General features: G+C 41.1%; 3 protein-coding genes across 3 annotated transcripts; all 3 read right to left on the reverse strand.

The window, feature by feature from the left end:
* Positions 1-6,469: 6,469 nt before the first annotated feature.
* plekha2 (pleckstrin homology domain containing A2) lies at positions 6,470-12,558 on the reverse strand (the record flags this gene model as incomplete). The annotated part of the gene is made up of 11 exons (XM_079222477.1): positions 6,470-8,089; positions 8,208-8,285; positions 9,227-9,290; positions 9,549-9,619; positions 9,715-9,783; positions 9,872-9,961; positions 10,179-10,310; positions 11,427-11,524; positions 11,659-11,707; positions 12,232-12,288; positions 12,418-12,558. 11 exons carry the CDS (start codon positions 12,556-12,558, stop codon positions 7,652-7,654), a joined length of 1,287 nt encoding a protein of 428 aa, XP_079078603.1. The 3' UTR covers positions 6,470-7,651.
* A 6,522-nt stretch (positions 12,559-19,080) lies between these two features.
* Positions 19,081-34,006, reverse strand: LOC306740085 (transforming acidic coiled-coil-containing protein 1-like; the record flags this gene model as incomplete). The annotated part of the gene is made up of 13 exons (XM_079222198.1): positions 19,081-20,984; positions 21,128-21,248; positions 21,343-21,449; positions 21,858-22,018; positions 22,367-22,410; positions 22,561-22,637; positions 22,751-22,885; positions 24,220-24,266; positions 25,037-25,118; positions 25,224-25,278; positions 28,518-28,950; positions 32,005-32,096; positions 33,900-34,006. The coding sequence occupies 13 exons, from the start codon at positions 34,004-34,006 to the stop codon at positions 20,919-20,921; spliced, it is 1,527 nt and encodes a 508-aa protein (XP_079078324.1). The 3' UTR covers positions 19,081-20,918.
* Positions 34,007-42,575: 8,569 nt separating this feature from the next.
* ddhd2 (DDHD domain containing 2) lies at positions 42,576-54,177 on the reverse strand (the record flags this gene model as incomplete). The annotated part of the gene is made up of 19 exons (XM_079222639.1): positions 42,576-44,680; positions 44,845-45,013; positions 46,140-46,244; positions 46,424-46,585; positions 46,691-46,793; positions 47,054-47,209; positions 47,663-47,689; positions 47,803-47,976; positions 49,798-49,893; positions 50,164-50,283; positions 50,406-50,467; positions 50,552-50,760; positions 50,882-51,023; positions 51,137-51,226; positions 51,328-51,448; positions 51,587-51,676; positions 51,832-52,025; positions 52,400-52,592; positions 54,058-54,177. The coding sequence occupies 19 exons, from the start codon at positions 54,175-54,177 to the stop codon at positions 44,599-44,601; spliced, it is 2,415 nt and encodes an 804-aa protein (XP_079078765.1). The 3' UTR covers positions 42,576-44,598.
* Positions 54,178-54,385: the final 208 nt, after the last annotated feature.

Consider the following 54,385-nt stretch of genomic DNA (forward strand, 5'->3'; position numbering starts at 1 on the left):
TCATGCATACGTATGTGATATACAAATCCAGGTGTCTGCATCATAACTACAGAGGTAACATTGCTCGCATTATTACTCATATTTTGTATGTCAACCTTAAGGCATGACAGTATATCGGAGCTTGAATTGTTTTTACAGCCTACATGTGGTTTAAAAATTGAAGCAGCTCTTAAAGTGCATATCACTGACATTAAATAAGCAAACCACAGTCTGCCTGACCCGTGTGAGTGTTTGTGTGTTCGTGTGCGTGCGTGTGTGTGTATTTTGCATGGTCTCCCTGAGGGCCTTTACCTCAAACGCACTGCTCTGCTCTCCCTGCAGAAAACACGCTCATCCTGCTCCTGCGCGCTCAGCCGCCTGCTTTTTTTTCCTTTTTTCTGCTTGCTGTAATTCCCACTAAATTATCTTTTAAATCCAACAGTTCAAATGATTGAGCGTCGGTTCTCAAAAATCCACCATGTGCCCTGTGCAGCTCCGAAATTGCGTCGGGTTGTTTCTCACTCCGCTGTCCGTCACTCTGCGCTCAGTCCGCGGCTCGACCGCTCCACCAACTCCGCGTCACCGCCGGATGCAAAGGCTGAAATCCGTTCAAAGCGGATGTAAGTTCCTCCTCATTTATATCGCTCCTCTCTTTAATGTCCTCACCGACTCAGCGGCAGCCCTGATCTGAAACCCGCTCATCAGATTCTTCATTACAAATGGAGTCAGGTCCGCCTCGGAACCTCTGCCCTCCCCCTTCTGCCTTCCCTGAGCTCCCATAGGTCTGCGCGCTGCATCGGTATCTGCAGCCCAAATCCCTGTTGTGACACTGGCCAATCACACACGCACACACACACGCACACACACACGCACACACACACACACACACACACGCCCACGCACACACATACATGCACATAAACACAGTTGGTTGAGGACGATCTGTTTTTTTAAAAGCATTTGTATTCATTATAACTGCTATTTTTCACTGTGACAATAAATCTCTTTCAGCGTTGTTTTTTTGGCTTCACATCACACACACGCACACACACACACACACACACACACACACACACACACACACACACACACACACACACACACAACGATACTCCTACTCTTTTTTACTTGGAACAACTGGATTATCAATTTTCATTTAATTTTGCGACAATCAGAAAAACGTGAAATATTTTAGCCTTGCTTTAAACCTTCCATTGATGTGAGGTGAAAATTAGACCACAGGATGAACATAGAACGCAAAAGAGTTATTTTTACCTAATTTTGAGGTAATTCAACTCCAATCCTATTAAAAGAAAGACCATGCAGCTAACCAATGACGGGATTTATTTATGCTGCAAAAAAATCCACAAATGACTATTAGTAACTGTAACTATGCAACACACCAAGATGTGATGAGGATTTGTTTTGCATTCCCGAAATATTAAAAACTCCTAGGTCTAATCTCACATGAGAGACACTCACATATGATCTCACAGTAGATTATAGATACACGAGGCCTATATCATCAGCAGCAGCAGCAGCAACAGTGGGTTGACCCCAGCATGCAACATTTTGATTGGATTACTGTAGATCCTGATAACTGGAGGCATCCAGAGTTGAAAGTTGAAGGGGTCACTGTGAGGCCAACATGCTGTGGTTAATTTGTATTTAATTTAGTATGAGGATACGTTGAAGGAATGTGGTGTGTAACGCCATGTGTCGAGATGTATGGCAGGTAGCCTGAAATAATCTACTGTAGAAAAGACTAGTCTATCGATATGTTCAGTTCGAATATAGCTTTTTCAAAATAAGTACAACATAGGCAATAAAATAAGAAACATAAATACTGTAACAAAATCAGAACACATATGATATGTTAGGAATCCTCGTGCGTAAATGTGCCGCGTATTTGCGCATCTGCACGGGCCTATCTTTCGTTTAAAAAATGTTTCCACAACTGCAGCTCTTACCGTGTTTAAATGTCAAATTCCCCGGTGACAGACCTCCGGTTACCAGCAGCTCGGTGCACTGCCTCTCCGCACAAGCTTTTGCTGCAGTGAAAGCGCGCAGCCACTGGGAGAGTCTGGATCTGTGCCCGGTGTGTGTGCGCGTGTGTGTAAATACAGACCCATCAAGTTTCCAATCTGCTCTGATACCAATAAGCCTTTAACAATTTATACACAGACACAAACGAAGCCGTTTTTATTATTATTATTATGTCATTAAATAGTTCACAAATGTTTAAAGGGACATAATACGTTAATTATATTTTACTTATAATGATTGTCTTCTACTGATGAGTTTAAATAATATCGGTCGCCTATATACACGATTTTGAGCAATATGGCAACACACCTTAACTTTGCTGAAATAGCTTTTTATTCACTATTAACTACAAAAGGCCTATATACTATACTTTTTGTAATTTTTAAAAATCAGTTCAGTGAACATACGGTAGCTTATTTAACCAATGTCGATCAGACCAAAGTCTGGAAATATGTGAGTGTTGCTGTCGGTTAAGAAGGGTTTCCCTGAAATATGATTATCACACTCATTGTATTGGTTTACAGTTGGTTTGAGCCATCTTATAACCCACAGGTCAATTATTTGACTTTCCAACTAAACAGAAATAAACTCAAAATGAAGACCTATATTTTTGAAAGAAAGAAGAAAAATGCGTTTGCAAATTAGCAAATTAAACAGATCAATAGACCATCGGCATATATTGTTCACTTATTCGTTTGATGCCACAGGGTATACTGCATACTGTGTACTGTAAAATTGAAATAAATATTTCTGAGAATTTGCTGTTTGTTTGAAAACAAAAAGTTAGTGAGGAATATTGTCAGGAACTAATGCTGCTCTTTTAAATAAATCATAACTTTCCAGTCAAAAGGAGTGATTTGACAAAACGTTTATTTATGATTCAACAACAGTGTGATGGATACATCTCTGCAGTCCGTTCATTTACTTTGAAAATTTAATTTATTTCACGTGTTCCTGAAAGACATACAATTTCATCCAAAAGTTCTGTAAAACGTCCTCTGTTGAAGTTTACAATCACACTATCGAATAATAGTCATAAATAATAAAACATAATCCGTCTAATTTTCTTAAAGCTTAAAGTTGAACTGACTTATTCTGGCGTTGTTTATAAAAATGCACAGCTTTAATTCGGGAATCAAAATCATAAGATAGTGACAGTTTTGTTGTGGCCATCTTATAAAACTCATAAATTTTGTCCAAAATCTGTTCTGCTTAATAACAACATAGAAAACAACAATATATAAAACAATATAATATATAAACAATATTGAAAAATCAGCTTTACATGATAGTTAGATATTTCGTAATTTGTATCAGAAACCGAATTTAAATATTTAATTAAATTTGAAATCTTTTCCCTTTCCAAAATGAAATATTTAGCCAACTATTTGAAAACTCAATATTTAACATCCTAATATTGTGCATGACACGATAACACATACACTGCCACATGTTTTTTTTTGTTGGTGTTTTTTGAGTATTTAATGCAATTTTCAAACTGGGTACTGCTTTTTAGACTGTAGCTCTTCGGGGTATATCCTCAGTTTGGGTCTGTGCAGAAGAAAAGTAAGAGGCAAATGAGGTGGTGGTGGCGGCTGGACGGCTCATTATTGTCCCATCCTGGCTGCAGCTGACTAGATCCTCTGTTCTCTGTATGGAGGAAGTGGTGACGGGGTCCCAGACCTCCTGCACTCAGCAGGTCTGTCTCACACACCTCCAGCTCGGCCAGAGCGAGTGTGTGCGTGTGTGTGTGGCATAAGAGGGCAAGGTCAACCCATTTCTCTGCAAACAATCACATCACACAGGGTAAAATACATTCCAACCCCCCTCAGCCTCCAGTTTGTAAGGTGGTCTGATGTGGGAACAGAGGAGGGAGGGAGTTTGGCAGCGGTCCAGACGAGGCCCCGTGTCCAGATGAAGGTAAACCTGGTCTACATTATTATGACTTCATATTACACATGTTAGGGAGACTCTGATTTCTGCACTCGCTTAGTTAAATGTTACGCTCTCCAATAAAGTCCTTGTGTGTGTGTGTGTGTGTGTGTGTGTGTGTGTGTGTGTGTGTGTGTGTGTGTGTGTGTGTGTGTGTGTGTGTGTGTGTGTGTGTGTGTAATCTGTGTTGTTGTAAATATCCATCAGATCAGATCACTTCGTGGTTTAGAGGTGAAGACGTTTACATATCACCAGACCTATGACCAATAGACTTATCTTTAGTCATTACATCTTGTCAGTTTAATCATTTGTATTTATCATTCCACACTGGTTAAATCCATATAATTGTATCAACTTTTTTGGCATGGGTGTGTGTACTCTGCGTAGACCTTGAACGACTCTTGAAAAAGCCAATCACCATTATAGCTCCAATCATTTACAACACATTTGTAATGATTTTACAACACATGAACAACTGACACTACGTTCTCTCTACTCCTGAAATACTTTTGTCAGTATCACTTAATTATATGTCTTCTTTGTCGCCAATTAAGTGGTTTGTTTAATATCGTCAACCGTGTTTATTCTTTTCTCATCTCAGATCATTGACTGTAGATTCGAAGATCCGATCTAATTGTATTATTATTATTATTTTATTTTTTAGGGGAACATACTGGGAGGTGTAACAAGGACATAAGTAGGAAACTATTGTACTTTGTCATTGTTTAGCAGCTGGCACATCATCCTCGATTCATAATTACTGTTATGTTTTTATTTTGTGAATGATATTAATCGGCCTGATGGCCACTGTGAGTAGATTTATAGGGTTTCAAAGCGAGTGCTTGAATGCGAGCAGGACTGCTTTAGGAGCTCGGAGCATCTCGAGCCGTCCATTATATTGCGCTGATCAGTGTGTGTCGTCTTACAGCTCCCTCTAGTGGCCTACTTCTGCAAACAGGGAAATAACAGTGGGACAGTGGAAAGCAAATAAATCAATGCGTCAAAGTCCAAAAGAAACAAACATTGTACTTGTCTTCGTCATACATATATTAACCGCCTGTACTGCAACTGTAGTAATAAAGCATAAGCATCCAGCTACAGGAACATGACTGTATTTAGAGCAACATAAATCACCAGTGTGATGGCATCAGAAAGAGGCAGAGAAGGAGGGAGAGACAGAGCGGTGTGGTGCAGATTCATCCATGTGGGAACATTAACATTTAGGGGGCAGTCTGCCCTCAGAGCTGCCTGTCACTCACAGGCGTCAAACTGAAGTGCAGCGTGACCTTTAAATTATGTTTGTGCACACACACAGAAAAGAATTCAACCTCGAAGGCTTATTGTGTGTTGTCATTTTTCAGACCTTTACCTCTTCATTGTCTCTCAAACCGTTTGCACATAAATACAGAAGAACATTCCTGCCCACTGCAATAAGACTTTATAATAAATCACCCCTGGTCAGATCCTATGTACATCAACATCCCTAGCACTGTTTTCACGGTATATACTGTATTTATTTACACATTTCATATACTTTGCATTTTTGCACTTTTATTATTTAATTTTCTTGAATGTCTTATAACTGATTGCTGCTGCCATAACCAAATTTCCCCTTGAATAAAGTACATATTATATCCTATCCAATAAAGGTTGTGAAAGAGTATTGATGGAAATGAGATGCTAACCAGAGAAGTTGATTATATTGTTGGGAGGTTTATGATCAGTGTGTTAAAGGGCATAACAATTAAGAGGGTTTTTAATATTCAGTTTTTCACAAATAAACACCGTCCTTTCATTTTTTTTCTTTTCTTAAACTTGCATCCCTCTCTTTATCACGACTGGGCCGCCCTAACGCGTGTTTCTGCTTGGATTTCTCTCAGTACCTAGAGGAGCTCTGTCTTTAACAGACTGAAAACTCATTTCAACACAGCTGACATTTCACAGGCACGCAGGGCCTTTTCTATTTACCTAAAACACAATTTAAACTGTTCAGTGGAGACATTTTGCTGTCGTCTGTCCTGCAGCCACACAGCTGCACTGGGAGGCAGAGAGGGAAGTGGACCGAGGTCAGGACCGAGTTTTAGGCATTTTACCGAATGGACCTTTGCACTGGACGTGTGAAACACTTCAGTTAACACAGCCGCTGGCCACTAGATTGGCATGTGTATGGTGTGCATGCATGTGTTAAGGGTGGCTGTGTTAAAGGCCAAATACATTGGCCCTGATGTGCCTGGCAGTTGGGACATTTTTCCCCTTTAGGAGAGAAAAAAAAGTAAGAAAAGAAAACTTTAAAAGTCTTATTACCAACCCTTCTATCAAAAAATAATTTAGAAAATGTCCAGTTAATGTGCACTATCTGTGGTGCAAAATGTGGATTGACACTGGAATGCAGAGAATGAGAAAAGTCAAACTGAAACAAATGTTTAACTTTCGAGTTGATCAAAAACAACTCAAACAAGACAAATAAAAAGCATCATTTAATGTACAAGAAAGAAAATTAACTCTCTATGCAGGCAGACGAGTGCACACAGCTTCAGAAAACGGAAACAGCCGTGAACATGGTACCACATCAAGGAAGTCTTGAGGTGAACCTGAGGAGGGTTGAGACTACTGGTATAACAATACAAAGTATCTGAGGCATCATCTCAGAGGAAGCTGTACAATCTGCTGTGAAAGCAAAAAAAAAACAAAGCAAAAAACACAAGTTACAATGAGAAAAGCAAAGTGCAGAATTACAGTTAAATTACCAGAAGTAGTGGCACATTTTCCCACATAATGCTGGAATAAGAAAATCACATTTACAAAGCTGTCAACGAGCTGATCAACTGGACTTTGATGTTGGCAGTACATTCTACGACAAGTACCATCTAAAACACTGCTGTACATTACGGTACCGTGTTAAAAGCTAAGAGAGGAGTCACAGTTAACTGAAAGTTGATCTTCTTTGAAGTATTAAAAGCTCATGTATAAAACATGCGAACATATAAAAGTTGCTGATGACAACAGAAGAGCCCTCATTCAGTTGTACCTTTTGTATGAGCTCTATACTCATACTTTCCCCCAGACACCTGATTAGATGTTAGTAAACAAATGATTGTTAATTATTAATGAAGAAAAGTCATATAACATGCGTTTCAGGAAGATAGATGAAAAAACACTGCAGGTCTCAAAATAAACAAAAAAACACAATATTTTCAATGCATTTTGTGAAGATGAGCTTGAATATAAAAGAAACATGGACACTAATGTGTTTAAATGCCTTAAACAGTTTTTGGTGAATACTTCTATCAGGGGTGGAAACACGTTCTTTATGACAGAGTGACATCTCCGAGGGAAGCCAGGTGCAACAGACTGAAAGCATGTGCCATAATGTGTTAGTCTGTAAGAACAAATAACAACAAGATTATTCAAGTTTTCAGAGGAAGTTGCACTAAAAACACTCCATCGTACTTCTTCACAGTCCTGTGAACAACAAACACTGCGCCTCTTGGTCCCCTTCCAGCTGGGTGCGTACTTCGTCTGCAATACAGCTGCAAGACGAGCAGGAGGCCCCCATCGCACATCATGGCGATGAGGCAGATGTTTCACAGTGTCACTTCATGAGCAGGGAATACTATTATTACCAGTCACATTCATTTTAAAGCAGGTACCAACTGTCAAGTCCAAACAGGAGTCTGGACAGACTTCACTGAACTTAGACGTCTGTGGTGCGGATGCCGTCTTCGTCCAGGCTGAAGGGGAAGCTGCAGCCGGTGTGAGGCTGAGGTTGCGAGCGGTGCCTCCGACGCCCGCTGGCCACATCTCCAGACGCTGTGAGGATCCCCAGTGCTGGATTGGCGTAGGGGCAAGGGGTTGTGGCGGTGAGGGAGTTGGAGGAGGAGGAGGTTGAGGAAGAGGTGGAGGAGGAGGACAGCGAAGGCAAGGTGTGCACAGGGCTGAAAGCACTGTCTTCATCCTCTGCATCCAGGATGGAGGGCTCACACGGAGGGACAGGCGTCCAGGGCTGCCAGCCCGGTGCCACAGAGCAGGACTTGACCAGTGCAGGTCGGCGTTCTTCGCTCTGTTGACCTTGAGACACCGAGGAGGCGTTGTGACTTCGATAGAGAGAAGACCCACGTCTAAATGAAAAACCCTGCAATGAGAGAGACAGTAACATGATCAGTGTTTTTCATATCCTGGAGTTTTCAAGAATGTACCGTGAGAAAGGATTGAAGATTTGTTTGCGTCAAGAGGAGAGACAACAGAGTTACCTTAGGGGGACCTCTGAAGTCCTGGATCTTCAACTCAATGTCCCGGATCCAGCCATGCATCTCCTCTGGAGAGTCGGTCTGTAGAAACACATTACCAGAAGATAAAGCCTTGCAGCACTGCATATCTGCACTTATTTTTACGCGTGCTATTATATCTGAACAATTATATGTATCTTTTATGATATTCTATATTTTTTACTTTTTACTTTTCTTACTGTCATGAAAAAAAAAAAAGTATCCTAATAACCACAAGCAAAGAAATCTTTGACGTTACGAGAAAAAGTGTCACGTTTCAGAGTAAATACAGATAAATAAAAACATACTTCCCAGATTATTAAATAATGCAAATAATCATCCTTTGTTGTGTTTAACATGTGTTTTATCACTTTGAGATATCAATGACCTGCTCTAATTCTTAACCATAATTCACGTTTAATTTTAGTTTATAGTTGATTTTCCACTTTGCTGTCTGCACTTCCACTATGAACATGGTCTCGGTGTAATGTGATTTTAATTATGCATGTTTTTTTGGTTTACTAAATGTTTGTCATGCTTCCCTTTTTTTGCGCAGACAAAAATAATCTCTCTCTCTCTCTCTCTCTCTCTCTCTCTCTCTCTCTCTCTCTCTCTCTCTCTCTCTCTCTCTCTCTCTCTCTCTCTCTCTCTCTCTCTCTCTCTCTCTCTCTCTCTCTCTCTCTCTCTCTCTCTCTCTCTCTCTCTCCTGTTCTGTTCTCCCAGGAGGTGGCGACAAGTTGTTATTATGTTTATGCTAACAGATGGCTTTGCCCATTTCACAAAAACAAACTTTTCATGCTCCTAAAAAAAGAACCCGTGCCACACATCAGCAGCAGAGCATTTAGAGAAAACAACAACAGATACACCTGCGAATACAGATCCTCTCTGCTCTGACTAACAAATTCATTTATATCTAATCATGCACATCCAGAGAGCTCCCAACATAATTTAAAACTTGTGAGGAACTAAGCCTCTGATGTGTAGGTATAACAGTAAGACCGTACCTGAATGTAGAAGGTTCGGGAGCTGGTGATGATCTCAAACAGGTTGTCTCTCAGCAGGAGATCCCTGGCACACACAGTGGAAGATGATGGTGTTGAGTAAAACAGTGGCTCAAGTGAAGGCAAGATAGTATTTAGCAGTGTACAAGGGTTAGGGGTTGAGGATAAACGTCCCTGAATATCTGAATCTAAAACTACTGACATCTATGTTTGCCTATTGTTTGTTTATGCTGTTCCTATCTTTTCAAAGTGCAATATTTCCCTAACTGAATATTTATTGGAGAGATAACCAGAGAGAAAGTAGAGTGATTCACATTTGACTCACCCTGACTTGACAAGACATTCGTGGACCTTCTGAATGTCCCTCAGTGGGACAGCTCGGAGAGGCTCCTTATCCTGGGACACATGTAAGCACAATTCAGACATGGATAGACAAAGACCACAGTCATCAACATGTGAGAAAAGGAAACACAAAAAGTCTGGCTCCTCACCATCTCAGACTTGTAGTAACTGACTGCATTGTCATCCAGGGTGAAAAACCTCCTCTTCCAGCTCTTCCTCTGAAACACACAGACACACACACACTACAGTTTCCACATGCATATTTCTATATTCAAACACAGATTTTATAAGTGGCTGTGTACTCACCACATTCCCTTGTTTGACACAGTAACCACACCTCAGCACTCCCGGCCTGTTTCCCTTCCTCTCCCTCCCTTCCGACTCTTCGCTCTCCCTCTGAAACATTTCATCACCACCATCTTCAATATCCTACAACGATTGTGGCCAATGTAACCGCCATCTTCAAAATACATCAGATTACACACACATTGGTTTTGGAGGCTGAGAGCAAGCACAGACAAAAACAATGATCCACAATTCTGGCTTCTAGCATCATCAGTGGCCTTTGCTACTGTCATAGTAACCACAATGGTTGCAGCTTCCTCTTCATTACCTGGATGGGAGTGTGCACCACCACGCCACCGATGATCTCAGTCTTGTAGGCGTGCTGTCTCCTTCCTCCCTGAGTGTTGCTGATTACTGTGGTCACATCGGACCTCGGAGCTGCAGGGCCAGACTTAGGAACCTGTCAGCAGCCGGTAGGATATCATCAACTAGCATCGCATCAACAAGCACAGCTCAATGGATAACGCTGGCTACTAATTGCCTGGGGTTAGAGGTTTCTTTCCCACTTGGAGTCTCGGTGCTGCAACAGTGCAATCGTAATATGTTCTACATGAAAACATCCAACACAGTATGTGGTTGTTTGACTCTTATCATTCTTTACCGGGCACTTGACACAAAAACAGGGAACAGATATTGTATGACTGAAAGTCAAAGACAAGTTATGGTTCAATATATTAACTTTGTTTTATTACTTAGTTTTTTGATTACTTTAGTTTTATTTTGTACAATATATACATGTAGTCCAACATGAATTCAATACGTTCATTCAAGAGGAACAAGAGCTACAATAATCGTAATTTCAAGTACATTTGTTTTGCTATGTATAAACTGGAAGTACTATTTATACAAATTGGAGAAGCAAAAATAATAATATAAATTTCATGTGAAGGGCTTAATTTGAATCAATCCATCATTTGTGAATAAATATGTGAAATTCAGTCAATGCTTTACTTTCATTACTGCATTTACATCAGGTCCATTCTGCTTTAAAAAGTATTATTGTAGGTTTCATTGAGGCAGTGGAAGCTGAGAAAAGGCAACGAAGAGGCCCTCCCATCGAAGGGGAAGTGAAAGAGAGAGTGAGCGACAATGCTTCCTGTGTCAGTGTGCAGGTGAGCGAGAAAGAGAAACACTCTTCTGTCACCTGGGTGTCGGTAGTAAATGAGGCCTTGTCCATCTCGCAGAACATGCACAAATAATACGCAAATAATAGCATGTTCACAAACACAAAGGTGTTTTGACACCTCCAACACAGTGACGTGTGTGTGTGTGTGTGTGTGTGTTCTATCACTTATAATTGTGCACATTCACAATTTCCTGTGTGTGAGAGGGTATCAGTTGGCAGCACGACAGTGTTTTAGCCCACTCGGGCCAAACTGGTTTCAGTCACGTCAGCGCTTCCTGTGCTCAGGTGGAAATAAATATCTGCTAGTTTAGCCTTTTTCTAACCACACATTAGACAAACACGTCTGGTTCAAATATCATGTATGTGTGCAGGTGTGCTTGTTGCACTCACAGTGATCTTGCTGGCCTTATTGAGAGCAGCCACCCAGTCCCTCATGTCAGTCACATCGTTGGCTTGGAGGAAGTACCTCCGCGAAACTGCATTGATGACTACAGAGATAGACATCAATTTGATGAAGATCCACAACAACTGCATTATATAATTGTATCTCATGTGAAAAGAAAATTAATGTCATTGTGCACTAATGCATAAGCATTACTCAGAGTTTCTCTGAAAAACTCACCAAAGCAGAACTCTGTCTTTGGCTTTTGCTTCGCTGTAGCTTCACTCACCTGAGAGGAGAAGAGGAGACAAAGGGGAAAGGAGAGAAGACAAGAGGAAAGAAAGGAGTGGAGACAAAATGAGAAGAGAGGTGTAAACAGAAAAGGAAAGAAGACCAAAGGAGAGACGAGGAGACAAAAGGGCAAGGAGAGGGGAGACAGAAGGAAAGAATAGGACATAAGACAAAAGGAGAGAAGGGGAGAGGAAAGGAAAGGAAAAGAGAGGAGACAAAAAAGAGAAGTGAAGAGCAGAAACATTCAATATATTTGCTGTTTCTTTGACTCAGACTGTCCAGGAAGGAGCTGTCAGCACTACAGATGTCATTATCTCCACTTAGCTCAGCGAGCACTCTGACATCTGGAAAACTTCACCAAGTCTTCTTCTGCATGTGACCGTTAGTGATGGATGTCTTCGATCTGGTGCACCCCATTTACATGTTTCTATTTGGATGTAGGGCGTGTGTCCACACTGCTCAGAAGTCTCCTCTACTGCACATTACGTTCACTACAACCCACAGCAAAGTGAAATGGTTTACCTTAGAGATGTAGGTTACTCTCAGGCTGCCAACAAAGCTAGTTCCACTGGGCAAGTTCTGCATGCAAACACAAACACACAGACCCGTCATTGGCTCAGAGTCCAAGGTTACACTGATCCTATTGGTGAATTTTACTTCCTCTTGCCGTTTGTGCAAGTGTGTGTCATGCATGTATGTGTGGCGCACCTGAGGGTTGTCCATATACCACAGCAGAACATTTTCCTGCGTGTCCAGGATAAAGTATCGCCTCTGGAAGCGGCAGCTGTTCTCCTTCTCCTCGACGTCCAGAAAGCCGCATACTCGGTTCAACCGGTCCACGTACGGCATGCTGCTGCTATCACATGTCACTGGGACACACAGACGGACAGTGAGAGGCAAAAATGTAAAGGGAGCAAGAGGAGGAGATGGACGCACCGGTCAGAAAGAAAGAGACAAACAGATGTGAGGGATAAACCCAACTTTCATTTACTGTTCAAATGCACACGCACACGCACACACACACACACACGAAGAAAGAGACCCGCTCGCACTCAGCAGTTTTTCATGTGACGTGATTGAGGCTGAGCAGCAAACCCTGAAGCCCGAGGCCTCCACCACAGCCAAAAATTACAGACTGCACTCAAGAACTGCACACACGCACATTTCCACTGCCCAGGGAAGAGAGAGGGGAGGGAGGGAGGGAAAAAGAGGAGGGAGGATTGGTGGGATGCATTCATTAAACTGATGCCATGCATGTGAATCACTGAGTTGCTGACTTATTTCTCAACAAAATAAAGACTCATTCAGCGCCGTCATTCAGGTATGCTTATGGCATTTCCATATTGTTTGCCTTCCAGGACAACTTTGTCAATGGATATCTGTACATGAAAGTACTTTTTTACTTTTTTGGGAGGGACTTGCCAGAAAACCTTTGGGATGATGAGAGCTCTATTTTATAATTGCATCCTCCTCAAGTTCCTAAGGGGACTTTCTGGCCATCTGCTCTTTTGCATCTCTGCAGACAATCACACTACATATTCCACACAGTGCCATCATTTAATTTATTGAAAAGACTTAACTGAATATTTCCATGAATACATCCATACAAATGGCCCAACAAAGCACAGGCAAACATAGACAGTGAGAAATAACAGACTTGTAGGCTGCACCTTCACTGGCCTTGTGGAACACTATTGTCGAAGCAAGTCAGAAAAATGCTTCATTTTGAAAATGCTTTGAACAATTAGTGGGTTGTGTTTCTGATGAGTCAGTCGTGCAACCTTTATTTATTTTGCCTTTGAAATAGGTCAGAGATACAAACCATTCAGCAGCCTTTTGCAGAACCTCTTGGTGTAATGGAAAAAAGAAAATGATACCAATATCAATAAATATAATTTAGACAGTCTAGCACAGACATATATTAAATGTAAAGTACTTTGGCATTGGCATGTAACAGGATAGCACACATATACATCAAGGAATGTAAATATAGTTTGCATATAAGGGCAGAACACTTAATATCAGCGTCATTGTCTTCGACCACATCCAGGGCAGTGAAGTGAAACCCACCTCCACATAGTTTACACCTCTGCTTTATGTGTGGATAACTTTAACCTCTTGTCTTTAAACCTCGTGTCACTCATACTCTCGCTACTTTCTTATGTACTTCTTTGAAGTTCAAAAGAATGGGCCAAATCAATGCAGAAAAAACAAGAGGTCTTGACTTGGAGTCAAGCTTCACACAAACTCAGTCCTCCACTTCCCTGAATGCAACTCAGCTTTTGATAGTTGCAAAACGAGGTACCATGTTGCTAATTTGAATGAGTTTGAGACGCCATCCACACCACAATAGCAACAAGTAACTACTGGATGTAAAAAGTGAAACATTTCCCTCCAAATTTTGTGGTGGAGTAAATATATAAAGTAGCTTAACATATAAATAGAATGCATACAAATGTAACATAAACCATATATACTTTTTAGCAGAACAAAACAAGCTATGTGAAGTTGTGATAGGCATATGCTTCAATATGGATTAACAACTTGAAAAACCATCACGTAGCCTATAACGTGATTATGTGCACGCAATCAAACGTGTGGATGTGATCACGCAGAATTACTCAGCGGCACCTGACCGGCGTCACATTAGTTGAGCTCAGATGACCTGCACTGACTCACCGGATCCAACGGACTCCACGGCCTGCCACACCTACACTGCGGTACCCTCCGCACGCACACACACGCACAGACAGACAACGACACACACGCAGTCACAACGTGCTACTGTCGGCTACTTACCCGCTGTGGAGTCAGTTTGCGCCACAGCCAGCGCCCCGCGCGGCTCAGAAGCACAGAGAGACCCGCGTCTGGCCAATAACGAGCATGTTAGACAAAGTTTTAATAACTTTTACAAACAGCGTGCATGATCGAAGCTGGGCCGCTGTGCATCAGGCTCTCACACTCTCATCTGTTTGTTTGTGGAATCGGATTACAGAAGAGTTGTCTTTTTTTCCGGGTTGGACGTTTCGTTATTAGAATAAACCAGCCCCGGATGTGATCTATGCGTCCTGTGGTCCTCCTCCTCTACTGTGCTGCTGATCTGTCATACGACGAGGAGCTAACAGCCCGACACACCTCTGCTCCTTTTCACTTTAACATCTGCGATGCTGTAAAGGCCGATTCCTTATCTTTGTTTTGTCAGTTTATCTTCTTTTTAGAGGCTTTTATTTAGAAAATATATAAAACGTGCGCAGTTGCTTTCTTCCTGCAACTGCATGAGATAGGTTATCTCTTCTACTGTCAGGTGGCAACTGGAGAACTGGGTCAAACACAGACACGCACACCCACGTACACACGCACACACTCAGCTGAATAGTTGGTGCCTATAAATGAGCAGCTATAAAAGAAGGGAGTGTAAACCTGGATAAACAGGTACACGGTGAAGAATAGTGTCATTCATGCCATGGGAGGTGAGTGTGACAGGTGCAAGCTGATGTGCCAAAAGCAGTTGTGGGGAAAAAAGATTCACTACATGTACTTTTACAATTGCAAAAAGCAGCAATAGGACAAACAACATGTAATACTGCACAAAGAGCAGGGCCAGAGCATGATTTTAGAAATCTCACAAACATTCCCTGTTCACTGTTCTTGTACATCTTCTGTGGATTGTATAATGTTTTTCCAAAGCCACCTCATCGCCAGGTGTTTTTGGTGAGGAAAGACTAAATCCTTTTGATTTCTTTGTAGTTAAAAACAACAGTCAATTTAAAAGATATATGGTGTAAAACAAATAGAACCACCATGTAAGTAAACTGTAATCTGGAATTGTTGTAATAGGATTTAACCTCCAATTTGAAAGAGAGAACAAATAAAAATACTTGAGAGATAAATAATAATAAACAAACCTCTTGTTCAAGCAGTAGTATGACAGGGCTGGAAATTCAGATGTTACAGGTGCAGATTGGTTCTTTTCAGAGAGTTACATTTCTGGCAGAATAATAGTGTTTAGTTATTGGAGGTGATCAAGGTGGTGCTTGGCTTAACTATCCTCATTGTTTAAACTAACTTTAGCAATGCATTTTATTTTCTGATCTTATCTTATTTCTATGTAAATCTTAATCTGCAAAAGTAGCAACTTCAACATCTGACAAATGTGTAAAAAGTGCTTAAATACCGTACTTCAGTATTGCTTCACAGTTCTTTCCACCTTAACACAAAGGGTGACTACAGTTTAAGTCCTGTGATGAAACTCCTGAGAGACCTTAAATGAGCTCGGAGGATGAACTGACCTGACCTTCTGGTTTCAACAACACGCCGAGTCAATACTCTGTGTTGTTTAGAGTTTCCACACATTTACATGTTGAAGAAAGTGCGAAAATGAAAATGACTGTCTCTGCATTTACAGGAGTGATTCTATATTATTATTATTATAGCACTTGTATTGTATGTATTATTGATTTTCTCTCTTTTGGTTAATTTGTGTCCTCTTGTTAAGAGGAAGTGGTTGCACGTCATATGACCTGCCTGAGGAGAGAGACCTACCTCACTGACTTCATATCCTGTGGCGACTGCACAGGATTCAAGTTACACAGTTGAAAAAGGAAGTCCTGATGTTTCCACAGATACTCCTGTGTTTCTGCTGAATACCACAGACTATTTTATCTTTACCGTACGCATACTTTCACATCAAGGACACATAAACACAAATGTCCCACCAAGGTGATCTTAACCACATGCATACACACACTGTACACGCACCACAATAGGGGTGTGATTGTATCTTTATTCAAACAAGCTTGCATGCACAAAATGTGCTAAAAAAAGTGCAAAACACATCATTACAAAATTCTAAAGATTGTGGCGTTAAAATACTTTCCTTTCTGGTTCCCATAACAACGACCCACAAGTAAATCATGTGGTTCAATGGCGTCAATCGAGCTGCACACTAGCTGCCCACTGAGGCGCCCCAGTACCTACTGATACCACACCGGGCGGCTATCACAAAAAAAACACAGCTGTACTTTACTTTGAGTACACTTATTCACCACAAACACGCTTAGGTTTACAGGTTAGCGTTTACAGCTTTGGACCATCTGCAAGTAAACACTCTATATAAGATACCATCGATGATGAGGTCCCTATTCAAGTGTTTGATGAGAATAAAAACACAACACAATCAAAGGTGCTGACGCTTGTATTTCTGTGACAGACCACCTTCACTGCACCAACACAGTCATCAGAAGCACACCTTTCTTTGTCTAAAATCATGTGAAACTCTCTACCACTCAAATCCATTGGATTGAACTTGAAGATCTCTGAGAGGCACAGTGACAAAGAGGAGAATGTGGCTGGATGAACAACCTAGCAAACGAGTGGAAGGTTTGACGAATGAATCACAGCTGACTGGCGGCCACACGCAGCAGCAGGGCCGCGATGAGCAGGACGGGGCTGGATGCCAGAACCCCTGCGCGGTTGCGGTGGTGATCCCTGTGGCTTTGGCTCCGTTGGGGCCCGTTACAGTCGACGCCAAAACAGCATTCCATCTTGGCTCCGGAGGCGACGCCATGAGCCTTGTCGCAGAAAGCCTTGTAGGTGCACGACTTCATCACGGTGTCTGGAAAGAGAGCGAGACAGAGAGAGGGGGATGTGTGAGGCCGGCAGATATTCACAGTTTAGTTGCTCTGAAGTGATTGAAGACTGACCCCTTGTGTTAATTTGGTAGGATGCTGTGAACCCGGTGAATTTATCACACACACACACAATAGGCATCTGGAAGTTTGTGGCTATTCTAAGCTGCTGGGATGACATCCAGTAACCTCAAATGATGAGAGGCTGACTTTATGGGTTAGGGTTATGGGTGTGCACTATTATAAACTTTACTGACTTCTTCAAACTGCTACTACACACATGCCTGAGGCTTTGACAATACTTTATTCCACCAAATCATACTTACTTTGCATGTTTTCCTCAGTGTGTGTTTGTGTGTTTGTTTACTCACTGGGTCCTGTGATAGTGGAGCAGGCGTCAGCATACTGAGGGCAGAAGGTGGAGCCTTGCCGGTTGCAGTCGTCCTCATTGGACGCCACGCATGTGTGACATTTGAGGGCGTTGCCTTTGCAGACAGAACAGGAGAGAACACCTGACTTGAGACTAAGAATGTATGTTCACAGGCGGGTGAAAGCAAGCAGACACACAACCATATGTTCGTATTAATAGTTAATTTACCTCAGTATGCATTGCAAGCACACCCTACACACAACAGTAGAGGCTGTCAGACTCCTCCTCAAATTTATGACAGGGACACATAGGCACACAATGAAAGCTGCTGTATGTCACAACAACCTGTTGTATTACACTACTAGATAGATTTCTTCATCATGCCACAACATGAACATGGTCGAGCCATGCAGGTTTAAATCTGTGTGGAATGGTATAAAAAAAGGCCCAAATTGTGCAGACCTCAAGTTAAAACGGCTTTGCTGCTCAGCAATCTTTAACCAATATCTGCTTTTTGGAACCAAAAATCCTGCATTTCCTGTGTCACAATGCTTCTGTAACTTCTCAGCAATTAGTCTGCCAGCTATTAACTAAATCTTTCCCCAATGCTGAAACCCCCAAATCCAGTGTTGGTATCAGTGCTGTAGAAACTTACTGTGGCATGCCAGAGCGATGAGGAGCAGCAGAGCCAGAGTAGTCCTCATGGCAACGGGCCGATGGTCACTGTGTCTTCTAGAGCCCAGAGAAAGAGTGGATGAGCTGAGAGGAGTCTCTGATAGAGGGAACACGAGGGGTTGAGGTGGAGAAGGGTCTTTAGGCACAGGAAGGTGTCTAAGGGCATTAAGGACTTATCTCTGTAATCTCCATCTATGCTGCACAGCCAGCAGGCCGTGGTAATGGACTTAACCGAGCAAGCTTTAACAGGGAGACACAGTTACAGTTCAGGAAGGATTTCGAGTTTATTTCTTTGAGTATTGATTCTACAACACTGTTTGTATAACTACTGACAGTTTTCAAATAGTGATAGTACAGAATGAAGCAGCACAATAAAGCACAAGGTCTCTTACATCACTGCCTCAGCTGGGATGTGAAAGAGTGTGTTAGTTTGTGTGAGTGTGTGTCGAAAGTGTAGAGATGTAAACACTGTTTCATTACCAGTGCTCAGCCTAAAGATGAGGCCACGACACACATACTGATAACATCACACACACACACACACACACACACACACACACACACACACACACACACACACACACACACACACACACACACACACACACTGTGAGAATTCATACACTTCTGCTTTGAGTCTGTGAAGGCAATGAAAAGAAAAAATGCAGAAACGCAAGTAAAGGAAAACCAACTTATAGTTAGAACAAATTATATTTATTTTTATTCAGGCAAATGTACACACACTCACGCTGTTAGTCCTCAAAGTGTCAACCTCATTTCTAATTTACAAAACAATATTTAAAGAAATGGGCTAAAGTGACAAAACAATATTTTGTAAAGCACAGCTTGCTTTCATCTGAGTAACAAGAGGTAATGTAAAATTTGAATGAAACAAATATAAACTGTGGCGCATCAGTGGAATTGTGTCATAAATCTACGAGACAGTAACGAGTCTGGGTGTCAGACTTTTCAATAGTGACTGACTCCATATGAACTGAGTGTTGATTTGTCTTGTTTCAGTTTCTTTGACACAAATATTGCCTGATTCAAGTTATGGATTTGCATATTTTATACTTATAGTAGTAAATAGTGGTTTGTGTTGAGCCTTCAATAAACACAGATTGTTGACACTTTTGGCTCATTTTGGTAAATGGAAAGAAAAAGAAATTCTGGAGAAAAAGGCAAGTATGGAAAAGTTATTTTCTCTCATATGAATCAAGTTCTATAATATTTTCACTGATACCCAGTTACTAAATCACAGCCTCCTACGTCATAACTACACAACAAGTTTAACTGGTGTGGTAATACAAAGCTATGAAAATAATCATGCAAAGAAACTGAATAGTTAGTGCAGTGCTGTAAATACAGGCATGAGAGGTCACATTTTCATCACACATAAGCAACAGATAAAAAAAAAAAAACCTTACAAAGCAATTCAACACTTAAGTTTCCTTCTTGGTTGGCGGTAAATGTGATTAGTGGACACTCACTCTACACAGTGATGATTTAAGAAGAAAATAATTGTTGACATATTGCAGCACTTGCTTTCCTTATAATTCAAATATTAAAATACCTTCAACCAAAATATAGTCACTATGCTTTAATGTTTTTCCTTTGTTCAGAATCCTTGACAAATTATAGTTGACATACGGTGATGGTGGAGTCAATTTATCTTTGCCCTCTTTTCTCTTCAACATACATTTTTGTCTTTACTGACTTCAGACAAGACAATGCTACTAAGTTTATATAATTACAGTAAAGGCTATGATTGTCCAGCTATTATACTTGTGACTGATAAACTTTCCGCTGCTACTTGATTTGTCCAGAATCCAGGTAAAGCAAATGCTTTGAATTATTTGCAGCTTTAGTTTTACTGACATGTGTTCCAAACTCAGTCTGGTTTCAATGTCTCTCCTGAACAAACCAAGGCCTCTGGGCTCTACTGTATTTCCCCAAATAATCCTTAATCCTTTCCTACAGTTCTTGTGCAGCCTGACTTTGACCCTGACGTCATTCTGCCCGACACAATAGCTCTGAGCTCTGCTCTTTCAGAGTAAAATCCTTGTTTACTTTATAGAAAAATACATTTAATGGATTGTTGCTTTAATAACAATCCTTGTCAAAGCGAGCATGCCTATATGTAACTCCTAAACAACCCCCGCCTGCATGATGTCATCCCAGGAGTTGCTGGAAATGTAGCTGTTAAGCTGCTGGGAATGTAAATTGAGTCACAAGAAGTTTGTTGCTCACTGGCATGATGGGCAAAAGCAACAGAGGTCCAGATGCAAAAAAAATGCAAACAAAACAACGTGATCACATACACATTAGAGTCCCAACTAGATCAATTATTAGCATGTAGAGAACCTTCTTGATTCAGATCACAAGTAGTGCAATTGTAGTATACATTGAGTTACTTTAGACATCTGTAAATAAGCAGTCTCTGTGATGCAGGGCTGGCAGATGGCTGAGGGCGCGCACAGGGCGTTGCTGCTAGGCAGGACGGGAGGGACCGAGTGGCCGATCACAGGGAGAGTCTCTCAGTCTGTTCCCATTTTGGCAATCAGCTCGTCACAGATCTTAGTGAGTTCCTCCATCTCTTGATTCTATGACAACACAACAAAGGATGAATATGCATCTCTATATGCTACAGTGTGCAAACACGGCAAATCTTTTTTAATGTGTATTTATATAAGAACTAAAAGTTTCCTGTAGAATTAGCATGCAGGAAGATGAGGATGCCCGTTACCTTCTGCTGCAGAGCTTGTTCCAGAGACTCGTTCTTCATCTGTTCCTTCCTCAAACTGGCGGCCATCGCCATGTTCTCTGAGCTCGCCTTTGCACGCACCTGAGCAATGTCCTCATTGGCCCTGAGAGATGTGTGGAATGAGGGAAATGTACATGATCTCAAACATGGAAAAGTTTTGATTTGTTATAACGGATTTCCTTTTAATCTCTACATACTTGTCTAGTTTCTCCTCAGCATGGAGTTTAAGTGTCTGGTATCTCTGCTCCTCCTGCTTGACTCTGGCCAGATACTCCTGAGCACACTTCTTCAGCACCTCCTCATTCTGTACGAGGAAAAAAAAAAATTACTATTACTACTAGTTATTACTTCTCTAAACCAGCTGCGGGTCAACTGGAGGACAAGATGTTGGGGTTAGCTTCTTTAATCGAGGGATTTAATTTTGAAGCAGTTGTTGAGTAAGATAATGTTTTTTCAGGGCCAGGTTTATCTAGTGACCTTTAGTGTAAGCTCTTGTTGCTCTCACCTCTAGGCGACCACTGCCCCAATCAGAGGGAAACCTTCTACCCTTATTCTGACTTTAATCCTCCTAGATCCCTCCAGTTTGAGCTACTATCAGCTGATAGCCTCAGCATTTTAAACCCATACTTTCCTTGAGCAGTTATCTGGACATGAACTTGTCCTATGACAACTTCATGTTGCAGTCTTTGAGCCGGGTTGTGACACCACTTACTTTCTTAAAGCCCTCCAGGGTGTTCTTCATAGTTTCATAACGCCGAAACACATCAGAGAGAGAGCGTTCCACAGAGTTCAGATCTGCCAAAGCAGACTCCTTCTCCGTTGTCACAGTGTGCAAAGCCTTCTGGGAGTTCTGGTTGTTGCGCTGCTCGTCCTCTGAGAAGAGCAAAGAAGAAATAAATTATTGCGGAGTGCTCAATCATTTATTCATGGTATTCCGTCTGGTAACAGCATAAAACATTGCATTCAAACGGAGGGTACAATCACAAAAAAAGTTAAATATGTTAAACAAATAGCTGCTTTCTCACTCCTAATACAAGAGAATGTGGATTAAAGTTACTGCACATAAGTCAGTAAAACAGGACACTCACATTAGAAGATGACACAAATTACACTGTGGCACTAAACTCATTAGCACAACCAGTAAAATAAAGAGTTACATGAAAAATAGAAGTCTGACCACACAATTGTAGATAGATTGTAGTTTTTAACATTCCTACTCACCGATCATCTGAGCGATTGTCTTCTCATATTCTGCAACAATCTTCCTGTAATAAGACAAAACACATGATAAGCCTCACTTAACCTGATGACAGACTGGAGACGGAATGTTTCGATTTATCAAGACCTCACATGACCACCTTCAAAATCCATCAGTGATGGCTCAGTAAAAAGCACAAAGCAACAGATTGTCTCACCTCATCTCGCTGACTTCTTGTCTGCTGTCCTCGTACCTTTTCTTCCAATCGTTGGCTACTGCCTCTTTGGTGATCATCTGAAATGAGACGTCTACTGTGAGCAGAGCTGTGCATTCAAAGAAAACGCTTATGCGACACATTTAGACGAAAACAAACATATTGATGTCATATTTAATGTTCGATGAGTTACCTCCTCTCTTATGAGGGTGAGAACGGCCTGTTTTTCTGCCTCACTGATGCAGATGGAATCCAGGACCTGACTTCCTGTTTTCTGCATTTCACTTCCCTCTGGCTTGTTCTTCAATTTGCATGGGTCTTCAAACTGCTGATGGCAGAAGAAAATCAGTTTAATTGTACATCCGATAGTTTAATGGCGGGCAAGCCCACCTAAACTTTAATAATTTAAATTTGTGACAAAAGCACATGTATAATTCATTATTACTGCCATAATCCTATGCCTTTAAAGTAAAATAAATTCCTCTTTTTATTCAGTTTTTCTCATCATTAGTTTTGTGTTAAATATTGTCTTAAAATACATAAAATAAAAATGACAGCCACTGCACGTTTTTAGCTCTAGTTTGGATCACCAATTAGTTAGAATGGATCAATTATTGAGAGAAACAAACAAAAAGGAACATTTATGACTGGAATAAACTGAAAATTATGACGATCATCTTTTTTTTATCCTCTCAAATTTCTCACATTTTCCTTTTTCACCCTGTACCCCTCTTGCCTTTCAAATCAGTGTTCCTACACATCTCAATCCTTTCTTCTTCTTCTTATTTTTCTCCCTGTCTCTCTCCTCTCTCATTATGGCCTGCCCTGGATTATGACATTAGTCATATTCTAATGTCCTGAATGCTAATCTAAATCCATCTGTCACTTGAGTACATGAACGTGGTGGCAGACACTAAGTACCTCCTGCTGGCCATCATATCAGCAGGTGATCATACTGCAGCTTGAGATAATAATGCTGGTGTCTCCAAACACAAAACTGCACTATTTATATTTCAGTCACAACACAGTCTACCTGCACAATGTTTAATTTACTGTGTAAATATCACCAAATTAAAATCAGAAAAAAAGTACAAAGAGCTGAACACAATGTGAACAATACAGTGACAAGTCAAATATAATGCTGGGACACATCTCGACTTGTCAACGTTGTTTTTATCTGCAACTGATGGGGACAGTTTAGTTTAACCAAATAACTGTCTCTAGTTTAACTAAGGCCCAATCCCAATGTCCCCCTTAAACCCCCAAACCCTGAACCCTCAGAGACTCACTGACGTCACCGGCAAAGTCGGCATCTAATGCCGACTTACGGAAAGGGTTCATCAAGGGGTCAACATGTCTGCCAGAGAGCCCTCAAGCACTCGACGATGTGACAATGTGACACCCCTAAACCCTCAAGGACTTTGCATGAGCGTGCCTCAGAGTCCGTGAGTGCTTAAGGGTGGAAATTGAGATTGGGCCTAAGAAAAGAGTGCTTCATCTCTACCTAGTGGTCACTGCTGGCATCACATTGCTTCTGTTGCTTATGACAAAAGTTACAGGCATGAGATTGTACCACTATGGAAAACAATTAGGCTGTATATGGGCCTGACGCAGCACATATATGGGAAAGGACATGAATGATTTATTGTAGTATCTATTTACCACTGAGCAGCAGTCTGAGTCCTCAGGTTTTGATGTCACCTGGCAGTCTTGAATGGGAAGAAAGTGAAACTCATGTTAATAAGAATTAAGGATCAGAGATGCTGTGGCCTATAATGTAATATAGTTCATCATCATGGTCAACAGGTGGCAGTACATGAGAAGTAGTACAACATTTTCTCCAATTGTTTTTCTCATTATAAATATTATTCTATAACCATGTGCTCATAGGCACTGCTGATTAATTAATTAATATACTCATGACTTGTAATATGCAATATTATCTTTTTAATATGTAGTTATATGTTTTACTTAAGTCTTACGTTAAAATAAACTCACACCACTCCCTGGCAGTTTGTTTTCAATTGAGTTATGACTCACAATGAGTGTCAAGGCACTGTGTTTACTCATACAAATATCTGTAAAAAAATAACAAATATCATGGCTTAGAAACAAAAAAAACTCAAGCTACTGCATGTGATGCCGTTATGCAACATCTGTAACAGTGCGGTCCGCTAAGATCAGACTGGTCAGAAACTAAAGCTGAGTCACATGCCGCCTGAAGGCACCTGTGTGATCATACAATCTGACAGTGATTTATCAAAGCAGACAATCCTTACTGTCGCTCTGAACAACTGGACTGTCATCTTGCTCGTTAAAAATGAATGTTGTGTGTCTGTAACAGTTCGGCAAAGATGACGAGCGAAGCTAAGGAATGCTGTCTAAATGTAGAGTAGAGTCCCGAACTGTTAACTGAGCTATTCACTACTGTTTCAGTGGCACAACATTAAAATCAATCTTCATTGATCCTGTTACTCACCGCTTTGGTCCTTGTCTGGTTTAACACTGGCACTGCTCGCCAACTTCTCCTCGTCTGTGGCGTGGTATCCATGATGGTCATCCTTTAACAGACGCAAATATAATCAGCCACGCTGACTGCGTGAAGCTTCTAGAGATAAAATTATGACACGAGTCAGATGAGCAGTCGGTACATTATCAGTTCCTACCTGTCCGCTGAAGTCCTTTTGCATCGGCTGGGTCTGCTTCACTTTACAGGAGTTCCTGTGAATGAAAGTAATAACAAAAGTAAATAACAACAACAGCGTCAACACTAACTTGATCATACATCTGCATGTGTGTACATGTGTGCAGGTGTGCTGATGGGAAGAGAAAGCAGGAGAGACAGACATCCTGACAGCCAGACCTCATTGCTCTGCTCTGTGTGTGCACTGAGTTTGCATGCTCTGCCTGAAGTACTGAATCACGCAGCACAAAAAGCAGATTAATGAAAGAGATTGTTGCCAAATTTAAATAAGAGCGAGAGCAGTTGTTCAGAGCGCCAGAGGGAATGACAGAGTTTCCACTACCACTCTCTATCTCCTCTACTCTAGTTATTCCTACTTTTCACCTCCAGTCTGTGATTGAAGGACAATGTAGATCAGATGAGCCTGGACCGGGACTTGTTTCAAGAACAAGGACTGAGGTTACAAACACACACATGTCTGCACACACACAGTTATACAGTACTTACAACAGAACACAGAGGAAATGGACTTGCTCAGCAGTCCTGATGCCACACAGTGAGAAGGGAAACAGAATGACAGGTTTGAAGGAAAGAGAGGAGAGGACGGGACATGCGTTAAGTTAAAGACAAAGGGAGTGCAGGGTTATTATAGTTAAGTAAATAAACAAAACAAGACAAAAAGTAGACAGGTGACAGTTTTGTTTAAACTGGTTTGTCTCTTTAAACCAACGTATCAATTTGATAAGAGCTTTAAACTAAAAATCTAATATTTCCTGCTTGTCCTTTAATATTTAATATTGGCAAGAGATAATGCAAGTATTTGGAACACAAGTTGATTGTTCTTTTGTTAAATTATTATCTGCAAAACATTTTGAACAAACCAGGATGAATATCAAAAATATTTTTGGTTGCAAATCAAGAAAGCCATTACACGTAAATGACGGCAGGCATACCCTCCAACAAATTACAATTGTCAATAAAATAAACTGCCTATAGAAATGTATCGTTATCTAAAAGCTGCGATATGGACCATGTCTAATGTAATGGAAAGGTACTATACTGCATACACAGTATATTGGCCTAAAGATGCAACCCATCACATATGTAATTTAAAAGCCTGTTACTGTATTGAGTATTGAGTTGTCCATGTCAAATCACTAAAACTAATCTTAGTGCAGATTGATTTGAACCAACTTCTAACAAATCTGAACATCTTGGTGCACAGAACTTGGCCCCATTCCTCGTACCTGGTTCAACAAAGTCGATCAAATGTCCTATAATCAATTTTAAATTATCGAGATGATTGACGTCAGGCTATGAATATTCGCAACGCTTCTGTTGTGAATGCAGCATAACGTCGCCTCCGCTGCGATGGCTAGACATAAGCATCGCAAAATATCCGACAAGTTAAATGCGTAAGTGTTGGAAAAATGTATCGGCTAATTTTAAGTGCCTCATCACCCAAATCAATCAGATTATATTTATTTAAATGTGCCTGCTGGCAGTATTATACAAATTAATATATACTTATGAGGATATATGTACTGTATGCGCGTATCTGTCATGTTTTAACTGCCACAAATATTATTTATGTCATTATTTAATACGCTTGTTTACATATTATTATTTGTACAACTTGTTTCTTGTATATTGATTTTGGTTTTCTATTTACATGTGATAGGAACCATCTTTACGTCCTATGTTTGTGCTGGGACGCATTTAGTTGTGACAAGCTCCAAAACATGTGCAGCAGCAGATGTTTTACTCCGCTAAAAGTTATAAGTTAAAGTGACAAAGTGTTAATTTCAAGTATTATTGTTTTCCAAGTGGACCCATTTCCCTCTCAGTTTTGTGCAGCCAGCGGTGTATGTTCGTTGTGTTAATTCATCGCGCATATTTACGTGCAAACAGGGTAACGTGAACGCCAACTTGTTTTGTGTTGAAATGTCTTTAAACAGTTCGACGGTGGATTAATGACGGTGGTGTCGACAGAGGCACGTTGAAGAATAAATAATTCATCAGTACCATAAGAACCACGAGGCGTCGTGTATTTCCTGGAGGGAGTGATACATGTACTATATGTAGTATATGTAGTATATGTATGTACTACATGTATATACATGTATGTGTAGATTACCATATAACTAGGAGTTTGAATGGGCGGATCATGTATGTATTATTCATAATCAGAAATTCAATCAATTGAAGCATTGAAAATACATTGTGTGTGATTCTCTCTATTCTTATCATGAGTCCACCATAATCATGTTATACAATAATGATATGTATGGTGTACTAATAACACTGTCATATAATTATGAGTGCTTTCAACACATCCATAAGTTTCTTAAGCGCTAAATAAACGTTTCCCGATGTTCTCCACATCGCCGACACTGTACAAACATGTACCAGTCGCAAAAAAGCTCAAGGCTGTGATCCAGTATGCATACACTCTGTGATCCAGGCTATGCATACAGTATGTGAGACGGCCAATGCTCGGCTGGGCGTGTGGTGTTCATCTTATCCTGCAAATTATCCAGCTAACTCAGTAAGCCAGGTACGAGGAATAGGGCCCAGAACTGAAAAATTACCAACCGAGCAAGTGGTCTTCTTGTGACAAAAACTGTGGTCAGCAGTTCATTGCTGTATATATAAAAAAAGTCAATAATTACAATTGTGTTGTTTTTTGGGGGATCAATGCAGACAATAGTGATGTCAATGATGATTCTTCTTTAAAAGGAAACTGAACAGAAAACACCACAAGAGGGCATTGTTTGACACTTAAACTTCTCTTAACCGTTCATAGAACATTTTCTGTCAACAAGCAAAACATAGTTGTTAGAAATAGAAATACTTCCAGCTATAAACATTGAAAAACTTCCCTCAATCTGCCTCTTTGAAAAGAATGCAGGCAAATCAAAAACTAATCCACCTGAAAACTGAACAAAAAATGTCAGTGAAAAAAGAAGAGAAAAAGATAACCAAAACTAAAATAATAAAACATTTTAAACTCTAATAACGCTGGTGAGGAATGAATGGATGAACAGGAGAAAAACAACATCTGAAGATACACAACAGGTCGACACTGTTGTTGATAACAGGAACACTTTGATTCCTTTAGGTTACTTGTGAACAATAGCAAGCATTCATTAATGTCCTGCAGCCATAAAAGAGAAAGCGCTGTTTGTTCAGCTTGAAAATCTGTGAGTCATATTAGTTTAGTTTCAGCCACTGACTGACTGCTGAAGAGGCCTTTGTGTACTTTTGTTTTACTCACGTGATAATTGTGCCGTTGGTCTCACAGGCAAATTTTGTGTTTTGTGTGTTGGAGTTGATGTTGCCATTAAGCAAGTCGGCATCCACACAAATGTCACGACTGGAGATTGAGTGTGAGTCTGGGCTGGAGTCAGACGTCACCGGAGCCTGGTCGTCCACCTCGGAAGGATCTGGTTTGTTTAGCGGGGAAAGGAAGGACAATGATGGGGGCCGGAGGGCTTGAGGCTGGGACAGAGGGCTGGATGGCGAGAGGCCCCCTCCAGGACTGGGATTGCTGTTGAGGGTCAGGTTGAGGTTCTGGTCCAAACTAAAGTTGCGGTCGTTAGGTGAGGATCCGCTGAGGTTGTTAAGGGAATCAACCTCTTGGGATGAAACTGGGCCGACATCCTGGTTGCAGTTCTTGTCCAGAAAGTGGTTTGCAACATCAGGAAGAACTGTGAAAACACAAGAGAAGTAAGTATGTAACTAAGTTTATATATAACCTCTCAAGGACAGAAGGTCAAAAATAATAAAATGAGACAACAGACATATAATAGAGACTTAAGAAAACTAAGAAGAGTAAAAAAAACAACATAAAGAAGGTATCTTAAATCTTTTTTTCTTTTTCTTTAAAGAAGCCCACATTGTCCATATCTTTGTCGTGGGAGATAAAAACAGTCTGAAGCGAAGAATAACCAACAAAGTCTGATCAGAGAACCTTAGAGACCTGCTGGTGACATAGGACTGCATCTAGACCTATTGCATCGATTTTTAGAACTGATTTTAAGATTTTACTGATCACTTTTAAAGCACGCCCGGGTCTGGCCCCAAGCTACATTATTGAAATGTTAGCCGCATATGAGCCAACTCCCAGCCTTAGATCCTCAGGTGGGGCCCTTCTGGCCGTTCCAAAGTCGAGGCCATTAGGGCCCCTCGACTTACCTGTGGAGATAAGGCTTGCAGAATCAATAACTTCTTTTAAATCAGTTCTTTAAACTTCTTTTAAATCAGTTCTTAAAAGTGATGTTGTCCTTTTATGCAGTTCTTTTGCTCCCCTGTTTTTCTTTTGTTTGTTTTGTTTATTTTTTGTTTTTCTATTCTATTTGCTCTTTTTGGTTATTTGTTTGGTTTTGTTGTATTCATTGACTTTGTGGTATGGTTCTTTTTTGTTAACCAGCATTGACGTTATGTATGACTACGCTTCTCTGTAGAGCACTTTGTAAACTCTGGTTTTAAAAGTGCTGTATAAATAAAGTTATTATAAATATTGGTATTATCTAGGCTGGCGACTCACTCTAAAATCATCACAAGAGTCTTTAATCTAATTGTAAATATATGTTTAAAGAAATCGACATCGGTGTCACATACAAGTCTTTAGAGAACCTGGTCAATAGCTTAACAGGGGAATTTTGAACATCTTATACAATCCATTGCTTGGCTCAGGCAGGTGAAGAAGAAGTTATAATAGTCGAGACGGGCAACGGAAAACACAATGGGACTGATTTTTTCAATATTTTCAGTTTGAAAAATCCAGAAGAAATGAAACACTGTAAGGAGTCAGTGCCTTGTCTATAATGACACCTAGGTTTCGATTGAAAATAGCTGCCTGCTCTGGCCGTAAATGGCACTATGATGACGGTAAAAAGGAAAATAAAGGGCCAGAGAGCTATGAAACTCTGTCAAGCTAAGGGGAGCTGCAGAATCAGGTGTTCATTTGCTGTAGGGTCATCACTACGAGTGACCAATTGTACAATGCTTTCACATTGTCACTTGTTAAGACAGAAATATTGATTATATTGGTTAAAGACAATGCCTTATCGAATATTATTTGCATAGCGATGATCATGGGAGATGCCTATGAAATTACTTATTATCTGGCCAAAGGTACATTTATACCAAGCAAACAGAATAGGACCAGGACCGACCCTTGGGGCACGCCACAGTACTGAGCTTCAGAGGGAGGCAACTGAGAAGCTCTTGTCAGAAAGTTAGAAGAAGAACCACTGCAGGCAGGGCAGACTCAATGACAAGCAGATCTCAATCCTTACTTCAACATCTCTGTCCCAGAACAGTAAAACATCCCCATCCTGTGGCTGCTTAATGGTTGTATCTGTCATTCAGGGATTTAAACTTGAATTGGCTTCTCCATCTCCTGTTAGAACACTTAAAATGGCTTCTCTCCGAGAACTTCACATCCTGTGTCCTCACACATCCCGTGAACAGCAAGCTAACGAGCACAGCAGCAGGCCGGTCTCTGTTGAGTCACTCTGCTGCTGAAACACAGGACTCCCTGTTACTGAAAAACACTCACACTCACACTGCAAAGCTCACACAGAATAATACCACTAAGACGACTCTCCTATATTCTTTTGTAATTCTTCTCTACTTGCTCAGAACATGAATGAAGTCATTGTGGTTTCACTTTGGGCAAGTAACAGCTTCTCACATCTTTGTCATGGCTGAACGCTTGTGTGTTATTACATCATACATTCAATTAATGCAAGTTTATGTCAGCGTCTGGGTAATTTTAGACACACACACACACACACACACACACACACACACAGACACACACACACACACACACACACACACACACACACACACACACACACACACATCCTTTGGAGAAAGAGAACAGATGTAGAGGAACCACACCCAGTCATGTGGAGTACACACCACCACAGGGCCTAGCAACAACTACAACATCAGGCTTTATGACAGTTTCAAAAATCTCCGAAAGAGGAAACCCAGACAGAGAAGGAAGTGAGAGAGAAACAGAATTAATTACAGTCAACCAGAATATTGGTTACTCCACAGAGTCGATCTTTTATTCATGAAACAGACACAGAGTTTGTACAGAGCATGTGACTGGTTTAGCATTAAAAGGAGACTGTTATCATTTACAAACTAGACTCAATAATGAACACATTAATCTCTCTCCTATTAGATTATCTGGCACAGTTTCCCACCTGCTGTGGTTAAAACGTGTCTGATTCCAACCAGCTAAGCCATACAAAACACGCAGAGCAATTATGTAGTGCATGTCTAACAGGATGTTTACAATGAATTTAATCTGCATTTAACTTTCTCACACACTGCACTGTGTCAGATCCCCTTAAAAAATAACCCATTTCTTTAAGAACAATATCTCAAATACTGGACAACTAAGGTGTACAGGTGCACTCCTGGACACGGTGACATCATTGTTGGGTGTGATTACAGCTGGGCAGTGAAACTGCTGTTTCTCGCCTAATGTTAAGTAACTATTTTAAGTCAAAACACAAGCAGCGATACGAGTACTTTGCCTAAAAAAACAAACACATTCTTGACTTGATCAGAGAATAAACAAACAATATCAGGCTAATGCTACAGACACATTTCAGTTGGTACCAGAAAACATTGAGGCTTGATACCAAGCCTAGCCTGAGAATATAAATCCAATGTAATTGTTCAGGTGTGACAGAGTTTGAACAGTGTAAGAGCCCTGGGTCACCGAGCCATCTCACCTGAGTGGTTGGAGTTGTCCAGTTGGCTGAGTAGCTTCACAACACCTGGAGACTCGGCTTCCGGAGTCTCAAAAGTCCCCTCCGAGTCTGAACTGAGGAGAGAGAGAGAGAGAGAGAGGAAGACATTAAAACACTATTCATAGGGAAATAAAAAGATAAAAATCTCCAGTTTGAAATTGAAAATGTGCTGTAACTGACAAATATGATCTATAAAACAAAATGTACTATTCTCATGAGTGAGATGTGATAAAAAAACAATCCTGTTGCCTGTTTTACAGCTACATATAAAACAGCAGTCTACTGTCTTTAAAGAACAGAGGCATTGAAAATGTTGAACAGTCTACATATCTACATATACATGCTACAGCTACTAAATTAAATATAACAATGAAAGTCTGGATTGTGTGTTGCAGTGTCAAAGTATTTCTCAGAAATAAGCATTGGCTTTCAAATATCAATCTTCAGTTTTCTTAAAGTGACATGAAAGTGACAATATAGTTCTGAGTTCAAAACAGCTCAAAATAAACAAGCTGCTTTTATTTTAAAGGAAGTCGGAGGAAGGGAGAGGAGAGGAAGTGAAGTCCTACAAGGCCACCTGCATCCTTTGCCCCTTAATAAGGACACACTGTGTCCAACCAGAGTCATTCACACGCACACAAATACACACACGCGCGCACGCACACACACACACACACACACAGTTTTTGGTCTGCTGTGTCAGCTGCCTAGGCACCCAGACTAAATTTATGCCTGAACTGTGGAGAGACAAAAAGAAAAGGAGCGACAGGGAGTGAGAGTTTATGTGGTTGTGTGTGTGTGTGTGTGTGTGTGTGTGTGTGTACCCGTTCCCAGCCGCTTGAACACACATCAAAACGTCCGCACTATAATGAAAAACAGCACGAGAAGAAACAAAGCTCTCAGTGCCAAAACCCAACCACACTCCATCTCTGATACCAGTTCACACAAACACATTCATACACACTGGAGACAGAGCTAATCCTAATATACATACCCACCCCCCACCCTACACACACACGCACAGAGAGAGACACACGCACAGAGAGACACATGCACAGAGAGACACACACTGAATCACGTCCCAGTGATGCACTCTTGGATGGTTACTTAGAAACTAGAAATGGACAGAAAAAGAAATCAAAAGCTTTGGAAACTGTGGCTTTTTTTCCCATCCCCCAACTTTCAGCAACTGTTCCCTACTGCCAAACAGCCTTCACACACACACACACACACACACACACACACACACACACACACACACACACACACACACACACACACACACACACACACACACACGCACACACACACACACACACACGCACACACACACCACACACACAAACACGTATAAAAACAAGCCTTGGATACAGACATATCATCAGGTTCGGTGCTTTATAAAGAAACAGGATGGTACAAAGCAGAGACTGACAAAAAAAATGGAGTCACTGTATTTTGACTAAGAATCTGCTTAAAGCCAATGACAGCATGACCATGACAATGGGATCCACGGCATAGGAAAGAATCCAAGATTATACAGCCACATCATACTGTTTGTGTGTGTGTGTGTGTGTGTGTGTGTGTGTGTGTGTGTGTGTGTGTGTGTGTGTGTGTGTGTGTGTGTGTTTCTTCTCTTTGTGTATATATCCACCACCTGTCAGTATGACTCAGGGGAATCTGAAGGCTTCACACAAGAACACAATAAATCTAATCTAGTGCTGTTTATTAAAGCAACACAGAGAATCACTCATTCCTTTCCCCAGATATTCTCTGTTTCTATTTCTTATACTGACCCAATAAACCATCTATCTCTCTCTCTCTCTTTCTCTCTCTCTCTCTCTCTCACACACACAAACACTGTGGCATAGCCGTCTTACTTGTACTCTCCGTCATCCTTGGATCTGGGCTGCCCCTCGTCCCCAGCAGCCCCAGTCACTGCTGACCATGTCCATTTGGCCCACTGGACCGGAGACAACCAAGACATCCCTGCAGCACGTTGAGTATTTAACCTGCTGCCACCTCCAAGATTAAATTGCACACTTCCTCTTCCTCTGGGCTCGTTTAGATTGTCACTGCTGTCAGACCGATTCAATGCTCTTCCACAGTCCTTTGCTACTTCAAAAAGCAGACTCTCAAAAAGAAGCCGACGACATGTCTTCTTTGCTCTCTCCCGCTTACGTCAGCTTCGGTCACTCTTGCTTTCTACGCGACTTGCTCACTTCCTCCTCTTGCTTCACTGTTCAGCTTTCCCATCCTGCCGTTCTGCGTTGTTGACGCTCATGAGAGGGAAACGTGTCTCACGCTGCTGCTGCTGTTTCTGTTACTGCTTTGCTCTCCACAGCACTGACTCACACAGTGCAGATTACTGGAGCATCAGTAGTCACTCCTCCCCCCTCCCTCTCTGTCTGGGTGGCCGATCAGCTGGTTAACAGACATCGGCTCGCCCCGCTCCTGCATGTTTACTAACTCGCTCTCAGGAGTTTGCCTCCCCCTCTCCCTGATTCTTTAAGGGTTTGCCGATTGTGAGGGAAGAGAGGGGGGAGAGTCTGGAGGCAAAGGAGAGTCTGGTTACTCTGGGACAGACAGACAGACTACCATACATTTGTGTCCTTAAGAAGGAGGAAATGAAACCAGAACAGGGGAGGAAATGATGTGGCTACCAGTATACTTTAAAGACGTAGGAGGAGATGAGTTTGGACTGGATATAAAGCTCATAGTGTATCCTGTCTTTCAAATAAAGCTCATTTCACTGAAATGACACCCTCCCTAATTCCCTTAAACTAAAATAATAAAATGCAGTAAAGCCCTAACTATCTAAATGTGACTTGCTGACGCGTTTGGCCTAATTTTGAGTTGTTAATGGTTTGTTTACTTGCCAACTCCCAGCAGAATCCATCAATAACTTGTGCCTATTTTCAGTGGATAAATAAAGGGAGACAACAGCTACAGAGTTGAATAGATTGTTTTACAAGATCTAAGAATGTACCTTGTGCAACACTATAATCTAAACAATTCTGAACTGTAAATGTAGCCGTTAATTCCATGTGTGACCAAGCCTACAGAAGATCTATTGTTAACTGAAAACATCCAGGCCAGACGGCACACAAATCAATACAGCAAACCTACATTCAACCGTAACGGTGCAACTACCCATCTGACTGACAGAAAAGTCATTTGGATTAAAGCTCTCATTGCTCACACCCACTTTCACCCACACATGTGCCTCTGAGGCTGTTCATGGATGGCTTATGTAACTCTAAGTCCAGGCTTTCACATTCATGCCTTTCTCTCACACACATCTAGGCCAAATGAGATGAGTTCTTTGAAAAAACACGAACCATGACTAATCTAATAAGGGAGGATGGTTCAGCCACTGGGTAAAAAGGTGAGCGGGGGAAAAAAGGGGAAGCAGCAAAGATGCATTTTTAGGATCCTTTCCTGCTATTTACTTCTCACATGTGGAAAACATGTAAAGAAAGACAGGAGCTCTCCCACTGATGACACTGAGCTGGTCCCCAGAGACAAGCAGGCAGATAGATGAGTACATACACAAACACGCTAAAAAAATAATGTCACACACTGGTGAACACAGAGAAAGAAGCTCTGTTCAATCTGTGATAGTCGGACTGAAAAATGGAGCAAATTAGAGGCATGGCAGATGAAAAAAAAAGCATTCATTAAAAATGAGGAGTGAGAGTCGGATAGATAACAACTGAGTTTTCGAGCAGGACGGACATCTGAAATGCTCGATTGTTTTTCGTAAACATTCCTGACATTGTCTTCTTTCCCTCCTTTGTTTCCTTATCTGTCAGTCAGTACACCTGAGAGGACTAACCTGTCCGTCTAGCAGTGGACAAGATCTGCCGAAAGCTAACAAACCCCCTCGAGCAGTAAGAGACATCCTGTGTTTACTCTGCTACTCCTTGAAGTTGAGAACATGCCTCTGGACAAAGGCTGGGCAATAACTCAACATTGTCTTTGTGACAAAGTCATTAAGTATGTCCTTTAAATTGATAATAAATAGCACATACTAACTTACTTTTCTCAGACAATGTAAATGTGTGAGACTTATGCTCATGGGAACACCCTAGCGCGGTTAAATCAAACTATGTCTTAATCTGATTACCCTGAATGTGTGTACATGAATGTAAACATAGTCAGTATAGCCGAGACTATTATTCATTATTTTTTTCTCTGTAATGTTATTTGAAACTGTTATTTTGCACCACCAATAATAATAATAAAGCAATATAATGAAAGGAGTATACAAAAAAGGCTTTACCATTTGGTCATTTCATATAGAGTATTTATTGAATTACCAGAAAACATGCTACATATTCATGTGTATCGTGATTGAAAATTTATGAAATTATCTATATCGCCATAGGAGATTTGCTCTGGACACATTAAGATATTCAACAGAGTGGGAATAGTCCTGACTCTATCCCAGGCAGACACGAACCACAGAGAAGAAGGAAAACACAGAGAGGGAAAAGAATCAGCTCTTATGTAATACCTTGAAACCACAAATAGCACACAGTGAAACAGTGGCAAACCCACACAGACAGTACACAATATGCAAACTAGAGCTGCCATTTTAGCACACAGGAATGGACACTTTACACCGAACACCGGCTGTTAGGTTTGTTTGCCGTCAGTTAATCCAGCAAGAATGTACGTCCTTAATCATCAATTACATTTTGACTGATAGCAGCACGTGTGGTTTTGAGCTAAGAATAAATCAGCAAGGATAAACATGTATGTGAGCCACAACAGAGGGGATGTGATACTGGATGAGATAACTAACTATGTGTGTGCACACAGAGAGGGAATAGAGAAGCTTCTCAACTATCACAGGCTATTTATCTATTTCCTCTCAATCCCCTGTATGATGACAGAAGGTCACAAATATAAATCAAAACATTTTATATAGCTCCAGCGCCAGGTCAACATTTTCCCTGACCAACAATTGTTAACAAGATATCTTAAAAATGAATGAGTGGATTTACATTGAATTTGCTGGGATTATTTTTAGACAGACTAATGGATACACTTTTTTCTAGATTTCCTCTGCCATCTAATGGTTTTGAAAGCATGCAGCAGCTTGACTAAGTGACAACCTGCAAGATCAGCGTTTTTGACTTAAATTGGAAAAACATATTTGGGTCTTTATTTTACGACTCAGACATCAGCACTGCCGGAATAGCTTTGAGGTTGAGTCACTGTATGCTTTCAATAGAAAGCAGCACAAAAGATATTTATAATAACAGGAAGTTGTTCTCAAGTTCTGGCGTAAGCTCTGTTCCAACTACACAACTCTGCCATGTGATGTGAATGTGAGTATATTTGCGGATACAAGAAGAGGCATGAATATACAGCATAAATATACAATATGTAAACTATATGTATTCTGTTTATCAGTACGTTTTTTGTTTGTTTGTTTGTTTGTGTGTTTTATTCAGTCAATCATTACAATACAATATCATACAATATTCTATATATACAAAACAGAAAGACTGAAAAGGTATAGGTAGAAGCAAATATGCTTATATATTCCTATCCTAACCTTACTTTTTCAAGTAAGACATAAACACAAGTCCAAATGTAAAACAAAAAATCCTTCTTGGGATGGTCAGACAGATGCACTTGCTGTCTTTCTGTCTGTCTGTCTATCTAAGGCAGTGGTTCTTAACCTTACTGGAGGTACTGAACCCTGCAAGCTTCATCAGTGCATTCACCGAACCCTTCGTAATTGGAAAAATAAAATGATTTCTTCAAAACTTAGGTATATATTTTGTGATTGCACAAATTGAACCATGCATCAGTTGCACACAAAATCACTGTGTTCAAAGAACAAAATCAACAAAACATGAAATTCACACAAAAACATAACTCAATGAATATTTACTGCAAATCAATGTGACGAAAAGAAGAAAATTTGTGTGTTGCGGACCGACATTGCTAGTGTGAACCGGGCTATACTGTGTGTGTCTTGACCCCTGCCGAACCCCTGAGAGTGACTCACCCCCTGGGGTTCGATCGAACCCAGGTTAAGAACCACTGATCTAAGGACTCACTGCATAAACAGAATAATATCATATTTGTTGGCTGGTTCTGTCATATGGCTCCATCTAGTGGTCATTATTGGACTCTCACACCAATTCCTCACAAATAAAAACAACATAATAACATAAAAACTGCAGCATTCAGCCACCCCTTTTCAGGATACAGGGTTAAGGAACAAATAACACAAAAGGCGCTAAGGGAAGAAATACATAAATATAGCACCACACACACACATAAAAGATAGCAGCACACTGCTGATGATATTAACTAGATTTCCATATTTTAACACAGCGTTATCCAGGACTCAGCAGTGTCAGAGAAATGAAATCTAAAGAGAGACACAGATGCTCCAACGTCTTTGATATGCTTCTCAGAAGCACAATCCTTTTTACATAACTGCTATCTCTGCATATTTAATAGAGAACACACAATTAGCTGCAATCAGAGCAGAAAACTAGCATTATGGAGCTAGCTGAATGGAGCTGAAGCCCTCGTCGTGCTACAGAACACGAGAATATCTTAACTGATAGAGGCACGATGAAACAAAAGAGGACAAAGAATGGAGAACAAGGTTGAAAGAGAGGAGGGGTTTACCCGAGGAGTCATGTAGACACCAACTGAGCTATTGTTTCTGACTACAAGGACTCAGGAGCACACAATTACCAGACAATAGTGCATGTGCATTGTACGCACATGCACGCACAGAGCCTGGAGATAACACACCCCCTACTGTTCTACTTTATGTTTCCATTCATTTTTATTTGTCTGTTAAATGTATTTCAACTAGACTTGATTTCCCTTTAAAATGCCATTTAGTTATATTAATATATAATGTACTATATATACTAGCTATTCAAAATCAAATAGTTTTTCCTTGCAGTGTAGTATCTATAACAATATTGTGCAATTGAGGGTTTTCAGGCATTAACTTCAACATTATGGAGTGAGTTTCACTTTCATTCTGGTAAGTAGTCAGCGTGAGCTTATACATAATTCATCTTTACATTTTTTGCCTGTCTTCATGTTTTCACAATGAGTGTTTCTCTAAAAAAAAAAGTAGAAGCTTTTTTTTTTAAGTAATACGTTTTTCAGACTGAATTCATTCCCCTGCAGTGAGAATTCAGCACCAAATGCAAGTCAGACTCCCAAATGACAGACTATCACCGAATGGAAGTTTAGGGTTTTTGAGAACAGGAAGTCCCCTGTACAGCCAAGTCTGCTCCAGTTAGGATAAAACAAATGATTAAGCCAACTAAAATTAGACCACAAGCTGAAATAAATCCCAAGGCACTGGCTTCCCAGTTTTCCCACAGGGAGGAACTCGACCCCGAGCTTCTCTAACACAAATACTGAAACTACAGTATGCTGACGTAATCAGTGAGATTAAAAAAATAAAATAAATAACAATGAGCATTGCTTTCACATGGCTTTGTGCAGTGTCAGTCCCCCTGAGCCCTCCTGTCCTGGCCTTACTATCACTCATAGTTAGCTCACGTGTGTTGAGAGAAAGTGTTCTGCTACAAGGGACTTACAGTAGCATTAAAGATCACCGGGATCAGCTAAGACAAAGTGAAAGGACTCACTCTCTCTTACAAAGGATTAGAGAGAAAAAAGGAAGAGGGAGCCTGGCAGTTAAGTGCTTTTAAGCTCTGACGAATACCTCAGCAACAACCTCTTGATTCTCTTTCCCGTCATTTTGAAAAGATGACAGGCTCCAGATAGCTGCAGTTCATACATCACACATTACATTAAAGGTGTCAAACACACAGAGCAGGAAGCTGTGCTACCTGCTCAAACAGAAATACAACTTTACCACCCATAAGATAAAAATACCACTTTAATTTTAGAGTCACAGCTGAATAATTAATAGCCAGAAGCAGCAGCATTATCTCTTCTACAGTTTCAATGACAAACTAAACTGCTAAAATGTCAAAATCCATGACCTTGTGCTTGACTTGGACACTGCCTTAATTTCAGGAGGATGATCTCCTGGGCTCATTACATTAGCCTCTCTGCGAATGTCATCAGTTGTACCACTCGTCTCTTCCCTTAGATTTGAAAACCAAAACAGCATTCAAAACAGCATGATGAAGCTGTGTGCAGTGCTTTGCAGTCTGATGGGCTAACTTGCTTTTTAGCCCAGTAGGGAAAACCCAGACCCTACAGGAAGCATCAAGGTCTCAGCACTGCCCTTCAACCTCTTATCTCAGACTCCTCTTCCCCTCCCTGATACAGAAGCACTGAGTGCATACACACACAACAACACAAGCTCAAGTACCAAAAGGCTGAATCGATCATACTCTCCTTGTTTGAGTGCACCCACTCTGCCTGTTTCCTTTTCTTGTCAAGAACTTACACACACACACACACACACACACACACACACACACACACACACACACACACACACACACACACACACACACACACACACACACACACACACACACACACACACACACACACACACACACACACGGATAAAAAACAATGAAGCATCTCATCTTACATGCTGCTCTTCTTCCGAGGGGAGCTGACGGAGCCCTTCCTGTGCTGGCTAAGGGAGCCCCCCATGGCAACAGCCGAGTCTGTGTTTGTTTCAGGTCTGTCACAGCTTCTCCTTACGTCCCTGTTCTCCTCCAAAGGTTCACCTCTGCCTCTCCTCCAGACAGTCTGTCTCAACAACAGAGCGGCACAAAATACTGCTTCTCATGACTGTCGTGTTATTATTCAACACGCCAGCCTTTCCTCTACTCGGTCATTCTCTGTCTCTGCCTCTGCTGATGCTATACAGTCCAAATACTCAAGAGAAATACTCATCACACATGAATAGCGAACAGTCCCGCCTCCTTGCTCTGCTTCTCCTCACCCTTTAAAATCTCTCTCCTTCTCCCTCTCTCTCTCTCTCTTACAAGCGTGCGTGCACACACACACACACACACACACACACACACACACACACACACACACACACACACACACACCAGATTACATTCACTTGTTAGGCAGGCAGTGCCCAGCTATTAGAAGGAGAAAGACAGAGGTGATGTGTGTGTTGGGGGGCGGGGAGTATTTAAAGCACCCTAAATCCAGAGGGGGGTAGATGTTGTGTGTGTGTGTGTGTGTGTGTGTGTGTGTGTGTGTGTGTGTGTGTGTGTGTGTGTGTGTGTGTGTGTCTCATGAGGGTATCTGGCAGGGGTGAGAGTATTGTTCAAGCGTGAAAGAGTCTCTTCTTTGTTAGTCAGCTGAATACCAGATCTGAGATCTAGGGGGGAGAGATGGAAGATGATGGAGGTTGAGTTGGCGGCATAAAACACAGTTCCACTTGTTGTGGCACATTCCCACTACCTGCTGTGACCTAATGCCCACCCCTGCAGCCCCCTTGGGGTTTAGCATGACAATACTATACACATACATACTGTCAGAGCTCAGCTTGTTTGCATACAAGACAATTACTGCATTTTGACTTCTAACCCCGGTACAAAACCTGCACACAATGAAAAGGTCACACAATGCAATCAGTGTGACTAAAAAAGTTTTTTTGTCTTTTGACTAAGAATAGAACAAGTATAAACACGTGAAGAGCTATTGAGACATTGTTTAACCAACAATAAGAGGGAGCCATTGGTCCGTTCACCCTATTGAGTAGAGCAGAGCCTCGCAATGACTAAAGAAGGAAATCATACCTCCTGATTCAAGCCTGTGCCATCTTGTTAGTCTCTCAGGATGAAATGAAAAATGACTAGAAGGCCTCAGAGCCCCGGTGGCCAGGCAGTGGTGCCCAGGACAGACCCGCCTCGAGAGCTCAGAGGCTTTAGTGCATAATTTCCTCACTGAGACGAATCACATGAGACCCACTATGGAGGGCCATGATTTCTGTAAGGCCGTCATCACATTTCATTCACAGACAGCATTTAGCATACCATTTGCCATGACAGATGGCATGAATATGTAACGCTAACGCTAAGCGTTTAGTCCGTATTAAGTAGACACGTGACGTTACTCTGGTCCGTTACTAGCTTAACGATTTATTAACACCAAAAATAACAAATACATATTAACAATTAAACAATGTAGCAAATATCTCTGAAAAGTAGTGTAAAAACAAAGGTCAAAAACATATATAAGAGTTCAACTTGCCTCATGTTTGTTGTCCAAGTTTGTGAGAAAAAAATCTGCCGCTGCAAGTGATGCTGTGTTGCACACGACTGCGCATGCTCAGGTGACTTAACAGAGCAACGAAGTTGAGGTAGATGAACTGATGCAAACGTGTGTTTGATTTTCAGTTTCCTAGTGAAAGTCTTCCTGTTGAGCTCCCTTCCTGTTTGGTTATGACATACCATTACTTTGTAAAGTATCGAGTTTAATTTGGATGCTTAATATGTGGTAATTAGTTTGTTTTGGCTATTAATTATGTTCTATTCAACATGCTACAAATCTTAAAAGGGCTGCAGATTGCCAACATTAAATTCAAAGAACACAACAAGACAATTGTAATGTTTTTATTATGGCACGCACACCATATCCAGAAAGTATGTGTTCAGAAAGAAGAAACTTTTTTTTTTATCAAGTGCAATAACAGAAGTTATGGCCAGGAGAGGAGCCAGAGACCATCAAGATCTCTTTCACTGTTTAGACACATAAAACAAAAGTGACGTAGGTGAAGTTCAAGGAAACGGCAACATGATAATCTAGTATTTAGGGCATTTCTAAAGGATTTCAAATGGACAAGCCTATTAGGTTAATTCCCGTATTGAGCGTATGTTACCACCCGTGAGTAACACATGAGTTATTTGTAAAGTTAAACAGAGTTTCTCAACTTTGTAGGCTGGACCCAATGTTGCAGATTCGTGGTATTTAGTCCATTGATATGTTGATATATTTTTTTTTATAAAATAAATTGATGTGCTTTGAACCATTATTTCTATATAGTCTATGCATCATGCTCTTTATATCAAATGCATAGGATTTCAAGCTCTTTTACTGCTTCATGAGAATTATGAACACTGTGGCATTGGGTCAGGACCAGAAAATGTTGAGAAACCTGCTCAAACAAAGCAAAAAAGTGCATGCATACAATACAAATCACTTTACATAACCTTGCTACAAAGAAAAACATGTACCATTTGGCCCTTAGATTATACAGAAATTAGAATGTGAGATACTACTCTCTGTATTTAAATCAATTCCATAATTTAGGATAAAGATTATGCTGCTCAGAGGAATTACAAGATACATTTTGAGTTGCACATGGTGGAGGAATAATGGCACAGACCTTGGGGTGAGAAGGTGAAATCGTATTTCTTAACAGTTTGTAATATACAAACTGTAGTGTCTCACATGCACACACACACAAACGCACACACACACACACCGGAAAGACAATCAGCTTGTCCTGTCAACACCTGCATCTATCAACTTAATTTCTGTTCCAAATCTTTATTTGGATCCCTACTACTAGAAACAGGTGTAGATATGATCAGAAATAAATACATATAGCAAGTGAAACAAATATATTATTAGAACGCAAGATACATTTCACTTTTTCAATGACAGTGTCAGTGCAGGATTACATCTGTGAAATGAAAAAGAACATTATTGTTATATTGCACACATGTAGGAGTAGTAGCTCTGGGTTTCAAGTGGCCTTAATGTTCAAAGAAAGAATATTACAGCTGCCAGAAGACAAAATATTAACCTTCATTTTCCTTCAGAACCTAAACATTTTATAGTTAACAAAATGAAACCACTGGACCAGTTTATTGATAAAGGTAAGGTCTAACATTTGGCTCAGGGAGAGCTTCATTGGTCAAGACAGCTTTAGGTTTTATGGGGCAGAAAGAGATGTCCTGTAAGACACACTTGTAGTTAATTATAGATCTACATTTCTGATTATTGGGGGCTATACATAGGGCTGGGAATTATATCAAATCTTATAGATTATAATCTATTTTAATTATATTCTGGGATCTTTTTATATTTATATTGTCAAATACATAGAAACAACAGCTTGGATTGCCAGTTTGTAATCCAACGTGGTAGATATTATACTCAATATGCAATGTGATGTGTTTTTAGTACTCAGTACTGTGTGTGTCTACTGTTTATCATGACAATTTTTTTTTAAATAGTATTCAGCTGCAGCTTGAGTCAAACTATGTAAATTACCTGTTGGTAAGCGAAAGTGCAAAGTAAAAGTAAAATAAAAAATTACTCATAAAAGAAAAGTGCATCCAGGAGCATGAGAGGGATGTTTGGGTGGACTTGAAACGACTATCAGACACCAAACCTGGCCCTGCACTGGGAGTTCAGGCAACACTGTCCCATCTGATCACCTGACTGCAACCAATCGGTCTTCAACGTCATGGGAGGCGAGGCCGGGGCCCCCTAGACAGTAAGGCATCAATGGAAGAGGATTGTGCGGCCTCTGGCTCTGACAGCTGTCCTTCATTTTGTCACTTTCTGGTTACTGTCATTGCTTCAAAGCAAGTCAACTTTCATAAAACTTTATTACTGCTGTGACTGTTCAATGGCCACGCCTAGCTTGTCGTAGATCTCCTTCAGCAGCAGGAGAGCAGTATCCTCAGATTCCCTAGTAGACAGAAAGGGAAAAATATAATTTATTTAAAGTAAAGATTAAAGTCAGGGGCGCAAAATGGGATACAATACAGATACAGAAGAAAAAAAATCAAGATTGCACAATACCAAAGTCCACAATAACTGTGCCCCACCCCTCCAGATGTATGCATGACTCACCAGTAGCACAGGTGAGACTGGATGGCAAACAGGTACTCGTTGAAGCTCTCGATAGGTTTTTCTTGAAGTACGTAGTCGATCCTTCGTCCTCCATTTAACATCCCCACTTTAATCTCAGGATGCTCCGTTTGCTCTGCTGACACTGAGGACTCCGCCTCGTCACACACGCCTGCAGCGACAGATTTTAAAAAATGATTTGGCTGCATAAACAAGCAACAGAAAACAGACAAAGAGAATAGACTCATACTTCTTGGTAAAACCAGAACGGATCAGATAATGGACAGGAAAGAAGAGAGTGTTGCGTTTATGCACTCACGCATGGGTGCAGGTATGACGTTGAGTAAATGACAGTAAGATGGATCAGTTTTGTGATGAGTGTTTGTTGGTATGTTACAAATGTGTTGTTGTTTTAGGACAGTGGTTCTCAAACTTGCTTTGTCACGCCCCACTTTCGAAGTGAGGCGTGACACAGAGATCAACAAAAAGCTGATCTCTGTGAGATAGACTTTTTGTTGTTTTTGTTTTGGCAAAACACCAAGAATCGGCGAGTCGATCATGCGCAAGGGTAAGATGTTAACTGCGTAACGTAAACATTTCCATGAAAGTACAGGCATTTCGCCATGTATTTATTAATGACGTTTTATGTTCGTGTACTTTGTACTTTTGTACTATTTAAAGTTCTCATGTAGCTCATGGGGAGTGGTCGTCCTGAAACCACAAGGTAGCCGGTTCGATCCCTAGTAGCACACTGCTCCTTAATTACTAAGGATGGGTAAGAGAATAATTTCCCCACTGTGAGATTAATAAACGATTATAAAAATAAAAATAAATCTACATTTAATAAACTCAACAAATCAGAAGTGTCAGCAGGTAAAGGACGGAAGGGCCCGATAGGGGTGTTCGTTAATTGAAAATTGAGGTGAAGATAAGATGTGTAGCAGTAGTAGTGCAGTTAGGCATAGAGGAAGGAGAAGCAGGGGAGCAGTGAGAGCCTGCGGTAATAATGACATGCATTACATAACATTTGTTTTTTGTGAGAGAGCTGACAAGACAAAGTAAACCACAGTAATTAAGTAGCATTAGTTTTTCTTACGATACATTCTGCAGCATAGTTTTAACCATTAAACAATTAATAAACTGTTTTGTGCATGTTTATGTTAAAGATACAAAACAGGAAAGTCAAATGTAACATGTAGAATAAGAGACAAACTTATTTAGGATTGTAGGTTTACAGTTTACAGGAAACCGGACTTGATTTTTCCATATATTCTAGCCAAGTTACCATCCTGGCTTACCTTGGAAGTAATGGTTATGAAGGGCCCTGGGCCACTCCAGTATTTTTGTCCAAAAATCAGCACTTTTCTCTTCCGTCTTAGCAGAAGAAGTGACTGCAGCTGAAGCTGCGATTCAAAAGGTAAAGTGGTAAAAGGTGAGGGAAGCAGGAGCAACCGCCAGATAGAGTAAAAGGGGAAGGGAGGGTGGCAACATGCAGAGAGGGGTGAGAGGAGACTGGGTTAGACACACTGTTGCCCACATACACACGCAAATACACAAATTCAAATACAAGTGTTTTTTCTACCCTGTGTCTCTTGAAGGTCTCTCTCTATTGAAGTGTCTCCTTCATCCAACGGGGGCAGTGCAGCAACTGGTAGTCTTGAAAAGGACTGCCATGCCGTCCGTAACGATCCCAAAACATTGTTCTTCAAATCCATGCTCATACGGGTCAAGCTATCCTTTAGTTCTATGAGACAAAGAAACACAGAGATTATTATTAAGCCTACTACACAAAGGCCCACACCACAATATTGTTACACAAAGAGAAAGAGGAAGAAACAGACAGCCATACCCAGGTGCATTCTCTTGCGGCCTTTATGATGAGGGATTAGCATGGGCTCCAGATCCACCTCTGTTACAAGCATGGGCTCTATCCGATAGGCCACAGGGTCATACTACACAGCAATAAAGGGTTGTAAACTTTGTATTAATACACAGTGGTGAAAACTTGGACTATTATTCTTGTCAGTACGTTGATTCAATGCTGCAGTTGCATCTGTGTGAGGGTGTCTAGGTGTGTGTGTGTGTCTGTGTGGATGGGGTGGTTCAACAGATGTGTGTCTGTTTTGTGTGTCAAACTGCAGTTGTGGCAAAAAAAAGCAGGTGCAGGAGATGTGCCTGAATAGGCAGACACAGAACATATGTGATTACTCACTGGATGGTAGATGTTGTAAAAGCTCTTGCAGGTGGGGAAGGCGTAGTTGGGATCAATGTGTTTGAGTCCACGAACAGTCAGGAACATTCCAATAGGAGAGCCAAAAGCAAAAAATGTTTGAGGGTGGAAAGCCAGCTGTGGGTAATCAATGGATACCTGTGGAGAGAGGATGGGCCGGAAACATGTGCTATCAAATTTGTTTAAAAAAAAAGTTAGATGAAGAAAACACAGCTATTCAGACGGCTGGAACAACTCCTCTGGGGCACAACAGTGTTTACATTTAACATTTAAACTACATTTCATGACAATAAGATAACAGTCAGGGAGTGTGACAGCAAGTAAAAGGGAGACCAGGGCTCTGACCATTCATGCAAGACGGGATGAGCACAGATACAGTGGGTCTTGTATTGGGTTGTACGTCTCAATGGCACAACAATGGTGGCTTCAATCACCTTGGCACAATGTGACTGCCATGGAAACCCTATTGCTCATACAATAGCAACTATAATTCAAGTTGTCTTGACTGTTTTCTGAACAGACCAGACTGTATGTGAAAAGAACCCCCAGGCATAGAGAGATGATAGCATGGGGACACCATGTGAGACACACCTGTCCCTTGGCTATGCCTCCATTGGTCTGTCCAGGCAAGCAGGGGGAGGAGAGAAGCAGGGAGGAGAGAAGCAGGAAGGTGATGCATTAAAGCTTTACTCCCAAGCACAACTGTTAATGTCTGTGTCCATGTGTGGTACCTGTCCGATGCCGACATCAAAGTATTCGTAGTCTACAGCACTGGTGACAGACTGCGCCCTGTGGAACTGGGACTGCTGCATGAATCCTAAAGACTGGTTACCATCGTCGTCGCTGTCCACTTGAGGTGGAACTTGCAACCCTTCTGGCAGATGTACTGCCCCAGTCTTGAAATCCTATTTAGATTGAGAAATATAATAAGTGATTTAGAAGATATCTGAACTGCAGATACTTTATATCAGTGTTTTTCAACCTTTTTTGAGCCGTGGCACCCCAACGAAAGTTACAGAATGTCACATTGTAGCATAATACAGCATATGTGGTAATCAATTAGTGCGCTACCTACTGGCATGGAAGAGTATTCAGCTTTTCCCCTAGGTTTACAGCTTTAGGGAGGGAGCGACTGACAGACAGACGGACATACTACATCATGGTACCTCACAGTACTACAAAGTAATACTTCACAGTACTAGTGATTCCATCCGTGCTTTTATAAATAATAGAATAAAGAACATTGCAATCACTTTCAATTAAACCAGATTGCTCCATCAGACAAAAAAAATGTGTTATCACTTTGTTAAAAAAATGAAAATAAAGTTATATCCGTGCAAAAAGTAACACATTTTTAGTTACTACTAAATATCTTATTGTGGAAAACAACGAGCTATTTTTTTGCAAAACAGAATGAGTGCAGATATGTGAGCATCACGTTGTATCAGTATTAGTGGCTGCAGTGAGCTGCTTTCCTCTACAACTCTTTTTAAAACGAGGTTGTAGACTTGATACAGCCACTCTCAATTCGTGCTCCATGTTGAGAGACAGAAAGCCGACCTCACGGAGGGAGATCTCATAAAGATCGGCTTTTGGCGAAATGACAAGAATCGGCGAGTCGCACATGCCCAAGCGTAACTTATTAACGGCTTATGGTAAAACCAGCATATCCTCTTGCGCCCCACCTGTAATACGCCCCAGTTGGATGAATACTTAATTAAAAGGAAACATAGTGTTCATTTATTTTAATGACAACCACAAAGTGTGAAGGCTTTGGCACTGCAGTGTTTTTCGGGCTTTTGGAAGAATATTTCCAGAGCCACTCGATATGGGAAGTCAGAAACGTCATTTATGGAGCTCCGCAGGCTGTTTGTCTTGACCTGCAAATATATGAACTGTTAAGCTTTAACAGGGAGAGCTCAAAATAGCTTAAAATAGTGATAGCTTCAGCAGCAAATCCCATTGTGAAAAGCACGTAACATATTTTTCGCCGCTCTCTCTCTCTCTCTCTCTGTCTGCTGTGTGCTCCCTGTGTGCAGCGCATCGGGGCGCGACACAGAGCAGAGAAGAGTTGTAGACGCGGCCCAGAAATGACAAGCTGTTGTGTAAGATCAATAACATACGGCCGTTTAGTTTGTTTAATAGCAGAACAAGGTGCAGACCTGTTCTATAGGAAAGTACTCGGCCAGCCACTATATTGCAGGCTCAGACGCTCAACAATGGAAAATTATTTGAGGCAGCTAAATAATATTTTTTTTGGACCAATGAAGTGAAATTGGACATTTTCTCACGGCACACCTGACGATCTCTCACGTGGCACAGTGGTTGACAATCACTGCTTCATATTGTTGCTCATTGCCTCAAGCAAAAGAGGAGCTGGCCATGAATGAAATTAGCCAGTCTGTTTCTCACTGTTAACTACAGTAAACTAGCTCCCTAAAAAATACATAAAAAAACATGCCACATAACCAGCATCAGTCAAACAAAACACATCAATGATTGTTTATACACATGGGGAAAAGTATGGAGTCATCTCAATTGTTTTGCAAATATTGTGTGGTCTTGATATGGACAGTGAGCGCATATTAATGCCAAGCAAAGAAACTATCCAACAAAATTTCATCCAGACGAAGTCCAGACCCAAGCAACATATTAAAAATAGGCATTGCACTGGTCATATGTTCCAAAACAAGAACTTCACTCAGTATAGTTTCAGGCTGTCTGACCTCTGAAAGCCATTTCTTCCTCACGTAGTTCAGAATCTTCTTCCGAGGTCCAAGAGGAATTCCTAAATCTTTGAGATCACTGTCTTGGCAAAGAGCCTAAAAGAGGGGATCAATAGGTTGTTTACAATGTAATACACATTAAATGACCTACCACCTTGGCAGATACGTTTTGTTTATATGAAGAAATATACATTTTCTAAAGCAATTCCTGAGTTACATATAGTCATGGAGTAAGGTGACATGAAATATTCCATATTTCTTTTGTCTGGTACCACTGACTCAGAGTGGCCGTCAGCAAAACTGAATTTCAGACCCTGTTTACTCATAATTGTGCATGTTCATTATGTGTGTGTGTGTATGTATTACCAGTGACTCCAGGTCTAGGTTTTCTGCCTGAAGCGTATCCAGGTACTGCTCTAGGCCCAGTCTGGTCAGAGTCTGCTGCAGTGTGTCACTGTTCAGAAGTAAGGGCTCACCAGAGGACACCTAAAGCACAGGGAGGGAGAAAGAGGAGAAGGGAAAGAGGATTTTCTTAACTACATAAGGAAAAAGTGGCAATCTTTTTATCTGTACACTGGTGTTATCATTTACTATGAACGTCATCGTACCCCCTCTCTGGCTTCTGATCCAGTCCTCTGATTGGTTAGCAGATCAAACAAGATCAGTGAACCTGAGGTACGAGAGATGCGAGGGGAAAAAGTTGAAATTCAGCATAATAATGACTGTGTGGCTACTTTGTTTGTAGACTTCTTACCCAGGCTATGGCCCACTACTGAAACAGCCCCATTGAACTCTGAGTGTCTCTGTCTAAAGAGTGTGTGGAGCATGTTGACTTCTGAGGCCACTGTGTCAACTATGGTCTGGCAGTAGGTGGGGCTGTTATAGAAAAACAGGTCCAGCAGCGTGTCGTTGGTAAAATGTCTCAGCCTGCTTATGCTGGGTAAAGTGATCCTCTGGATGTCCCTTGAGAGGAAGGGAGAAAAGACAGAGTTTGAGAATTGTCTGCAAGTACTGGAGACATACTATGTAGAATTGTAAAAAAGCGGGTTCTTGTTTTGCTCACTCTGTCTCTCTCAATACTTACTCGTCCACACCAGTGGCATCCCCGTGTAGAGCGCTGTGCCAGTTGACTGGGAGGAACTCAACTCTTCCTACCTGGCCATCCTGCTGAGCATGCTTATAATGAGAGGCCAGGAGGGACAGGGAAGCGCTCCTGAAGTCATTTACTGGAGAGACAAGAAGAAAAAGAGTCATACAAAAACAAACACACCTATATATGTATATACACACATACACACACACACACACACACACACACAGATAAAAACCTCACACTTACCGCACTGTATGATGGATCTGAAGCGCAAGTCACATGCAGGCCCGATGCCATGGACCATAAAGACAAGGTGGTCCACCTTTTCTGGTTCACCTGAGAAAACCCACAGAAATACATCTAATATGTGGATAATACTGTGTTAAATTAGCGTATATTCTAGTATATTTCTTACTGGTACACACACACATACATACCATCAGGTATTTCTACAGAGATGTTGTTCACTCCCCTCTTGAGTGTTCGAGGCCGTGTCTGCTCCGAGGGGGAGGAAACCCACTCATCCTGCAGTCCTACTGGCTGATACTGCATTATAAGCTGAGAGAGGAGCATGACAACAAAGGAGAAGAGGATAATTAGAAAGAAACAATGTACCTAATTTTAAATAAACTAGAAAAGCCATGATGTGACTTTGTCATCTATTTAATTATAGTGTACATAGTAATGTATATTAACCTTGGGATTGTGTAAAATTACTGTCTCTCCATTGGGAAACTCCAGTTTACTTTTCCATTCGTCCAAGGTCACTGCTATCATATAGGCCTCCTGAAAAATTGGAGGATGAGAGGGAAAGGAATTGAAGACAAACATATAAGAAAAGAGTTACTGAGGAACAGGCAAAGTTTAGAAAGAGAATACAAGTCAGAGGCTGCAGCAATGAGCAGTGTGATGGTGAGGGTTCAGGGTCTGTGTCAGACTACCTCCAGACTTTTGCTGACGTCCTCAGGGTAAGGCATGAACCTGGTGTCTTTGTCTCCTTTATAAAACCAGGTACAGCGCCGGACTTCAGTGGGGCCTTGCTCCCAGTACACAGCGTAGCGCTTCCTCTCCTTGACATGTACGTCATACCGCTCTCCCTCCACAGCTATCACCACCTCATTCCCCTGGTCTCCTACTGCATAGTATATGGATGTAGGGAATGCATGTGATTATCAATGAACAGTATATATTCAATGTGTTAAAGAGTACATTACCTCCTGAAAAACCACTGTATACAACAAATATACTGTTGATGAAGCATTAAGAGTTTCAACTAAAACCAGCCTAAAAACTGAATTCCCCAAAGCTGGCTGTTAAACCGCTTGTGACGCCGAGCATTAACTGTCAGGAGAGTAAAGCATCCTACTGGGCACCAGGAACGTTGACATTTTATCTTCTCATGGCTTTTTATAGTTTCACATTAGGTATGTGAAACTATAAATAGACACCGTTATAAATAATGTACAGCATATAATGTACATGCAAAGTATATACAGCACACATGCTTACCAGTGTAGCAGGCATTCTCTAGTTTGTCAGAGTCTTCTCTGCTGAAAGGAAGCCAGGAGGTTTTGTCATCGGCCCGTCGACAAAAGAACCAGTGAGGCTGCACTTCTTGATAAGGAGCAGGGACCGAGTCCATGTCAAGCATCTCGTAGGAGGACGTGGAAGAAGGAGAAGCCTCGTCTACTGCAGGCAACACCTGGAGAACAATTATGCTCAATCAATATGTCTTCTTCATGTCAGCAGTATTACTCAGTTAAAAAGCAAATACCTGCTATACAACCTGTGGATACACCTGCCCACCATTCAACTATGTAGCTCCCAGAATAAGTAAATATAGAAGTCTGAGCTTAGTCTGTGCCCTTATATTAAGCTCCTATCGAGGAAGTTGAGACCATGAGACAACGCAAAGGACGATTGGACAGGAAAGGATCAGGCCTCCCTTTGACCGGCCGCACAAAGCCCTGTTTTATTCTTTCCCCTCTACAAGCCGTCTCTTGTCTCTTCTTTTCACAACTGATCCAACTACAGCTTGTAAACAACCTTTTTCCACTAAATATCTTACAGTCACAAACAATGCCGCTAGTAACACATTTGGTACTCCACTGCTCCCATTTTGGTGTGTTGAAAGAGAGAGCCTGCCACTGCTTGACACAACAACAAACACCCACATTACACACAACTGACAAATCAGCAATCTGATTTGTCAAGATTTGAAATAAGATTTAGAGTAAACTGTGAATGGAGCACCCTTCCTAAAAATAAAATCGGAATCTCCTTGTAAGTAATAGCTTTCTATCTTTGCAATGCTCATGTATTTGTTGATTGTCATACAACACAAAAAAAGGCTACGTTCATGTATGTTTCCAGCTCATTGACTGGCCGACACATTGATGTTAGCTCTGAACACCTTGTTGTTGTTGCTTTCCCCTACTTCATCATTCAGTAGGGGGAAATAATGCAGCCGCTAATTCTACCTGAGACTTTTTTATTCGCAGTGATTGTTTTTTATAAAGCATTTGTTGGAAGCAGATTACAATGTGTCGTATAATAACTGCATTGTGTTGCAACAGGAGTTAGCTGAAAATCAACATTTGAACTTTTTTATATTTCTAACACAGCTGTTGTAACAGAGTATTATGGTATGTTGCTTCTGTCAAATGTATAGCCTGAACCACTTAAATACAACTTATTGGAGACACGTTGAGAGTGTACTTTAATCCACAACTATGACCCCAAGTCCCTTCTCTGCGCCTGCAGCTGATCAATGAGAAATGATGATATGACTCAAAATTATCTTCAATGTAGTAGATTACCTATTGACAGTGTACTGCGAAATGATGATAACTCTGACAGGTCAGATAGGACCTGCGTTCTCGATAGCACCATAGATTTCAAAATTCTTCTTGAGACAATAAACATCAATGATTCATTGTGAATTATTCAAATAGTTTTTTTTATAATAACTGTCTTGTAGCAACTCTTTTTGTAATATAAAAAAGGTATGTTTCCCATCAATGTGTGTTATCCCTGACCTAAATTTAAACCCAACACTAATCCCAATATTTAAATATAACCTAACCCCAATCACTGAGCTATAGGAAACAGACTTTGACCAACAACACAGTTATACTCATATGCAAAAATCCTGCATGCACCTTCACCTGATCCTGAGGTGTCTTCTCTGTTGCCACAGGCTTAGAGGGGTTGTCAAACAGGTCTTGGGTGTTGACGTTTGGGGCAGCCGGAGATAGACCCCCCTCTTCACCAGGACTGTGTGACATTAGCCCAAGACCTGACCCCAAACCTCAGTTCTTAGCTGAGGGGGCAGGGGGCACACGAACACAGGACCTGTAATCAGCTGCACACAAAAGATGAGAGCAAAAGGGAGGTTTGAAACACCATCACAACTATTAAAGTTACATAACATGGTGTAAACCTGTCAAGCTTGCAAGGGATTGCCTGACGATACCTGCACCAAACTGTTGAGCA

This window comes from Taurulus bubalis, assembly GCF_910589615.1.
Source record: "Taurulus bubalis genome assembly, chromosome: 8".
Classification (NCBI taxonomy): Eukaryota; Metazoa; Chordata; class Actinopteri; order Perciformes; family Cottidae; genus Taurulus; species Taurulus bubalis.